The sequence below is a fragment of the Lagenorhynchus albirostris genome, chromosome 11, assembly GCF_949774975.1.
Source record: "Lagenorhynchus albirostris chromosome 11, mLagAlb1.1, whole genome shotgun sequence".
Classification (NCBI taxonomy): domain Eukaryota; kingdom Metazoa; phylum Chordata; class Mammalia; order Artiodactyla; family Delphinidae; genus Lagenorhynchus; species Lagenorhynchus albirostris.
Genome location: NC_083105.1, coordinates 59,625,744 through 59,693,647, shown reverse-complemented (window position 1 = coordinate 59,693,647; position 67,904 = coordinate 59,625,744). Strand labels below are relative to the sequence as shown.

The following is a 67,904-nucleotide window of genomic DNA, read 5'->3' as shown; positions in this document are numbered from 1 at the left end:
GGACCGCGGCATGAGGCTGGAGTCTGGGAGTCTACGAGGTGTCTGGGGAAGATGCAGCTGCTGCAGCCTGGACCTGTCTGTACCTGCCCCAAGAGGGAGGGCAGCAGGAGGATTTCCCAGAATGCCAAGCAGCCAGCTTCAGGCCAACCCCAGCCAGAGGGAAAGGAGGTGTGAGTAGGAACTAGAACACTTGGGATTTAGGGACAGTGGAGGCAGGGAGGAAGAGGTCGGTAGAAGGGCGGGGGGACTGGAGTCTTGGAACAGTCTAGGAAAGAGCAAGGGGACTGAAGACTGGCATTCCTGGGTTCTGCAGGGAATTTAGGACCATAGGGCTAATTAAGGTACAGGAAGTTCAAGTTCCTGTTTCTGGGCCCCAGCAGTCTCTTGTCCTCACTCCACTGATCTGGTTTGAAAAAAAGATCTGTTTCTGCACCTGCCAAGATGCTCCAGCTCAAGGGCAAGTGAATCCTGGGGGTGCTAATGCCTTGGCATTGTTCTGATCCAGAGACCCAGAGATCTCAGGGGACTGTGGCCTTGCTGCCTGAATCTGGCCTTGGGGGGAGAAGGTAGGGTCTCTGAGCCCATCAGAGGAGGTCCTCTTGCTCCAGAACCGACCTACCACCATGCTGTTCGAGCCTAGTATCACAAAGCCTGCTTCTCCCACACCTTGTTATCTACCCCCCCTTGCCTCTTCCCATTCTTTCTCCTGGGTGGACTCAGAGGACAAACCAGAGTCAGCATCAGGCCTGGCTGATCAGTGATAGAGACCCCTTTGCCCTCATCCACATCCATCCTCCCACTCTACCCCCAGGGACCCTGAGTTAGGGAGGTCTTAGAAGAGGGGTTCCTTAGCTCACCAAGGGGAGGCAGCTGGCTGGAGGGCGGGGTGACCTTGCAGGCAGCTGGAGGGGGACAATGTGTGGGATGAATTCATTATTGATGAGCCCTGCACCCTGGGCTACTAATGAGCCCAGGCCGGCTGCTCTAATTGATGTCAAGAAACTTGAGACCCCCAGATCAGCTTCCCGCCTGCCAGCTGCCTCTCCTGAGCCCCCTCCCCCTTCTGTGCCCCCAGCTGCTCTGTTCCCTTCCCAGGGCCTCCTTTCCATCTCCACTGACACAGACGAGGCTAGGACTCAGGACTTCCCCTTCCCCTCTTGTCCCTTTGCATCACTCAAGTCTCAAGATGGGAGGCAGACAGGCTCTGGAGGGGCTGGGAGATTGGGAAGGGGAAACAGACCAGAGCCTGAGAATTACAGTTCAGGGACAGAGAGGCTGGTGCTGGGTTACATCTGCAGCATTGCTGAGCCCAAGGAATTCTCATCTTGTTTTGTGCATCCTCGGGACAGACCTTGTCACTCTCTGAGACTCAGAGGTACAGGCGCTATACAGACACACCCATGATACTAGCCCAGTACTCACAGCCCACTTCCCCTCCTCATTTCCTCCTCATAATCGTGTAAGAAATCTCAGATTTGGCCCCTGGAGTTCGGCTGATGCCATTCCCACCCATCCCCCGAGAGGGCGAGTATGGGATTTGCTTCCTGGAGAATTCCCAGTGCTTTGTTATGCCACAGCTGTCATCCTCGGAAATACTGCGTGTCTCTTTGCCTCGTCAGGTCTCACCCTGCCTGTCAGTCCCTCTTCATTTATGGGTTCTGGGAAGAAGTTCCCAAGTTACAGAATTATCAAGACATCACAGATTGGAGTGTGGAGCGGGCTTGGCCTCCTAGGAGAGATATTTTTGAGGTCACGTGGGTACTGATAGGCAGGAGCCTAAGTTAATAAGAATAGCCCTGTTGATGGGGGAAGAAAGGTGAGGAGGACCTCATTTCCTCCCCTCCCCAAATTCCCATGAATTTGTGGCTATGCTGCCCTCTGGTGGCTGAACTCTGGTTTAGCAGGACATGAACATCTTTGCCTCTAACGATCCCGCTAGCATTTCAGCACCCCTCTCTGTCCTCTTCCGGGATATTAGGACAGTCCTAGAGGAGACAGAGGATCCTGAGGGGTTCCCTCACTCTGGTTTCTCTTCAAAGACCTCAAGGCCATGTTGGTTAAGCATGAGGGCTTTCACAGTCAGGCAAGGCTGAATCTGAGTCTGTGACCTTGGGCAAGTTACATAACTTCTCGGGACCTCAATTTCCCCTTGTGTAAATGGGGTTAATTGTACCTACTTCACACATTTAATTTCTATCAAATTAAATGAGATACTGTATGTAAACTATTTAACACTCCCTCTATGCACCAGAATACAATGGGCAATGAAAACAAAACAAAAACCCAGCTGGCTTTCTTCTGATTTAGTTCTGCGGCCTTTTCTCGAAACCCATTTCATTATTCTGATTTAGGAAAGCTCAGGTGAGTCTCTGGACCATGGTCCCCCACCTTCAATTTGGACCTCCCCCTTTGTATTCTTCCCTAACCCTCAAACCCAAAGAGAAAGGATTCCGCTCCCTTCTCTCCTGGAGGTGTTGGGGCCAGATCTGGCGGGGGCTGGGTGATGAGCAGAAGAGTCAAGCCTTTCTTTCACCCCTTCCATCATCTCTTTCACTTAAGAAAAGGGAACCCCCAAACTAGTTCCACAGTTGCTGGGGGTCATACTCTTGGCTCCCAGTGGAAAGAAGCTGCAAGAAACACAAACATTTCCTACCCACCAAGCGGTCTGGTTCCAGGAAAGTTCTGGAAAGAGTGGGGATAGGACAGATTCCAGCTCTGGTCAGTGGGGGCACCGGGCCGGGTTTATTGCACTTGCAACAGAGTTTAAATAAGTCCCGGGTGTCCGGAGCCAAGGTGAAGGGAGGGTTGGGCAGGGAGAGGAGGGGCAGCGTCAGTGCAGCTGGCGGGCAGAACCCAGATCCTGCAGGCCGGGGGCAGCGGGCTCCCCCTTTCTCCAGGGGACTAGTAGGGCCTGTGTCCGGCCAGTGTTAAGGTTCCAGATCTGTTGCCATCGTGGCCCCTTCAGGGTCCTGGGCAATTCCTGACTTCTCCTGAGTCAGAGGTGGATTGGGCCTCCAGGCCCAGGTCTGGAGCAGGCTCAAATGTAGTCCTGGATCTGCCTAGTTACGTCACCAATGTCTGAGTCTGGGTCCCAGATCAACCCCAGGCCCCAGGTTCGATCTGGCCCTGTTAGAGTTCTGATTCCCCTTGCAGCTGGTTCTGGGCCAGCGTGGATCCTGGTGTGGGATCTGTCCTGAGCGGGGCCTGGGGCACCATCCACGGTTATTGTTCCTTGTTGGCCCACCGGGGTGGGGGCTGTCCAGAGCTGCCATGTCTCGCTCCCCAGGTTCCAGGTTCTTAGCTGGGGGCTTCTGGCAGGGCTGAGGACAGATCTTTGCAGGCTGGAGCTGGACAGGAAGTCCTGGTGGCACGTCTGAGCCGGAGAACTGGGATTGGATCCCCCAGTTCTGGTTCCAAGTTGTTTTCAGGAAACTCTCCAAAATGCAAAGGCTGCAGGGAGGCTGGGGCCTCTGTCCCTGGATCTGAGTTCCCCCATCCATGAGGAGGGCATGTGTAAACGAGGGTCCTTCACAGTGCATGGGGGGAGGGGATCCCCAGCTCCGCACCTCCCGGCTCTGGCCCTTCAAGTATGTCTCTGGGCTGGGGAGAGGAGCTTCTCCCTGGCCCTCAGCACCTTCAGGAAGCACCCAGCCCCCTCCCCGTCAGTAGACTGAGGGTGGGGGGACTGGACCTTCAGGATTGGGAGTCTGGGATCGGGAGAAGTCAGGCATCAGAGGTGGCTGGAGGCTTGAGCTGAGCTTTTTCCATGGCGGTGCCGTATGGGAGGGAGCGTTTGAAGAATCCGAGCTAATGAGGGGAAAAGGAGGGAGAGTTGAGTTACTCTGGTTCCCCTTTCTCCGCAGATCTTATCCCAAGGCGGGATGAAGATGACTCTAGTGCTTCCAATCTCCCCATCTTGCAAAAGTGGCCCAAATTCAGGCTGTTAAGACCACCTCTCCAAGAGGTCCAGTGGGTTAAGAGGGCTAAGGTTGGGGGTGCTTTGGTGCCGTAAGAATGCCCCCAGTTCAGCCAGAGACGGCACATAGGTTTGAAGTCAAGTTCTAAGTCTCATTGCCTAGTAGTGGCTGCCTCTCGAGAAGGGTTCTGAGGCTACTTCTAGGGTATGAACGATCAGTGATGGCTGCCATGGCTTTCTGGAGGAAGTGACAGCACAAATGCCACATACTGGCCGCTTGGGAGTAACACTGATTTTGAAAGTAGAAATAAACTTATCAGCTTGAGTCAAGAGAACTTTTTCTAAGCTAGGGGCTGTAGAATGAAGGAAAGGATCCCATAGGCAGTGTCCAGACGGGATGCCCGTGGCCAGGGAGAGGTGGGGACCTGTGGCTGGAGAACTGGTCTGGAGGCAGACGCTTGGGACTGTGCTGCCTCAAGGGCAGAACCTGGTGAGAGAGAGGCCAGGTCAGGTAGGATGTGGCTGACCTTGTAGAGGATATAGATGAGCAGACCTAGGAGCAGGAGGCCAACGAGGACGGCTAGGATGATGATCCAGAGCGGGACGCTGTGGCTGCCTTCCGCCTTGATCCACTGCACGGCTGTGGCCACCTGGGGAGCAGGTCGGGGAGGTCGCTGAAAAGCCGTTAGTCCTTCCCACCCTACACTTGGCTCTCACTTGCCACTGGACCTAGACCCACCTTTCCCCTTCCGTCTTGGGCTAACAGAATTCTGATCTTCAAAATTCAAATTCCTAAAATGTGCATTACTGTCTCTTACTGTTGGGCTTTCACACCTGCTCGTTCCCTCTCCCCAGAGAACATTCCTTTCCTGACTGGTTAGCCTGGTAGATCCTATTTATCCTTCAGGTTTTGCTTAAACATCCCTTCTTCCAGGAAGCCTTCCCCGACTCTGCAAGCCTGTGTTCGAGTGTCCCTATGATGTGCTGCCATAAACATGCTGGCACTTGTCACACTGTCTTCTCACTGCCCTGTCCATCTTGCTTATCACTGTATTCCCAGGACCTAGCACAGTGCCTGGCACACAGTAGATGCTCAATCGATACCTGTCACCATAATCAGGCCAGCCCCCGTCGCATCCCAGTGCTAGCGCCAGGCCCAGCACTCCATCTTCCTTGGCCCCGACCTCTGGCCCGGGACTCACCTGCAGTTCCTTTCGGGGAAGCTGCCGAGGCAGGATGCGGTAGGGCATCTTCAGGGCTTCATACACAGCTTCACACTGCAGACTGAATGGCTGGTGTTCCCGCTGTGGGTGGTGGAAAGGTGTTCAGGGTGGCCTCTTATGGTATCTAGGAGGTCACTGGGCTCCCCATGGTCTGGCTCTGGTTATGATCTTTCCCTATTTTGGAATCATTCTCTTCTGAATCTCTCTCTGTGTTCCTTATATGAGATAATAAATGTGTAACTGAAGAGTTACAATTAGATGACAGCATGTTCAATAGAAAAAGCATTGTTTTGGAATCATGAATATGGGTGAAGCACCCAGGATGACGCCTGGCCTATAGGATGCACTCAATAAATGACTGCTCTCTACTGTTCCTACATCTGCTTGCCTCTCTGTGATGCATATGTCTTCCGTCCCTGTTTTCTATCATTCTCTGCCACTGGTCTCCCTCCCGCCCTGCCTCCTCTGAATGGGCCAGGAAAGGGAAGCTGTCGGTCCCAATGTGGCCACTAGGTGGCGCCAAGGACACACAGCCCTGTCCAAACAAGGGTGAGGGAGGGGAGCGCGGCTGCCTGGGTCCCAGTCACCAAAGCGGGTGGCTAGGGCAGTGGGGAAAGGAGCGTCAGTCCAGGCAGGCCCGAAGGTCGGGGGTCAGGACTGAGGTGAGGCTCCCTCACCTGGAGGAAGGTCTTGGCCCAGACGCGGAAATGCAGTAGCAGACTTCGGCTCTCTTGCCGGTGCAGTGGCCCCAGCTCGCAGCGCAGCCGGAAACACTCGGCCTCCGGGCATTTCTGGGAAGAAAGCGGAGGCTTGAATGCGGCGTTCCGCCCTGCTGGTGGCTCTGAGGATGCAAACAGATACTCAACGCTTCGACCCAGACCTCATTTCCAGGAGGACTTACCAGGATCTGAGGCCCTGAGGAGGCAGGGCTCCGGCCTGGAGCATCCCGTCTTTGCAGCCGGTGGTGCTGGGAACCCTCGGGATCCAACTGTAAGAGGAAAGGGACCATTAGCTGCCTCTCTCACCTCATTACAGCCTCTGAGTCAGCCTGCCTCTGGGGTCCAGAGCAGCTTCGACCTGGTCTTCCACCCATACAACTGACCACCTCCTGTGGCAAGGCACCGACCTCAGCACTGAAATACCGAAACGGGTGAGACTTGATCCTTGGAGTTTACAAGGAGGAGATGTCAATAGATAATTAGGGCCCCGTGCCTGCCTTGGGGCCTTTGCCCCGGCTGTCCCCTCTGCTTGGAATGCTTTCTCGAGTCTTCACACACAGGTTCACCCTTGCCTTTCATGCCTCAATTCACCTGTTCTCTCCTCAAGAGGTTTTCCCTGATGACTCAAAACAGGCTCCCAGCCGGGCCCTGCCGTGCCCCAGCATTTTAGCACTGCACTCTCAACACTTCTCAATACCTGTTTCTCTCTCTCTCTCTCTTTTTAATTTTTATTGTCTCCTACCCTCCACTAAAACATAAACCTCATGAGAGTGGGGGCCTTGTGAGTTTTGTTTGGTGCGATCTTTCCTGAGCCTGTAACATGGCTCAGTGCATTGTTGTTTATGTGTAAACGAGCTTTAAAACAGGCACTGGGGCCCAGGCGAGCGGCTCTGAGGAAGGCTTTCCGGAGGTGGTGGTGCCGAGCTGGGCCCTAGGAGTACGCCAGGGCAAGACGTCAGGGAAGGATACTTCAGGCAGAAAGACAGAAGGGCAGTGCATAAAACAGTCTTTTCCCCTCCCAGGGTCTCAAGGTGTCTGTGGGCCTGCGGACCCCCTTCCAGTGGCCTAAGTCCTAGTTCCAGGCACACCCTACTTGGCTCTTCTAGTTTCCCGGCGACCTTCCCCAACCACCCTCGACTTGGTCCCCTCACCCCCAGGCCAGTCCCCAGGCCCCTCACCTCTAGGCCCTGTGGGTTGGGGGGGTGACTGGTGGTGCAGTTGCTGAGTCCTGTGACCCTGGTCACGTAGAGGAGCTGCTGACCTTCCAGAGCCTGGGGACAGCTGAGCTCCAGCACGCCCCGGCTAATGGAGCTGGGGCCCAGGTTGATGAGCTGAGGAGAGGAGGGCACGGTGATCATGGGAAGGGAGGCAGTGATTCTGCCCTGTTGCAACCCAGGTCCTGGTGGCCTGCTCATGCCTGCTGCGAGTCTCCCATCTCAGGAGCGAGGGAGGAAATCAACGGGCAGAGGCGAAATCCTCCCCAGCCAAGCCTCCTGGAGGAGGCGGCTCCATCCTTCCCCCACCACTTTTTTTTTTCTTTTTTTGCAGGAACTTAGCTCCCCAACTAGGGATTGAACCCGTGCCGCCTGCAGTGGAAGCGTGGAGTCCTAATCACCGGACCACCAGGTAAGTCCCCATCCTTCCCTTCTAAGTTGCTCAGCTGGCCAGTCTCTCACACTGATCCTGCCCAGGACTTTCTCTCTCACTCCCCACTCCCCCTCTCTTGCTCTCAATCCCTCAGGCTGGTCCCAGCCATCTGTCACTCATACAGCTCCTCCTTCCCTGTCATTCATTCTAGTCCGGCCCTCCACTCCCAGTAGCACACCTGGGGACCAGGGCCTCCCTGCCTCTGTCCCTCCTCACCTCATACACATGGTGGACAGCAGGGCCCACGTCCCCCTCCTCCTGCGGCTGGTCTCGGGGATCCCAGTCGGTCACAGGGAATAGCACTGCCTCGGGCTTGGAGACACTAAAGAGGAGGGTGGTTTAGAGGACAGTGGAAGGTACCCCATCCCATATGCATCCTTTCCTAGAAGTCCATCTTGCCTCCCAGAGAGCCCCATTTTTCCCGGAGAACTGACCCGTTAAGGGAGACCTGGGCCTGAGCTTCCACAGAGAGCTGGAAGGAAACTACTTCGCTTTGAGAGTTGTTGAGATTCTTGCTGTGGGATGGAGGAGAGACTCAGGAGGTGCTGGAGCCCAGCCAGGAAGAATTTCACCTGCACCAGACTCCGCCCCTGCCCCACCCTCCTCGGCCCCGCCCCCAACTCAGCCTCAGCCTGGCCCCACCCACTCCCTACCTGAGGATCTGGAAGTCAAACTGGATGGTTTTCTTCATGTCCCTGAGGTGCGGGACTGTGAACCGAAGGCCACCCCAGAGCTGGAGGACAGGGAGGGAGGACAAGGGGGCTGTTAGACTGGGCGTCTGCCAAATCCCAATTGCAGCCCTCCTTCCCTATCCCACAGCTCTTCTCAGGATGAGCCGGTCACTTTCCCTTGGGTCCTCTCTCCTGTCCCAGACTTACACTGGCTCCCGCCTTCATGGGGTTGCCCAGGTCACACACCAGCAGGCGGCTCTGGTTCACAGCAAAGTAGTCACAGCTCAGGCTGGAGAAGTTCTGGAGGTGGGGTGGGTGCAGGTAAGGCTCTGGTGTCCCTGTGGCAGGATCTCCCAAGCCCTGCCTAAGAGTCCCCTCTCACCCCTGGGTGTCTGACGAGTCCTGAGTACTCAGCCTCCGGAGGGGCCGTGACGCGAAGCTCTGCCTCGTAGGCGCCGCCCTCACCCACATTCTGGGCATGGAAAGTGAGGTTCAGAGAGTTCTTGTCGCCCAGGTACACGTGGTTCTGCTCCCTGGAGGGGACACACAGGGTCAGGGACACTGGGGAATTAATCCGCAAACCAAGACAATGGGCCATAACAATAATAGACACCGTTTACTGAGTTCCAACTCTATGGCAGGCACTAGGCTAGATGCTTTATGTAGATTATTTCATTTAATCCTTCCCCAAAGCCAGAGAAATAGATGCTCTTATTCTCACTATACAGATGAGGAAGTTGCATAATTTCCCAGGGTCACAGAGCCAGCTAATACGTTCCTATTCTACTTTTTCACATGCCAGGTGCTTCCAAGCTCCATGTGTTCTGCTAGGAGACCTTGGCATCTGGAACCCCCCAGCTTGACGTCAGCCTTCACTTACCCAAACACTTCCAGCTGTAGGTCTGGCACACAGATATTGTCTTCTCCACAGTCCAGCAAGATCTGAGCCTGGGGAGCAGGGCAGCCTTGAGAGGGGGAGTTGCGACCCCCTCCTAAGCTGTCGGCTCCCCCCTCCAGGGCCCCACCCCTAGCGGCCCAGGCCCCTCTCCTCCCGGCCCGTCTCCCCACCCTGCCCTCACCTTGTCCTCTATGCGGCTCTTGCTCTGGTAGTGTAGGACTGGCCGAAGGCCGTGGCTGTCCACAGGGGCTTGGGGGTCCAGGGAGAAGTTGAGGGCGATGTGAATCGGGGAGAGTTTGTCTCGAAACTCTGACTCGTTCTGGGGCCGGGGGAGAGGGTTCACAGATTCAGGGGACACAGGGGACTTGGTCCTCATCCTCTCACATCTCCCTCTGTCCACTCAGGACCCTCCAGAATTCAGGTGTCCAAACTTGACCATGCTCATTGCTTCAGAGGCAGCCTGGTTCCCAGCTCCTCCAACAGAAGGGCCCCCTTCCCCAGCCTCCCAAAGTCCCAGGCCCTTCACTGGAATCTCCCTGACTCTTTCCCTTCATGAGGGGCACCCAGTTCTACGTGGCCACTCTTCCCAGGCCAGTCCCGACCCTGCCCCCGGGCCCATACCCTGAGGTAGATCTTCATCTCTCTGCAATCCTCCCGAGCCCCGTTCTGGATGAGCAGGGTCTGGGTCAGGGTGGCCTGTCGGGAGGCCAGGAACAGTGCCCGCCGCGCTCCACCCTTCTGCTTCTGCCAGTCCAACTGGAGCTCCACCGTGAAGCCTGCAGCCGGGCACGTACGTTAATGAGCATCTGCCCCTCCCTTCTAATCTATCCAGAGAGATAAGAGGTCCCCGAGTCCCCAGCCCCTCCATCCCCATCCCAGTGCCTGAAAGGTTCAGGCAGTCTCTCCCTCACCGATGGAGTCAGGAACGTGTTTTCCAGAAGCATTGAGGCAGAAGCTGAGATTGATGCTGGAGGAAGACCAAAGGGAAAGCTGGTGTATCCAACTGGAACAGGCATCCTATTCCCTACCTGCCTCCCAGAGAGACCCAGACTGGGACAGTCCCATTTGTCCACTTTCAAAGACCTGGTCTCCCTCCCCACTTCCAGGCACAGATGAAACACCCCCAGACTCCATCCCCGCAGTCTCCTGGGCACCCCACTCACCAAGACGCAGGGTTCCCCCCCAAGCTGCAGCTATGCTCCTCTGGGTTGAACATGGCGGGAAAGATGGTGAGGGAGGCACTGGCAGACACGATGGGGCGACCCCTGCCAAGAGTGGGTGTGGGGTCAAAGAACTAAGACTGCTCAGGAACCTGGGCACAGGAAGCTGACGCCCAAGCCCCAGGATCCCAGTCTGTGCACTTCCCCAAACTCGGCCCTGTTGAGAAATCCCCCAGTTCCCACGTCTCCCAGGCTGCCCCCTGCCCAAGTTCATACCTGTACACCACAGCCTTGTCTACACCAAAGGACCCCACAATCAGATCTGCAAGAAGTCAAGAAACTACCCCTTACAGCAAGCCCCAAATCAGAATCCTTCCCAACCCCTTCCAGTTGCATTGTTCAAGGAGGCCGAAGTGAGGGGACACCGCCATCTGGTGGCATCATCCTAGAACTGCACCCAGGAGCTTAGGAAAGTGCATTAGAGGGGCTAGGGTTCTGAGACCAGGGAATTCTAAGGTGAAAGGGGCCGCTGGCACAACTCACCAGGGTATCCGTTGCCATCCAGGTCTCGGCCTCCTCGAAGGGCAGAGCCAAAGAAGTCCGGCGTGTGGCCAGCTGCCCACAGGGGCAGCAGGACCTGGGAAGGCTTAGAGGCCAGGCCCCCTGGGCCCCCAGGGAATACAAACACCACTCCCTGCTGGTTCTCCCCACCAAAGGCAGCCCCAACGGCTACATCTGCAAGACACACAACACACAGCAGTCAGCAGGCCAGGAATCCAGGAGTTCAAATCTCTACCATCGGACCCCAGGACCCGGGATCCTATTTTCCCCATCTGTCATTCCCAGTATTCTAACCTCTTCAAGCCCCAAGATCCAGACATTGGGATTAAAATCCACACACCTCCTGGAGGAGTCACTGGGGGTCTTGGGTATCTTATCTGACAGCCATCTCTCCCCAAATCCCTTCTGACTCAGGCCCCCACTCCTCCTCAGCAACTTGAGCCCACGGTGCTTACCATTGTAGCCATCCTGGTCCAGGTCCCCCAGGGGGGTCAGGGAACTGCCGAATCGACCAAACTCATCGTGGCCAGTGAGGGTAAGGGTGGGCACGGGCTCCATGCCGGCCGGCCGCTGCAGGTAGATGTACACCCTGCCCACCTCCTGCGGCCGCCCGTCGGCTGTCCGCTCCATGAGCAGGGGCGCCCCTACCAGCAAGTCGTCCAGCCTGAGGGTACGGGAAACCCAGTCATCCTGAGGCCCTGCCTTGCCATGCCCCCTCCTCAATCCCAGAGCCAGGAAATCCCAGGCATCTTGGATCCGGGCTCCTTCCCACCCAAGTGAGAGACCTGAGGTCTTCTGGTCTTTGGTTCTCAGCTCTCTCTTTGCCCCTGAGCCTAGGGAATGCAGGCAGGAGGAGAAGAATGCAGAGAAAAACTCTCCTTGCATTTTTCTGTCCCGTCCCTACTCCTCGTCCTGTGCTGTGCCCCCTTCCCGCTACTCACCCGTCCCCATTGATGTCTGTGGCAGCCACCGCATAGCCAAAGTAGGAGGCCATCTGGGAGGGACAGAAGGGCAGCAGTGGGTCAGAACTAGGGGGTCAATCAACAAGGGCTATGAGGGGAAATCAGGGACTCCAGGGAGCCTGAGAAGCTGGGCTGAGCTTATGGGCTCAGGGCAGGGGCTTGGTTGGCAAAGGGCCAAGCTGGGTTGTGTGTGTGTGTGTGTGGGGGGGGGGGGAGGTGTCCTCACCTGTTCCCCTGAGAAGTTGTAGAGGGACCGGATGTCTGAGCCATTAAGGATGGTGACCTGGGGACGAGGAGATATACCCATTGGTCCCAGACTCCCAGACCATCCCATGGGTACAGGATACCCAGGGGCAGGCATTCCTTGGAGACATAGATCACTTGTCTCCTAGTTCCCTCCTTTGCTTTGCCTCACATTCCCATCTCTATATTGGGTAGCTCCATCCCAGGGAGACTTCATTATTTTCCTCCATGTCACTTATCAACTACTACTGACAGATATCGTACTTATCTGTCTGTTGTGCCTGTCTACCTACTAGAGTGTCAGATAAGTGAGGGCAGGAGCCTTGTTTTGTTTTTTGCTTTCTCCTCAGAGCCTAAAGTAGTGCTTGGTGAGCAGCTGACACTCAATAATTATTAGCTGAAGGACATCCACCAGCCCTCCCAAGTCACAAACACTCATGGCTCCCCCGACATGCCCCCCTTAGTGATGGGCCCTTCCGGTCCCCTGAGGCTCTCGACTCCCTGTTCTCTTCCCCAGTCTTGCAGCTGTTCCTCTGGTGTGAGCCCTCCCCCAGGACTGCTGGAGAGCCCCCTGGCCTCCCCCTGCCTCAGGCTCTCCCTTCCCCTCAGCACCCTTCCTCCATGGCAGCGGGACCGGTCGCCCTAGAGCCGGTCTAGGAGGGATACGGCTGGCTTGGAAATCCGTGGTGGTTCCCTGAAGCCATGGCCCAGTCTCAGCTTCTTGGCTGGTCCTCTGACGCCCTGGAGAATCTGGCCCCAACCTATCTGTTTTTGCCCAACCTCTCTTTAGTCTCCTCATGCCCAATCAGCCCATGCTGAACTGGCTTGAATTTTTTTCCTTTCCTTCCCTGCCTCTTCTCACGCTCCCGCCCAGGATGCTCTCTTTCCTCATCTCCACTGGTCTTTCACAGGACATTTTCTGATCCATCCCTGCCCTAGAAAAGAGGTTATTCTTCCCTCTAAACTGCTATATCATCTTGACCACTTTTCTGAAATTTATCCTAGTGCAGAAAGAATGCTGACTTTGGAATAAGACAGGTCTGGTTTTAAATCTCTATCCAGCCACTTACTAACTGGGTGATCTTAAACAACTTACTTGGTCTCTTTGAGCCTCAGCTTTCTCATGTGTAAAATGTGAATGGTAATATCTCCCCTGATAAGCTTGTTGCGAAGAATAGAACTCATGAGTGGACAGTGCCGGATGCACTGAGGGGTTCGTGAATAGGAGCTGCACCTTCGATTACAATCGCTTGTGTGTCTTATCTTACATACTCGATTAGAAGCGCCTTACAAGATGGGGTATGATGTCTTCTTCATCTTCTTATCTCTTACTTTGCCCTCATAAATGTTGGTAATTGAATGGACTCCTATAGCGTTCTTATCTATATCCTTTTTAAAGCACTCGCCATGGTCTAATAATAACAGCTCCGGTTGTACACTGCCGCACAGTTCGCTAAGTACTTTCACGTGCATTATCTCGCTTCATCCTTACAAGAGCCTTGTGAGGTCAGAACTATTATTATACCATTATAAAGAGAAGAATGAGGCTCAGAGAGGTTAAGCAGACTCAAGGTTTTTATGGAATGAAGTGGGGTAGGAATAAATCACAGATTGATTCATCCAGAGTGAGTACCAGAACTCAAACACTGGTCTGACCCAAGAACCCGTGTTCTGATCCACTTTTTTCACCCCCCCAAACTGCCATGCATGGTTCTCTGTGATTAGCCAGGGGACGGGAGAGCAGAGGAGGGAGGGAGAGTCAGGCTGGGCCTTACGTAACCATAGGTGAGGTTCCCTTTGGGCACGCCAGCAATGAAGTCTGTAGAGGGAAGAGAAAGTTGTAGGCTAAGGGCAGGGAAAGGGGAGTCAGACAAAAATGGTAAGTGTCTCAGTCCCTGTGGCTCCGGGTCCTGGGTCTCCATCTGCCCCCTCCCTTGGCCCCAGCCTGGGGACACACTCACCTTCTGTGTCATCGCCACTGAATTCACCTACAGCCACAGAGTATCCTAGGAGACAGGGTGGGCGGATATTAGGATTCCTGCTTTGGGGACCCCTCTGTCCTGGCCCATCCTCAATCCCTTCCCCACCCCTACTGGGCCTTCGTAGTCAGCCTCCACATGACACATAGGGCAGGAGGCTGGGGATGCCTGGGTGGGAGAAGGGAGGCGGGGTGCGGGGGGTGAGCGAGGACAGGGGCCCCTGAGGTGCTCCCCCTGCAGCTCCCACCCCGTTTGCTCCCTCACCCAGGTAGCTGTCATCGTAAATGGAACTGGCCTGGCGAGTCTGCAGCTGCCCCCGAACTGGGTTGATCAGGTACCCGGGGTAATAGGATTCTGCAATCTGCTCCTGGGTGGCGGACAGGATCTGGCCTGGGGAAGGGGATAAGGAGGGGATGGCTGGAGGAGGAGGTGGCAGGGATGGGGGCACTGGGGGCTGACTGGGTAGGATTTCAGAAGTCTGGTTCAAGGAGGGGAAGCTTGTGGAGGGTGGTGGGAGAGGATGGGTAAGTCTCAGGAAAGGGAGAGGAGAATTGGGACGGGGGCAGAGGAGGGAAGGATGGTGATCTCGGGCTGGGAGAGGGATAAGAGGCCAGGTGCGGGAGACAGACGCAGGGAAAGAGGAGGAAGGGCTTACCTTGCCAGAAATAGCTCCCTGGTCCGCCCAGGACCACACGCCCAGTCTGTGGGGGGAAGGAGGTGAGTCCACATCTGGTCCTGATTCCCCTGCATCCAGCACCCACAGCCACTCTCCTCCCAGATCCCTCCTCACCTTGGTGAACTCGGCACTGAAGCCCCCTTGGCAGTAACCCTGCCCTGCTGCCCGGCTGAAATCTGCGAGGGGAGAAGGTGGTGGGAAGGAGCTCCACACAGATGGGTCAGGCAGGAAAGAGCAGGAAGCTTGGGGAAGGAGAGGGGAGAGGGGGCCAGAGAAAGGACCTCTCTGGACCAGACAGTGAGCATCAAGGCTGATGGGGGGCGGGGGACCGTGGGGATTCACAGAGAAGGCAGACTCAGGGCTCGTGCCCCCTCTTGCCCTACCTGAGCGGCACGGCGCATACTCCAGAATCCGGGTGAAGTTGTCTGTGGAGAGGTAGCAGGTGCCCACGGGATCGCTCAGCGGCTCCTTCTCGGTGCGCCAGCTGTAGAGGGGAGCACAGGCCTGGGAGGGCCCAGGAGGAGGGGGGTCCAGGTTTAGTCCAACAGGACCTCTCTTCCCCGCCTCCCCCACTGTGCTCCGCTAACCGCAACCATTGCCCCTCCTGCCCACCACGCCACTCAGCCTGCTGGCCCTCACCAAGATGGAGGAGCCATGGGCTCGCACCGTCGCTCCGAACCACTGCAGGGACTTGTACTCCACAGGCTCCTCTCCCTCGAGGCTGGACGGCGGCGAGGACTCCAGGATCCGAGAGCCTTGGGGGAGTGAGAAAGAGGAGTCATGCCAGCAGTGGGCAGCTGAGCCCTAGAGCAGCCCGTGCCCTCAGCCTGGGGGCACCCAAGCACTTGCAAGCCCTGAGCCCATGACTCATGGGAGGGGGAGTGGGGAAGGTCCTTACAGTCTGCCTGTTGTAGCCTGACTCAGCTTCCCCTGCACGCGTGCACACAAGCCCATGTGCACACATGTGCACACGCACACGCACACAGAACCTGGGGTTTCTAGAGGTGCATTCCCCTGGTCCGCCTGCCTCCTCACCCAGCTGGGACAAGGATGCTTGTGGTGAGGTGGGGAAGGACGGCTAGTTCCTGAGAGGGCTACCCTCTGGCTGCGCTTCTCTGTCTGTACCTGGGCCTGTGTCTCTAGCAGCACGTGTTCTATGGCCTTGACCTTTCTCACGTCACTGAATCTCCGCCCCTCGTGTCTGCGTGTGTGCGTGTGCGCATCTGTCTGTCTGGCTGTCTCTCTCCTTCCAAACCCTCTCTGCCTCTATGGGGCAGCCTTTTTTATTCCTCCGCTTCTCATCCGTCTTCCAGGTTTTAAAAAGAAATCGGTCGGGTTTGTGCTCTTACACCGCCCCTCCCCCACCGCCTCCATCTTTTGATGCTCTCCTCTTTTGTCCCCTCACCCCAGTTTATCTCTGGAGCCACACTGCTCAAGTTCATGTCCTCGCTCCACCTTCTACTAGCCGTGTGACCTTAGTCAAGTTACTTAACCCGTTTCCTCACCTATAAAATGGGGATAATAACACCTCGCGCCATCGTTGAAAGGATTAAGTGCGTTAATATATGTAAAGTGCTTACAACAGTGCCCAGTATATAGCAAGTGCTCTTGAAGCGTTAGCTGCTGTTATTATTCTTTCTCAGCCTGTTTCCTTCCATCCCTCTCTGCATCTACTCCGGACCTTAAGCTCCTTGAGGGCGGGGCCTTAATCATGTTTCAATCCCCTGCAGTACCAGCACAGAGCCTGGCACGCATTATCACTTAGTCAGTGCTTAGTTAAATGAATCGAATAGGCTCTGTGACTCTCCCTGTCTTTGTCTGTGTTACTGCCCTGGCCTCCCTGAGCTGTGGGTGATTCAAGGAAAATGAGAGCCACATGTTTCTGAATCATGCCCGCCCTCCTTGGGCTGGGCTGGGCTGGATTGGGAACGTGGTGTGAGTGCCACGGGGAGCCGCTGCACCGCTGCACGGAGCTGGAGCCCCAGAGCCTCAGAGCACGTGGCCGGGGAACTGGTCAGGCTCCGCCCCTCGCTCCAGACTCCGCCCGGGCCCCGCCCCCTAGCCTCAGCCCCACCCCTTAGTCCCTCCCTGAACCTCCCCGACCTACGAAGAGGGTTACCTTTGCTGTCAAATTCAATGGGGGTGCACTGTGCTGGGCTGGTGCCCCAGGGGCAGAGGTAGACGGCACCGCCCTGCAGCACTCCCGGCTGGCTGGTGTTAGCCTTGGGCGCTCCCACCAGCACGCTGACCCTGCGGAGGGGAAAGGAGAGGCAGCTCAGGGGGGCTCCTAGCTCTTCTCCAGTCTCCCCAGGCGGGAAGGACCCAGGCCTCTGGGCCAGGGTCTGGGTGGGCGTGGCACAGATGCCCCCCGGGTTGTATTTATATCTCAGAAGATGCCACAGATGCCAGAGGCCCAGGCCGGAGTCAGGCGGTCCCCATGTGCCGCTGTCACTAACACAGCCTCTCCCGCCTCCCCCCAGTCTCTCCCCTCCTACCTTCCCCTGTCATTAGAAGGAGGAACCAGAGTCAGTTCTGGCAAGAGGCCGGGGCCAGAGCTTCTCTATCTCCTCTATGGACCTGCCAAGACTGGAGATGCAGCCCCTAGAACCCCAGGGTCCTCTTACCTAGCCTATACCCTCTCCTCCCAAGCCAAAGCCCTTTTCTGGGCAAAACCCAGGCGTCCAGCTGCCCAGCCCTGGGGCATGTCAGAGGAAAATGTGAGTCTTGGAAACCAGGCAGAAGTGGAGAGAGGAACTGGAGAATGGTGAAAGCAAATTGTTCCCCTGGGTCTGGGCGTGGACCTGCCCTCACCCTGGGCTCTGGTGGGACCTCCCCATCCTGGCTGGGTCTCTGTCTCAGCCTCTGAACCCCTTTCCCATACACCATTGGTCAGAGTCTGAACTCAGATCCGGGTCTTCTTGGGTCTTAGTTTTGGACACAGTGCCTCGTTCCCCCGAGACGACGAGGAGAAGTTTGCCTTTGCTGGGGGTCCTATGTAATGGGGTGGTGACAGCTAAGGTCCTGGATAATTTTGCTGCCTCTGGCTCTGCCTCTATCATTCCTGGGTCCCTTGCCTCCAAGACCTCTGTGCAGTAGTCAGCCTTCTGGGCTTTCTCCTCCAGAGTCTCCCATGAGGCTGCATCTGGCAGCCGGGGCAACTGAACCGGTGTCCCTGCCAGCCGCCAGCCTCGGCCTCTGCTCTCCTCCCATAACTGGCTCTGGCACTGCTTCTCCATCTGTCCCTCTGCCCCAGGACTGCTTGCTCTCTTGGTTTTGGTTTTAGGGACCCCCCTCTCTCTCATCTCAGATCTTGGGCTTCTCCATCTCTGTTGGTTTCTGGTCCCTTTCAGCTTTCAGCACTCCCAACACCCACCCTTTTCCCGATATTTGGATCCCTTCATTAGCCTTTCTTACCAGGAGTCCCCAAGTCGGGGATTACGGTAGAGGTCACAAAAGCGGGTGTGTGTGTGACGGGATGGGAGACAAGAGATACATCGAGTAGGGGTGGGGTGGGGGGTCCAAGAGGAATAGGAATGGGAGCACCAGAGAGAGCAGCTCCAAGGGGCTGAAGCAGAGAGTGAGGGCGGTCTAGCAGGGCCAGAGGGTGAGGATGGGAGAAGAAAGGGTCCAGAGGGATAGGAGGGGAGGCCTGGAGTGAGAGTTCCTGGAGTGGTGGGGGGTGGGGTGCCAGCCTCGGTTACCCTGGGGACAGGAAATGTTTACTGCCTGCGGCTTCCTGTCTGTTTCCAACCTCTCACTTCGCCGTTTGTCTCCCACCCGCCCGCCTGCTGGGCCCCACCCCTCTCACTCAGGCAGTACATTCAGTAGGGGGGTGGGAGCTGGCTACTCGGAGGCACAGTGACCTGGTTGGCTGCCAGGCCTAGTAGGTGAGGTTGGTGGTGGGGAGAGATTGCATTGCCCCAGGGCTGGGGGAGGAGAGAGGGGTGCAAGCCTCTGTAGCAGAGGCAGCCGCAGAAAACAGCAGTGGTGCAGGGGTTCTGGGTCAGGCACTAGCTCAGTGTGGACTTGGGAATACCCTCTCCCTCTTCCTCTGGGTGAAGAGGTTGAACAGGTTATCTCAAAGTCTTCCAGAGCTCCCATACTCTTCCAGGAGAGCGTAGGGGCTTGGCCAAGGGACCCTGCTCCCACCCCCAATTTTCCCACCACTCCGTGGAGGGGGGCTGAGCCTGGGTGCTCCTGGGATGGCCTGAGGAAGAAGCTTGGAGTTTGGCAGGGCGGGCAGGTGAGAGAGAGGCCTTACAAGGCTTAGAAAGCCCACAGACTTGTGGGCCAGGGGCATATGCCATGGCTGCGTGAAGGTTCAGGAGATCTGGGGTACAGGCAAGGGACACAGATCCCGACCCAGACTTGCCCCGTGCCGCCCATGGCTTATACCTGAGGATGCAGTGGCCCTTCCTTCCCAGCTCCTCCAAGTCAGTCCAGTAACTAGTGCCCTCCCCTATGTGCCAAGAGAGGCGCCCAGTGTCAGGGGTGGCACGTCACATACCTTATCCTTATTCTCCCACTCCTGGTTCCTGCCTCCTAAATCCTACAGCAGTTGGGTCCTACTAGGGGTCCAAGAAGGTAACAATGGAGGGTCCTTGGGCTCTTTTCAATATTTCAGAGAGCCTAACGGAAATCATGCATTTACCTGATAAGGCAGCCCAGGCTAATTAAAACCTCAAGTGTATTTGCTTTGGGCCGGAATTATATCAACTCCTGTGGGGAACCTAGTTATCTCATATTGGTCAGAAGCTCTGATTGGCAGCTATAGACGTCTTCTTGTTCTAATTTTTGGTGGATAAAAAAAAAAACAGGAAAAAGGAATGAATTATTCCTTCCTAAATGCAGCTTGGCAGATAAACTCTTCCAAAATATAGAGACCAAGGGAAGAAATAAATTGCCGTAATTCATTTTGAAGCCTCGGAACTCTGATGTTCTAGAGCTGCTTCTTGGAGACACAGGCTGCCTCAGCACCGTGGTTTGAAGACTTTCTTGTCGATGCCTCAGGGCTGCCACATGGAGCGAGCAGAGGCCAGTTCGGTCCTGACACTCCTCTCCATCTTCTTTCAGAGCAACCTCTTTTCTCTGTTTTTTTTTTTTTCTTTTTTGTGGTACGCGGGCCTCTCACCGTTGTGACCTCTCCCGTTGCGGAGCACAGGCTCCGGACGCGCAGGCTCCGGACGCGCAGGCTCAGCGGCCATGGCGCACGGGCCCAGCCGCTCCGCGGCATGCGGGATCCTCCCGGACCGGGGCACGAACCCGTGTCCCCTGCATCGGCAGGCGGACTCTCAACCACTGCGCCACCAGGGAAGCCCTTTTCTCTGTTTTATATAGAATGCCCTGATAAGATATCATTTGAATTGAAAGAAAGGAAGGAAGGAAGGAAGGAAGGAAGGAAGAAGGAAAGGAAGAAGGGAAGGAAGAAAATAAAAAACTGTAACAAAAAATACTGCTGACCTAGTCCCATGTCCTCATTGTACAGATGGGGAAACTAAGTCCCAGAGAAATTAAGTCACATGTCCTGGGGTCACTCAGAATCCTTCTCAACCTAAGAACAGAAGCCAGGAATCCTGATACCTAGGCCACTGTTCTGGTCTACCCCGTTGCTAATTTGTTCCCTCCTCTCCTCCCCACTATCTCCCCAGCCAGGCTTCTGATTAACCAAGTTCCTGTTCAATACATGGTTACTGTTTGACTCTATTGGCCTGACAAGGTCGGGGGTGGAGAGTAGCAAGTGGACTGGACCCAGCTCCTGCAGGTCCTACGGCAGCCCTGGCCAGGCCAGAGGAGACACCTGGTTCTGGGTCCCCCAGAGTAGTCTCGAGGGAAATGCCTGGCTGGCTGGGAAGGAAGAGTTGCCTCCACTTGTGGCAGCTCCACATGGGGAAGGAGCTGGGCTAAGGCTGGTGCACCTTTCAAGCGCATGTCTTGGGTCAAGTCACTTTCCCTCTCCAAGACTTGAATTCTCTACCCATAAAATGATGGGTTGCCCTTGAATGGTCCCTAAACAAACTTCTAGTTCTAAACTTCTATGATTCCTGAAGCTTCAGTTCATAGACACGCATAAAATGGGAGCGGTAATGCTTCGTCTGTCTAAGGCAAGGATTTTTGTAATGATCCGACAGAAAAATTGATATGAAAGTGCTAAGGAATGTGAGGCACTATTATGACTATCTCTGCCATAAGCAAATATTAAAAGTGAGTAAGAAATAGTGAAAATCTTAGACAAAGAACTAGGTGGTGTCCAGGGAAGAGAGAACCAGAAACAGAAAATAGCTACCTCATAAAAGTCATACCTCCACGTACCGATCACCCTCCACGGACCAGGTGATTTTTATATATATTGTCTCGTTTAGTCCTCAGAACAGCCTCATAAGTTAGGTGTCTGATTTTCATGAGAAGACCAGGCTCCAGTATTTAAGTCTTAAGTAACTCAGCCCAGGTCACACAAAGAACAAGTAAGTGGTGAGGCCTGGACGCACACCCAGCTTGGCCTGACTTAAAGCCTGCCCCTTTCCTACTGTGTAACCTCTCTAGTGCTTACCCTGCCCTCTGATGCTGTTTCAGTTTCCACAGTGAGAGGTGATAAAGGGGGCCAAGAACACTGAGGCCCTCCCTCTCCAGAAAAGGCCCCAGGTGAGGGGCCACATTTGTCCTCCGCAGGTAGGAGGGGTTGAAAGTCCCAGATGTGGTGGGGAGGGAGGTCACTGGGGAGGTGGAATGTTCCGAGTCCTATTCTAAGAGTGCTTTGTAGAGAGAAAATGAGAGGGGGAGGTGCACAAGCTGGACACCTGGGTTCTCTTGGGAGAAGAGATGAGCAGAGGGGAGGGGGAGGGGAAGAGACTGCTGGGTCCTGCTTTAGAAAAGGGCTTTTGGGACTTTAGGATCAGGCCAGGGGCCAGACAGACACCTAGGGAACCAACTGGGAGTGTGTGAAAGTCCAGATGTTTCAGAGGAGTGTTTTAAAAGGGAGATGACACTCTTGTTAGGTGGGAGTGGGGGTGGGATAAGAGGAAGGTTAAGATACAGATAACTGGATACCCTATTGTGGGGGAGGATCCCTTCCCCTCCCTCCCTCCCCCTTCTCTACCCCGTTAGGTTTGTGGTAAGGAGTTGCAAGGGGCCTGGGGGAGGCCGGGCCTGGCAGAAGCTCCAGGCCAGGGTGATGCAATGGGGTTTGGGCAGGAGGCCAAGGGGGTGGGGTGGGGGCTGGGTGGGGACCTTGAATAGCCCAGAACCAACAGCTGGGGCCTAACCATCCTCCAGACAAAGGAGAAATATGCCCCATACCCCAAGTGAATTACCTAGATTAACCCCTTTTCTCCAAAAATTAAAGGAAATGAGTAGAGCTCAGTTAACTGTATCATGTGTAGGAACAGCTCACCTCTGACAGAGGTCCTATCAAAGCTGGATACCAGGGGTGGTTGTGCTGGTGGCGATGGTGGGGAGCAGTGGCAATCTCAGAGCCCAGAGATGCAGAAAGAGGATTATTCCAGACATCGTGGAGGATCAGGCATCTGGCACCGGGGAGTCCCCGTCCCACCCCAGGAGCAGCTTCCTTCCCCTCTTACTCCCCCCCCACATTTAAACAAACACCCTTCTTCTAATGTTGCCTAGCTCGTTTCCCCAAGCCCGTGGGCTCCCCATTTTCCTGGCACACAGGGTCCGCTCTGCTTGTCACCCTGCTGAGCTGGGAATGGGGATCCTCCTTTGAGACTTCCCCGGTCTCTGAGGTCCTGTGTTCTGACACTCTTGGGCCCTGCGAGCCCGCGTCTCCCCAGCTTCCGACCCCAACCCCAGAAGTCCCGGTCTCAGCTCAGCTCCAGCCGACAAGCTACAGGAAATCAGTTTTTCTCTTCCTCCCAAGAGCTAGAGGAAGAGGGAAACCGCCCACCCCCCTTCACGGGCGCACACACACCCCTCCCGACACATCCGAGCCCCCGCCCTTGGCTGAGCCAGCCCCCAGCCCCGGCGCCCCCCAGGACCAGGGTCCCGGGACTCTCCCCAACTTCCCTGATCCCCTCTTCTGAACAGAGATTGGGGGTGGCGGGCGGAGTAGGAGACCGAGGAGAGAGGGGAGGGAGCCGCCGTCCCCCTCCCGAGTCTTTCCCAGTCTGAGTTGAGGGGGGAGGGGAGGGTAAGGCTGGCCCCCATTTAACCTCCGGACCCCTTCAGCCTCCGACTCCCTTCTTACTACACACAGCTCATTCTGCTTCGACCCGTTCTCTCTCCGCACAATGGCCCTCAGGGGTCCCGGGGTTCCCCAGTGCTCCAAAATGCCCACCCTGGCCTCCGCGCCCCCTCTCCGTCCCCATCCGCCTCCGGTCCCGGCAGCTCTCGGATCTCAGCCAGAGACCCTCTGCTCTCCATTCCCGCGCCCTCCTCTCTCTTGGCCCCAAGACCCCGGCCCAGACTCCTCCAGCTTGCAGCTTCGTGTCCTCTCCCCACCCCACACGTCTCCCTGCTGATCGCTCTCAAACTCCTGGCCACCCTCCACGCCGGCCACTGTCCCCTCCCTACTCCAGCGCGGGCCCCCAACTCCGGCGAGGGCCCCCAACTCCAACCCTAGTCCTTCCAAACTCCGCCTCCCAAACTCAAGCCTTGGTCCCCTCCAGACTCCAGCCGCGCCCCCTGTCTCCAGGCGCGCACCCCCGACCCCGCCAGCCCGCCGCCAACCCTCCTCAACTCACCCGTCTGTCCCCGGCCGGTAAAACTCCACCGAGAAGCCGAAGAAGGAGCCCGGGGGCCCGGAGAGCACTGCTGGGGCCTCCGCGTCTAAGTTGAAGCCCCCGACCCTGGGCGGCGGCGGCAGCAGCAGCAGCAGCAGCAGCGGCAGCAGCCGGGATCGGCGCCGGGGGCCCCAGCGCAGCTGCACGGCGAGGAGAGGGGACCCTGGCGTCCGGCTCCCCATAGCACCCGCTCTTCCCTGTCCTGGGGCCACCGACCCGGAGCCGCTTCCTAAACCTCCCAGAGGCGAATGACTCAACGCGGGGAGGAGTTTGCCAAACTCCCGGCTGAGCCCTCCCCCCGCCTGCCGGGGGGGCGGGCGGGGGGGCATTCCTGGGTCCCTGGAACGCTGAGCCCGCGCCCCCCACCCCGAAGGGGCGTGGGGGGGGACGCACCTCTCCACTTCCCTCGCCCCAGCCCCAGCTGGAGGCCGGTTGTCTGGACTGGGTCAGACTGGGCTGCTTTGGGCTCTTCCCCCTCCTTCTCGCTGCTTCCCCCTACTTCCTCCCGCCTCCTTTCCAGATGTACAACGTAAACGCTCGGAAAAGGAGTCGGAAAAAGGGAGCGGAGAATTTCCTAATGAGGAAAGGAATCACCTCCGGAGGGCGGAGGGAGTCTGAATATGTGTGTGGGGTCTCCCTCACCAATTCAGGGAGGAGGCTTTGGGGTCTAAAGGCAGAGGAGACACCTCTGGCATCTGGCCAACTGGGATTCCCCCTTTGCCTTCCGGGGCCATGGGGTGCCTGGGTTCCAGCCAGCTGGATTTGGGACTCAGGAGTCGAGGCACAGGGTGCTCCCAGTCAGGCCGATCCGATGGAGGACCTACACCGGCTCTCCGCTCCCTGCCCCCTCCCCCCGCCCAAGTTGCTAGAATTGAAAACCCAGGAGTCCAGAAATTTGGGGTTACTTCACCAGGAGGATTCCAGTCCAGGCCTCCCCCTTTCTTGGTTGCAGGATATGGAAACCTCTGCTGAGTCCCTTCCTAGAACCTGGCAGTTGACCAAGAGCCTGGTAGTGGGAGGGGGAAAGGGTTGCTTTGGCCCTTCAGTGTCTTCTTGATCAAACTGGCCTGATTCCTACAGACCTGGAGAATTGTAGGATGGGGTGGGGTGGTGTCTTGCAAAGGGGCCCAACCTTTAGCTTCTATTGTCTTTAGGGTCTGGGAGCTGGAACCCAGGACCCCATTCTCCCAAGATGCCCTGTGGATGTAGAGGAAGGGACTGTAGCAGGAGAAGGCAGTGACCCCCTGCCCATCCCTTCCCCCAGCCCTGGCTCTGTGTGATGAGATCACCTTTCAGGATTCTAGTCTTTATCTTAGTCTGGGGGAGGGGGACCAAGGGGCCTAGATCCTCTCCTAACCTCCTCTCCTTTCCAGCCCTCCTCCTGTCTTTTTCCTCCAGGACTCCTCCCCTTCCAGAATAAATCGGAACCCTGCCCCTTCTCTTCTCCAGTCCCCTGCCCCACTCTGGCTTGGGGGACTCAGAATCAATGCTTTTTCCTTCGCCACGAGTCTCCTCCTCATTCTACTACTCTACTTCCTGTCCCAAATCGCCCAGCTGTTTTTTTAAAAGCCCCTCTCCAGAGCCAGCTGCAGCCCAAGGGAGAAGGCAGCTGGTCAGACCGTGGAGTGGTGCTGGCTCCCATCCCACTCTCACATCTGCAGGTCCTGACCCCCTCTTAGGCGAGGGACCCAAAGAATCTCTGGGTCAGGATCTTAAGCACAGCACTGCCGCGAAGGTAACCTCTAGGTGAAAACTACTCAAGCCAAGGGCTGAGACCCTCTCTGGGAGGAAAGAGGTTGCGGGCTGACTGCTGTATAACCCAGCAGAGCATGTGTGTGTGAACCCAAATCTCTCCTGTTTCAGCCCAGGCACAAGCTCTTTAGATTTTCCCAGGATTTGGGAGCTTGGGGTGGGGGTGGGGAGGGATACAGGGAGGGAGGTGTGTGATTCAGCTCCTCCCAGGAGCCTTGGTGAGGGACAAGGGACATAGCGTCCTGCCCCAGTTCTCCTCCCCACTCCACCCCCCCCCCACCCCGCTTGGCCAAGTCAAACAGGCCCCCTCCCTGTCCATTCCCCGCTCCTGTTTACACCGGGAGCCCCTTAGTCATTCTCTGGCTGGCTTTTCTACTCTCCCCAATATCCCTCCTCTCTTGGCTCTCTCTGCCCTTATAAGTCCTCTCCCAGTGGCCCCAACACCTCCTGCCTTCCATCTCACCATGCCTGCCTCTGCCTGGCCCTCCCTTCCTCTGCTCCGGGTCAGGCCTGCACTTGGGGTTCCCTCCCAGTTGGAGCTGCTTCAGGCAGCCCTCCAGGCCTGGAAGCTGGCCTAGAAAGGTCAGCCAGGAGGGGGTTCCTAGGGATCATCAGCCCAACCCTCTCCTTCAGAAGAGGAAATGGGTGTAGAGAAGTGAATTGACTTGTCCAAGGTCACATGGCTGCTAGTTAGTGGTGAGCCTGGAACCTAAGTGTTTTGACTCTAAACCCAATACCCTCTCCTCTCAGCCCACTGCCCACTGAATGCTCTGTCTCCTGTTAGCTTTTTCTCTGTGTATCTCTCAGCTTGTCTCTGGCCAGTCTGTGTGTCTCCAAGTGTCTCTGTTTTCTCTCTCGGCTCTGACCTCTCTGCTATCCTCTGTCCCTTCATTGCTCAGTAAGAGTTATTTGCTGTGATGACTGATTATTATTAATCACGGTCTGCTTGACAGAGGGGCAGAAGGGGTGAAGGGCAAGGGCAGGACACTCACCAGACTCCTGCTGTCACCAGCCTGCCTGCCCTGAAGGCTGGAGCTTAGAACTAGGAGACTGAATTTCCGCAGAGGAGTTCAGGGTAGAGGTGCAAGTTATAAAGCCAGGAGCCACGCTGAGTGTCAGTGGCATGGGAGAGGGCTGAGGAATATTAATAATAGTTTATTTAGCACATGCTATATGCCTGGCCTTGGGCTTGACCATTAACCTGCCTTTGTCCCATTTCATCTTCGAATATCTCCAGCACTGCAGGTATTATGATTCTCATTTTACTGTCAGGAAACTGAGGCCCAGAGAGTGAAGTGACTAAGGCAAGATCAGCACAAAGAAAGGGGCAGAGGTAGAATCCAAATTTCATCCCAACTGATCCCGAAGTCCTTGCTTTCCCACTGCACTGTTAGTTTAGTCCTCTAAACTGGGCTGGGTTTCTACAGGGGGAAGATTCTGGAGCAGAGATATTTAACATAGGACCATTGTTCCTAGGGTGGGGGTGGGGAAGATTGGGTGCACAATTCATTAATCCTCGGAAACAGGATGGAAGTGTGTGTGTGTGTGTGTGTGTGTGTGTGTGTGTGTGTGTGTGTGTGTGATTTCTCTGGGGTTGCTTCTTCCAGATTCTCAAATGCCTGGAAACTCTGAGAGCACTGAGGCTGGATATCCTGATTTCGGGGAATAGACTTGAGCCTTGTGGGGCCTGTAAGAAGCCTGGTGGGGTGGCGTAGGCTGGGTGAGGTCTTCCTGAAATAACACTTCCCAACTGGTGTGTGTTCACACACACAGATGGGCTGTGGGTGTGCCGAGGCAGGTATCAATCCCCTCAACCCTCGCAGCCTGGTAAGACCTGGGAGCACCAGAGACCCCAGGCTAGTGGCTTCTGGCCAGAGCGACTTCTCTCACTACCTCTGGGGATGGTCCAAATCTAATGTTCTCAATGTGATATGATGCAAAAAAGAGTGGGAAGACTTCGCTGGACAAAGGCATCAGAGGAGCTTATTGGTTTGCGGCTCCTGGGACCCCCTCCTCCTGCCCTGTGGTGGGGTGATGAGTGGGAGTTCGGTCTCCCAGAGGGAAGGACGGAGGGATAGGTATACAGATTATGGAGCTGCAAGGGTTGGGGGGGAGGATTCTGGAAGTAGAGTAAGATCCTGGTTATCCCAGGAGTCTGGGTCTGGAACCTGCTAAAGTTGGAGCATTGAAATGTATGTGTGTCCAAGAGAGAGAAATCGGAAAGTACAGGAGTGGGCCATATGAACCCTAAAGCTCTTTCGCCACCCTGACTCAGGTCTCTGCTTAGGGGAACTGACGGTTCCATCATCTGTGACTCACCCACCACCATCCCCACTCCCTGTCTGACCCGGGGTGGGGGGAAATCCCTCCCCCATGTCCTGACCTAAAATAAACGCAGACTCCCCTCCCCTTTCTACCCCCACTTTGCTCACAGCACAGGAGGGGTGGATGAAGGATGTTTGCTAGACATCATGGGGACAAGACCAGTCCTGGGAGATGAGATGCTTTGGTTCTCTTGTTCTAGGGCTCTGAACCTAAGGCTTGATACCGTGCTCAGGTATCTCTGTAGGGACAAAACTGGGACTTTTTCCAGGCTGGACTAGGTTTGGGAGGGGCAGAGGGACAGGGATTAGGGGAAGGGCACTGGTGGGAGAGGGGCAGGGCTAAGGGAACACTGGGGTAAAAAAATACAAGGCCCAGGGGTCCAGAGCGATCAGATTAATGGGAAGGAATTTCCACCATCCAAGCTAGTGTCTTCTTTTCCAAAGCCTCTTCAGTTTTCCTATTCTACTTTTTGGCATTTTTTTGAGGCAACAGAATTCTGCAGGAAAATGTAACAACTTCACATAGGAAGTTAAAAGGGAAATAAGATTCTCTGGGGTGTCCTAAGCATTGACCTCATTTTATTTGCTCACCCGCCCCACCCCCATTGCTGTCCATCCTTTTTCTCTCCTTTGTGGCCATGTACCTACCTCTAGAGAAGAAAGGAGTGCCTGAAGCTTCTGGGCTCAAGGGCCTGGAAGCTGAAGGAGAGATCCATCCGGGGTGGGAGCGTGTGGGCGGGAGCGTCGTTTCCTGGGATGGCCTTCCCAGATGTAAGCACATCTGGAGCCCATCAGGGAGGGACCTGAAGCACCAGGATTCCCAGTGCACACCCAGCTGGGGCTGTGAGGAGCTGAGGAGGAGCCAGGCGTTCCCTCCCACCCCCACGACGCTTGCCATTTCTAGCCTGCTCTTGGGAAAATATTACCAATGCCAGACAGAAAGTTAGGGCATTGGAAGGGGCCGGGAGGAGGGCAAGAGGGCCAGAGATTGCACCCAAAACACAGACATACTATTTCACTAGCTTCAGCTTTTTCTGGCTCTATAAAGAGGACAGCGGGAATTCCCTGGTGGTCCAGTGGTTAGGACTCCTCGCTTTCACTGCTGAGGGCCCGTGTTGGGGAGCTAAGATCCCACAGGCCATGTGGTGTAGCCAAAAAAAAAAAAAAAAAAAAGACAGCATCTCTGATCGGTTTGGAATCAGGATGTGCGTGTGCGCGTGCGCGCATGCATGCACGCGTGTGTGTGTACAGCACAGGTATTCCATCTGTCCTTACACACACAATAAATTGGCTTCGGCATCAGGTTGGGGATGGGGGCTAGCACGTTCCCCTTCTTGCTTTTCATGAAAAGGTGTAGGTCTTCCCACGAGCTCTCTGGACTTCTAGCACTTCCCACCCCTCCACCCCCAAACAAACACACTCCTTCCTTGGCTGCCAATTCCTTCCTGTCCATCGTCACCTCGTAATGAGCACACTTGTTTGCCCGGCATCATGTACAGGGCTAAGAATAGGTCCCTCCCCTTGCCCTTCCCTTCAGGGAGATATAACATGTTGGGGTAATGAATTAGGGGGTAAACGGGGGTATACCGTGATCCCTGCAAGGGATCCAGGTGTTCCCCGCAGCCAACCCCAAGGGTAAAATGAGAAGTCTCTGGGGCCGAGATTCAGGAGCGCAGTGAGAGGGAGAGCTCCCCTGCACAGCCCTCTCTTCCGTAGCTATAGCTGGAGGGGGAACCAAGCCCTAAAAGATTTTTAAACAACCTCTGGACTTCAAGCTTGTGGCTTTACTGAGTTGAGATATTAATATAATAGAAGGTAGTGGTGGATACAATTTACAAGTCTGATGTATAAAAATATCTTGGGCTTCCTGTCTTTACCTGCAGCAAGGTCGAATGGACTATGCCCTTTCAGCCTCCATCTCTTCTCACCTCTGGCCTCAACCCTAGATTGGACTTCAGAGCCCCAGGGGAGAAGCCGAGGAGCGGAGCTCCCTGACCTTCTGGCTTAGATCCCTTTCAATAGCTGTCCAGCAGTTCAGAGCCTGGGCACTGGGACACCTCTCTGATCTAGGTTTGACTAGAGTGTCCCAGATGACGGAATTGTGGGGTTAGGGGCAGGGCTAGGGCCTTCAGGTCTCAAAGATAGAGGAGGGGTGTGTGGTAGAGATTGATAGGGGAAGAAGGAAAGTTTGGGGTTTGGGTAGAGAGCTGAGTGGCTGGGGGAGGGGAAGGTGGGATGGAGCTCTAAGTTTTCACCTCCTGGAGATCAGCCCTTCCTTTAGGCCACACCCTCCACAGCTGGCTGGGAAGAGCTCTCAACCCTACCCCCCCCTCCACAAGCCGATTGCTTACAGATGTTCTAGGAAAGGGGGGGTTGAGAGAAGGGAGGGTGGAAAGGGGGTGCAGAGAAGGAAAACTGAAGGAAGGAGAGGGAGATCCATGGAAGGGAGAGAGGGAGAAGCTGCGGTCAGGTGGGGAAGCCTGTGAGGATGAGGAAGAGCCAGAGGGAAACAGCTGGAGGGGGAGAGAAAGGACGTGAAAAAGGGTCTCGTCTCCCCGCAACTCGCCCTACTCATTGCAGGCAGACAAATTAATCTTCTTCACCAAGGCTCTAAGGATGTTCCTTGTCAGCTCAAAACCTTCCCTGGCTTCAACTTTTTAATCAGTAAAGATCTGTCTACTCTAAAGTGTCTAGAACTGGGACTTCCCTGGTGGCGCAGTGGTTGAGAATCCGCCTGCCAATGCAGGGGACACGGGTTCGAGCCCTGGTCCGCGAAGACCCCACATGCTGCGGAGCAACTAAGCTCGTGCGCCACAACAACTGAGCCTGTGCTCTAGAGCCCACGAGCCACAACCACTGAGCCTGTGAGCCACAACTACTGAGCCCGCACGCCTAGAGTCCATGCTCCACAACAAGAAAAGCCACCTCAATGAGAAGGCTGTGCACCACAACAAAGTAGCCCCCGCTCGCTGCAACTAGAGAAAGCCAGCATGCAGCAACAAAGACCCAATGCAGCCAAAAATAAATAAATAAAATAAATAAATTTATAAAAAAGAAAATAAAGTGTCTAGAATTGTGCAAGTCACATAGTAAGAGTAGTGATCCAGTTCAATATACATCTTTGGGTGCTAATTATGTACAAAGCTCAGGGGGCCATGCTGGGAGGCATGAAGAGGGGGAAGAAGAGGGGGAATTGGGCTGAGGTGGAGACACAAATAAGAGCAAAGAGGTAGAGAGAGGCTTCCAAAGGGACAAAAGGCAGAGTGACCAAGGAGGGTGAGCCACGAGTGATGAGTGGGGAGTGAAATGAAGGTGGTGGAGGAAGTAGGAAGGAGGGCCCCCGAAAGATGGTAGGAGGGAGGGAAGGGGAAAGGAAAGGAGAAGGAAAGAGGAGGGAGGGGAATGGAGGGAGAGGACCGGCAGAGAGAGAGAGGCCGGGTGCGGAGCCATGGGGAGTGGGAGATGGGAAGAAAGGGGGAACATTCCCCTCTGGCCTCTTGTCGGCAGTTTCGATGGTCAGACAGCCCGCAGGCCACCTGTCTGCTCCCCACCCCCTTCCCATTTAGGACTTTCTATGTCCTTTGGGGGTCCTTGAATTGACTCTTCCTCCTCTGGTTCCCTTTCCTCCCCACCCTCATCTCTTGGGCACAGAGTTCTGAAGTCAGCGTCCTTCCCACTCATCACATGGCGGGGCAGTCTCCCGTGGCCCTCTTTTCTGGGTTTCTGTCTTTGAAATGGGTGGTCAGGGATGAAACAGACGAGAGGTGCATCCAGGTCTGGCCTAGTCTGCACTCAGTGGTCCCCCTCCTTCTCCAAACCAGTGCAGGGCTGAGAATGTGTATCAGAAGTCCCTCTGGCCCCCTTCCTGCTCCAGAGTCCCTGGGGTGGTATTTGCGGGTGGGGGGAGGGGAAACGTCTGAGGTGGAAAGTCTGACGCTGAGTCCAGGCCCCCAGCCCCACTCAGACTGGCTGAGCTCATCTCTCCAGGCAACCACAGCTGGACATTTTCCATGTGATCACCTCAGGGAGGGGGGCTGGGTTCCAGAAACCCAGACAGTGCTGACCGAGTCTCACAAGCGGGCTTGGGGATGGGGCACCCCCAGGTGGCCCCAACCCACCTCTGCTGTGCTCAGCGGGGAAAGCCCCGGGGGAGGAGCAAGGAGAAACTGGCCTTGAGAAGCGCCAAGGCTAGGATAGATTTTGGGCCCACGTTGGCCCACGTTTTTTTATCCCTACACGTGAATGTTGACCATTTGCACTGGCAGGACTGGGAAGATGCTGTGTGATGTGAATGTTTATGTGAGGTGAAAACCTGTGTGTGCGTGCGCGTGCGTGTGTGAGACCACCCTGCTCCCTTCCCAGTGCAGTGGGAGGTGAGACAGCTGCCTGCCCTCCCCGTCACCCCATCCCTTCCCTAACCCAGGGCCTTCTCTTTCAACCACAGACAACGGGAAGGCTAGAGAAAGTAAGCCAGGGAACAGAGAGAGGAATGGGTCACTCTCGTCCCCAGTGGAAGAAACTGGGGCAAGGGGTTTCCGAGCTGGCTAGGGGACGATGATCACCCAGCAGCGGGTGCAGGGGCTGCTGTGAGAGTAGCCCCTGGCGCCCTGCCGTGAAGGCTATGGAGCTGGAAGCATTACTGGGTGTCCGGTGTGGGTCTCTGCACCCCTCTTCTCCCTCTCCCCAGCCCCAAGATGCTGGGATGGGCTGAAGGAGGCTGGTGGGGTGTGTGAGGGGGAGGCAGGGATAGGGGGGCAGGAAGCCTTTGGCTCTTTGTTCCCTCTCTTTCCTGACTCCTCGGTGGCGGCAGACTGGCTTCCTTCCTCCCCACGGCACCTTGGCTCCCAGCTCATTTCCGCTCTTATGCCCTTAGCGCAGCCCTCGACCTGGCACCGTAGAGCTTTTCCAAGCTGGATTTCTGGGCATGGGGACCCCTAGATGAGTGGGAATGGGGGCTGAGGAATGCAAATGAGATGCCAGTGAGCCCCTCCCTCAACCCATTCAAGGTCCCTAAGCTGACTTGAGCGATCTCGGGAGGGGCTCATTGGCCAGCAAGTGGGAAGCTCTCTGAGCTAAGCAGGGGCCCAGGTGTTTGGTTACCTGGGGCCTGCCTCTCCTTCAGCCTGGGGTGCGCAGAGATCAGGGCTGGAGAGACACCCCACCCCCACCCCAGCCTGGCTTCCATCTCTGTGTCCCTACTTGGCTGTCCTTGCCTCAGTCTGCCCCTGCCCCACCTCCCACCTCCATCCACTGCCCTACAAGTCAAGGAATGTAAGTTTCCTCTCTCACTCTCCCATTGATTAGTCATGGGCGCCCCGATCCCCACGGGAACTGTTACTCACCCTTGAGCCCCCCCTCACCGGCAGTCGTCTCCCCAGAACTGGCTGAATTCCTGTAGGAGGAGCTCCGGTGTTGGACGTGGAGGGGAGGTAGCAGTAGCAGGGGTTGTGTCTGGTGGGCAGTGTCCCAGAGAGAGCCAAAGCAGGAGCCCCCTGCTTCCAACACACACACACACACACACACACACACACACACACACACACACAGGTGGTACTCCTGAGTCCAGCCATCTTAAGGGCCACGAAGGTTTAGGCAGAAGGGGTGGGGTTGGCGTAGGGGACAGTGCTGTGACTGCGGAGAAGGGCCCAAAGCAACGGAGCATCTAGTCCCTTCACCGGTGCTGCCTTCGGGGCCAGGATGAGGGCCTGGGGCCCGCTCTTTGCACTTGGCTGACTGCCCAGGCCTGGCCTCTGTCTCACAGAATCAGACAGGGGCCTTTCCCAATAAGGAGCCTCGAACTCCGGGTCCACTCCCCTAACTCCCTCTCCCCTCGAACAGCTCCTCTGCCCTAAAATGGCCACGTTTTCCCTCCTTTCCTCCTTCCCTCCCCAACACCCCGGTTTGGGCCCCAGGGGAGAGAAGGGGGCTGGGTAAGGGTAAGACTGCACAGGGACCAGATGGGCAGGTTTGGAGAAGGGTAATGGGATCCCGGGGAGAAAGGGGAACTGGGCCGCATGACCCAGGTATGTATGGGGGCGGGGGTGAGGGCACAGCTTCCCGGAGTTATTGTCTTTCCTACAATAATAATAATCTCATAAGCTATTATTATACATACTATATAATATATAGTATTATAAATGTTATCATACATATTATAACACGCGCTATGTATTCTAAGAGCTTTACATGTATTAACTCATTTAATTGGCACTGCCGCTCTATGAGGGAGGTACCGTTGACCTATCTGGTAAGATGAGGGTACCGAGGAACAGCGAGGTTAAGTAACTTGCCCAGAGTAAGTGGAAGAGCTGGGATTCAAACCCAAGCGATCAGGCTTCTCTTTAGGAGAAACCAACCCGCTCGCTTTGCCTATGGAATCCTTGAGACTCACTGGCGGAGGCATAAAGGATGCCCGAGTGGCTTGTGGGATGGCGATGCTTCACAGAAGCTGCCGGTCACAGGGGCCCTACTGTGGCCCCTTGGGTGTTTGCATGGATTCAGAGTATATACTCCCAGAGAGCCACTGATGTATTAAAAAAATACCAAAAACTAAAACCAAAATCTACTGTTAAGTGACAGGCCAAGGATATGCAGGTTAGCACAGAAGTTAAGTAAGTGTGACTGGGGAGCAGGGAGGAGATGGGGGAGTGGGGGAATGCAAGAAGGGGTGAGAAGTGAGAGTTAGGGCCGAGCTGAGAGCATGAAGGAGAAGCCACAGGGAGCGTGTGGAGGGACTTCCTTGAGCCCTTCCCCAGCCTTTGCTTCTGTTCTAGACAGTTAAAAATAGTGATTTATTCTCCCCACTGAGGGGGAGAAAGGAAGAAAGGGATGAGGATTCTTCTAGCCCTGACAGCAGCCAGGAAGCCCCTGGGTTGGATCCAGGTATTTGACGTGGAAGTACCAGTTTAAGCAAGACTCTCCCCTTTTCTGGCTCTCCATTTTGTCTTTCATAAGCCAACGGAATTGAACTAGATGATCCCTGAGGTTCCATCCCCAACACATTCAGATTCCTCTATGGGAACTCAGTGGGGAAAACCAGCGTGGAGGCTGGAGTCCTTGTGTGGGGCTACGACTAAACAAACATTTGGTAACTAGGATGAGCTCAGGGCTCTGGGGGAAAGGCTCTGCAGTGGGGGATGGGAAGGAAGCCAGGCCACGCAAGGCCAGACCCCAGAACAGTGAACGGAGGATGGACTCATTCATTCACTCAACTGTGTCCCTTCAGAAATTAAAACCTAGAGAGCTGAGCTTCCCATCTGAGGAGGCTGTATGAGAGTCTGAGCTCTAGATGTCTAGGAAGGGCAAACTCTCAGGTCCCTCCTCAATTTTTGAGGTATTATGGGAAAAATTAGCGAATAGTTACCAAGTACCAGGTACACATCTAAGCATTTTACATGTATTACCTCATTTAACCCCCCCCAAAAAAATCCTGTGAGGCAGCATTTTATATCTTTCAAATCGATGTCCCTATTTCATCTTCCTAACAACCCTCTAAAGTTAACAAGGCCATTTGGTTAATGAGGGATCTGAAAAAGCCGGAAAGAGGGAAATTAGATTTCTAGTAGGATTTTCTAACTGGTAAAGGTGGGAGACCCTGGAGTTAGGGGACCCTCACTTCCCAGGAAGATCTTTGCTGGCTCTGGATTTCTAGATTGGTTTAACTGGAGGGAGGGTGGGGTGTGCTTTCCAGCCCTTGACAAATAGGGAGATGAAGATACGCACCAAGGCCACATGACATGTTACTGAGTAGGAGGGGGAAAATGACACTGATATCTTGGAGAATGCGCCTTAGAAGTCTTTAGCGATAGAAACACCCCCATAGGGTTGGGGGTTACCTTAAATCTGCAAAAGGAGCTTGAGAAGCTAGAGGGAGAATTCTGAGTGAGCTAGCTGCTCTTTGTTTTCACTAACTACTGGGCCCAACAGCAGGAGAGAAGGCAATTAGATATATAGAGGGACTTCCCTATTGTTTGGGGCCGATAGGGGAATCTCGCCTCCTACGGTGATTGTAAAGTCAATGCATTCCTCCATTACCAGTCTGTGGGAGGTGGAGGGGTAGTGGAAGTGGTGGTAGAGAAGGGGGATGATAGAGAGGGGGATGGTAGTGGACACGTGGACACGGGGTGGTTTGCCCGCATGACCTCTGACCAGCTAGAAGAGCCTGAGATTTCTAGGAGGAGGAGGAGGAAATTTGCCAGAAGGGTACTCGAGGGGAGGGTCCATGTGTTTGGGCTCCAGCCTGGGGTGAAGTTGGAGACACAAATCACACCATCACACCTCCCAAACTGCCCGTTTCCCCTTTGAGCTCAGTTCTCAGCCGAGAGCCAGCTCTCCTGCCAGAGGAGTGAGTGTGGCGATGGGGGAGGGACCAAGGAGCTGGAAGCCGGTGGCTGGGAATGGGAATCAGCTGGGACCGGGAATCTGGTCTCATCAGGGTCATGAAATGGGCTCAAGTGTCAGGGCTGGTAGAACAGGGAGGCTGGAGATCTTAACTGAGTAATGATGAGAAATGCCTGCAAGGGTTGTCGCCCTCATCCCATTAAGGACACACCCACTGCCGCACCCAGTCTGCCATATTCTCTCCCACAGATAAACCCACTATGACATGCCTAGAGGCACAGATACCTATGGAGACGCAACCCCCATCCACCTCTTCCCCCATCCAGCTGTTGCTCACTTTTGCCAGAAAACCCCAGATCTTCCTGTGAGCTGCAAGTGGGGTTGAAAGAGATAAGAGTATCCTGGATCTCCTTTAAGATCTGGAAACAGCCTCCTCTCGTGATCTCAAAGGCCTGCGACCATGTCATATCTTTTGCCCCTCCCCACTGGGGACAGGTCTGGATGATGTCCCCTCTCACTTTAGGAGAACCTTGGTGGTCTGTTGTCCTCTTGGTCTGTGGTACCTGGGAACCACAGTGACGGAGCGGGAGGCCTGAGATGGAGTATGCACGTTGGGAGGGGGGCAGGAAGTTGAGAAAGCAACTCAGACAATGGTGGTTTCCGCTGGCTTGGGTCCAGGTTGCTGGGTCTTGTCTGACCCTCACAGCACCTCCTACCTCTTCCTTTGGTCAGCTTCCTACTCAATGCTCATTTGAGGGGGGGAGAGAGAGGAGAGGCAGGGTTCCTTTGGAGGAAAGGTACCCCTTCTGTCAGCCCCTTTCCAGGTGACCGTTCTGGATTAATCGCAGGGATTTGGGGGCATAAGTAACCCCATCCAGTCTGGAACCATCCCATGTCTAGTATTCTCTTCCATGTAAAGAAATGTGTCATGGCCCGTCTGTGGTGTAGCTATAAGCACTTTGACATTTAAGGGGAATCATGATGCTCTTATTTTGGACTAAGGTTACCCCGTTCTTTTCTCTGAATTGTCTGTTTGTAGCCCCATTAGTCTGGAAACTTTAATGGAACAAAGATTGTGTGTCTGTCAGTTGGTACAGGCCCCAGACCAGCATTAGGAAAATAATATACTATACATCTTTTTTTTTTTTCTTCTTTTTTGCATTATGCGGGCCTCTCACTGTTGTGGCCTCTCCCGTTGCGGAGCACAGGCTCCGGACGCGCAGGCTCGGCAGCCATGGCTCACGGGCCCAGCCGCTCCGTGGCATGTGGGATCTTCCCGGCCCGGGGCACGAACCCGCGTCCCCTGCATCGACAGGCGGACTCTCAACCACTGCGTCACCAGGGAAGCCCTATACTATACTCCTTGATACGCAAAGTGACAATATGATAATAGAGGAGCAGGGGAGACCTTGGGAATGCTGGGATATATTTTTTGCTAGAAAAGGGGAGGGGTTAGGGCCACAGCTACCAGGACCACTTAAATGAGGGTACACTGACATCGAGGCCTCACTCTTCCCCCACCTGTGAGGGCCATAAAAAGCCTCTTTCCAATACAACCTCTAGTCCAGTCACTTGAGTCTCTGTGTTTCCATATTGTCTCACTATTGTGCCCAGTTTATCTTTAGCTTTGCTCCTGTGATTCCCACGTCTGGAATGCACTGACCGCTGTATCATTCATCAAGGCCCACCCAAGCCCTGCATACGTTTCTCCAGCTCATTATAATTCTCAGTAACGTCCCACTCTTCTGAATTCCTGCACTCATAGTCTGGACTACACAGTCCAGCACTTAATTATGCAGGGAATTTACAAAATGCTGTGCAATTTAGAAATGGAGTACATTTGGATGTACATACGGTAGAAGCAACTATAAATATTTTATGAAAGCATATTCCATAGAATTTTTAATGCTAACATTTGCTTTTAATTGAAGTACTTTTAATTTGCAAAGGAAAGGTGTATACTATACTGGAAAGAAGACCTGGGTTTGAATGCCTCCTCCCTCACTTAGATATGTGACCTTGGGAAGCTACTTAACTTTCCTGGGTCTCAGCGTCTTCCTCTGTAAAATGGAGATAACAACTTCCTCATAGATTTATTGGGAGAATTAGACTAATATACTGTATGTAAAATTACCTACCACAGTGCTTGACTGCACAGATTAAAGCCTCGTTCAGTTTGTCTGAGGAATCTGAAAACTATTCAGTCTGATGCGCTCTCTGAATAGAATGGAATGTATTTTATAGGTCAGTTCTCAGCACAGATATTACTTCCCCCAAGAAGCCTTCGTTAATCCCCTACCCAGTACCCCAGATTTCACTAGTCATAGCCCTTACCCCACTGTATTGTATCTCATTGTTTAATTGCGTCCCCCACTAGACTCAATTCTGTGAGGATCTTGTTTACTTCTGTTTCCCCATCATTGCCTAACACTTTGCCTAGATCAGTAAACATTACGTGAATAAACTGAGTCTTTTTAAAAAAAGTAACAGTAAACATAACAGTGATATTATAAAACTCATTTCTGAACTCTATGACAAATAAGTTAAGGTTTTTATTTATTTATTTTAACAAGATAGTCTTCTAGGGACTTCCCTGGTTAAGGCTCTGTGCTTCCACTGCAGTGGGTGTGGGTTCCATCCTTGGTCAGGGAACTAAGACCCCACATGCTGTGTGGTGTGGCCAAAAAACCACAAAACCCAAAAAACCAAGAAAGTCTTCCATCAAGATAGCACTTCTTCTTCTTCTTTTTTTATTAATAAATTTATTTTTGGCTGCGTTGGGTCTTCGTTTCTGCACGCGGGCTTTCTCTAGTTGCGGGGAGCGGGGCCTACTCTTCGTTGTGGTGCGCAGGCTTCTCATTGCGGTGGCTTCTCTTGTTGCGGAGCACGGGCTCTAGGCGTGCGGGCTTCAGTAGTTGTGGCTCACGGGCTGTAGAGTGCAGGCTCAGTAGTTGTGGCACACGGGCTTAGTTGCCCCACGACATGTGGGATCTTAGTTCCCTGACCAGGGATGGAACCCATGTCCCCTGAATTGGCAGGCAGATTCTTAACCACTGTGTCACCAGGGAAGTCCCAAGATAGCACTTCTTGCTATCGTGTTTTAATGTACATCCAATTCTTGAAATGTATCTGGAGGGACTTCCCTGTTGGTCCAGTGGCTAAGACTCCCCGCTCCCAATGCAGGGGGCCCGAGGTTTGATCCCTTGTCAGGGAACGAGAGCCCGCATGCCGCAACTAAAGATCCCGCGTGCCACAACGAAGATCCCTCTCATGGCAACGAAGATCCCGTGTGCCACAACTAAGATCCGGTGCAGCCAAATTAATTAATTAATATTAAAAATATGTTTAATTAATATTTTAAAAAATGTAGCTGGAGATGTGATCCAATTACGTGTTAACCTCGGTCACCTGACCTATCCCCAAAGAATGAAATTTTGTAGGTGTAGCAGAGAGCACTGTAGCCCAGGATCTAGTCCCTTCTTCCTTTTAGTAATATGACCCCCTCCACCTGGCCACCCACACGCTGAGTTTAGCAGGGTGTGTGGCTGCCAGCTAGGGTACTCTGCCCAGCCTCTCCAACAGTTAGGGGGTGGACACACAATTAAGTGCTGGTCAATGGGATGTGAATAAAGCAACGTGTGTCACTTCTCAGTCATGTTCTTAAAAAGGAAAGCTGATGATCTTCTACTTCCTCTTTCTTCCTTCTGCTTGTTGGGACATGGTGACAAACTAAGCAGCCACCTTGGATCAGCAATGCAAGCTTTCTTCACCAGTCAAGGACTCTCTACCTACCTCTGGACTATTACTCTATCTGAGCCCCTCTATTTGCCCATCTCTTGGTTATAGCAGCATGGCTTACATTCTTCGAATAAAGATTAAGATCGCAATGCAATCATGCAATCTCTTAGCCTACTCTGAAGAATGTTCTCAAGGAGTTTAAAGGTAAAACTGAAGCAAGTTTCAATGAAAACAGAATCTGCTGAAGTCATTTGCTTAATGGCATTTTGTGAAAAACTATGAAATTTGCCCTATCATGGCGTATTCAAATTTCTTGCAGGTTTATAAATATTCTACCCCTTTTGTTTAGCGTAATGTATTATTTATGACAACATTGAGATCCCAGATGGCTTATATGGTAGCCAGACTCCAAGATGGCCCAACAAACCTCACCTCCTGGTATTCATGCCCTTTCTGTGTTCCCTTCCTACACGGAGTCATGGCTGGCCTGTGTGATCAGCACAATACTGCGGTAGTGTCATGTGTAACTCCCAAGGCTGTCATAAAAGACACGGCAGTTTCTACCTTGGTCTCTCTCTTGGATTACTTGCCCTGAGGAAAGCCAGCTGCCATGTCAGGGGGGGCACTTAAGCAGGCCTATGGAGAGACCCCTGTGGAGAGGAATTGAGACCTTCCGCCAAAAGCCAGCACCAACTTGCTAGAAGTCAAGTTCACTCACGTGAGTTATCTTGCAGTACGTGGTGGCCAACCCCAGTTCAGCTTTCAAATAACTACAGCCCCAGTTGACATGTTGACTGCAGCCTCATGAGAGACACCAAGCCAGAGCCACCCAGCTAAGCGGATTCTGAGTTCCTGACCCACAGAAACTGTGTGAGAGAATAAATGTTTGTTTTAAATTTTAAATTAAAAATAATTTTTTTTAGAGTAAATGTTTATTGTTGTTTTAAGTCACTACATTTTGGGGGTAATTTTGTTATGTGTTAATAGATAAATAATATAGGCTATAAATTCCTTGAAAGTGGGATTCATGTTTTATACCTATTTTACTTCAAGCTATTGCATCTCCCTGCCCCTCCCCGCCTTGAAGATTATAGCATATTCAAATATATGGTGGAGTATGAGTGGTGAAATTAACTTCCCTTTGAAATGCAACATGATGTTAATCTGTCAGACTATTCCAACCATTTTTTCCTCCCTGAGGGTGTTATTTAAGATTCCCCAGGGTGGAGGGGAGGACAAGGGAGTAGATCTCAGGTCTCAGGTGAGTATGATTATTTGTCATTTTTGAATCTCCCCAAACTCCCTGTTCTCAGTTCTGAAGTGGAATATTTTCTTAAGCCTGGGTATACAGGGAAGCTTTGGTAAATGAGGAGTTTCCAATATCCTATGGAAACTCACCTGGGCAAAGAAGTGAGACAATGCTTGGAGGGGAAGTAAAGGGATACCTCTCTTCACAGGATAAATTCAGGCACAGGTCCTATCCTAGGGACCAGGTGAACCCTGCACAGGCAGCCGGAACCAGCACTCAGCCCGCTGTGAATCTCAATGGGCAGGAAGGGACCTGAGTGAGGAAGGGCAGCTCTGGGGGCAATGGAGCAGAGATCAGAGACAGATCTGCATTCGATCGATCCAAACTCAGTAGATAGGAATTCAATGGATGTTACCCAGATGAGTATCACTTTCTTTTTGACACAGGGGTTTTAGATTCTCTTAGTTACAAGGTTGACAACAAGAGCCTCCAGCCTTCTCAGTAGACAAAAGATTAGGAGGTCTGGACCTCTGAACTTCATGTCTCTGTGGTGGTGGGGAATCCCTGTGGCGTAGTGTGGGAATAGAGATAGTGAGTCTGGAGGTACTTTGGGAACCCAGAACTTGCACTGCCCCCACTCCTCTAGTACTTGCTTCCCTTAGCTCAGACATAGCTTATGTCTAGTCACATGGGGGTCTGTGGTGCTAGACTAGTCACCCTCAACAAGGGAATGTCAATCAGTTCTCAAAATTGAATAGCACATGTCGGAGAAGGAAGATATTCTAGATACCATCCAGCCCAATGTCCTCATTTTACAGACAAGGAAACTGAAGCCCAGAGAAAATAAATGACTTGCCCAAGGTCATGTAGCTAACGTGGGATAGAATCCAGGTGTCCTTATCCCAAATTAGCTCCTTCCACGATGCCACACTGCCTTCACTCTACTTCCATCATACATTGTTTTATCCTACTAACTTGTAACTTCAAGTTCTGGGTCCTATTCAGAAAGGCCCATTTCCAGACTCTTCTTTTCCAGTGGAGGAGTGAAGAGCCTCTGCTACTGTCTTTAGGTTAAGTAGAGCATTACCGCCCTTCCCTGCTTCCCTTTCTCCTGCTGTTCTCAAGGAGGAACTGAGTCTATGGAGGAGGGCTCTCGTAAGTTTCGGGCTCCATTCAGTTTGTGGCAGGGGAAGCTGATGGGCACAACATCCTGGGATGCCCTTCACCTTGGCAGGCTGATTGTACCCAACTGGTGGCCATGGCCTAGTGCCCAATGGCAGGGAGGGCGCCCACCCATATCTTTACCTGTTGCCTGGCATCCACAGATGCCAGAAGGTTAGTTAGATACTTATGCTGAATCCTGCCTGGTCTCCTGGTCCTGGTTTGTGTCACCATTTGTTTATTTGAGTTTTAGGGGGGTGGTCCCTCCATGGATTTAAAGATACTGACATTTCCAGATTGGCAGGAATGACACCTCACTGCCCACACAGAATCCGTGCTAAACAGCACAGATCCTGGACTTCAGGAAAGTTCTTCAAATGTCTCTATGATCCCCCTCTTCCCATCTCTCCTCCACCATAGAGTTCTTTGTATCACCCCTTCCTAGTCTGAAACCAAAAGCTGACAGGTCATAGTCTCAGGCTAAAGTTTCTGTGAAAGGGAAGGAAGAGAAATATGCAGGTTAGGATGACTGGGGACTGGTAAGCAGCAAAGGCACCCTGCTTACTGTCTGCCACAGGCTTCAGAAGACTCTGGAATGTACCTATTGCCCAGGAATTTCCACTGCAGTCCCGGGCAGCCTTAGACTGTATCTCCACCTGCTGGACACCAAGGAGATCGACAACTCTGTGTCAACTCTTCAGACATAGAATTAAATAAAACTTCACAATTACTCCACCTTCATTCCAAGGTTAAACTATTCCTTCTCAGAATCTGTTGAAGTTACAGTTTTCTCTCGGAAGACTGCCTTTTTTGGAGACTGGATTCAAGGGAGACCTGGGTACAGTTTCCCCCATATGCTGTCCTTTATCGAAAACTCAGAGGCTGAATACAGAGCCCTGTCTCCTTGTTCAGCTGCCAGAGGTGTAGGGAGGTTGAAGTCTATGCCCCTCCTCACACAGGTTAGCTATGTCCACAAACAGAAAGCAGCAGGCAGGTGGGCTTATGCTTGGGCATAAATCACTAGGTACTCGTTAGCCTTAGAGGCCAGGAGAAGGAAATCCTAGATAAAGAATTGCCCTTATTTGTCTATCCCCTGCCTGACCCAGGTATGGGAGAAAGTGGGGGCATCCTCTACTGTTCTCTTTATACTCACTGGCTGTTCTCATCTTCCTATGCTCCTAGCAGAGACAACACCACTACAACCCATTAGCGTCATTCAGTCCATGTTGAAACCATGGGCTAGCTAACCCCTAGAGTCCTCAGGCTATATCTTCAGAGGTGAAGGTCATTTATAAGTAGCGATAGCTCTCAAATGAATCTTTTATTGGTGAAATGGGACAATGTCAATAAATACCCTCAGGATTGATCAGGACATACAATAACATCAATTCTGTGGCGGTTACAGGGCTAGGCAAGCAAATGACAGCAGATCTAGAAATCTACTCTCCTTTCCCAGGGGATATTGTGATTTACCCAGGTTAAGTAAAAAGCAGCCATTGCTTTACTTTTTGGTTGCCTGACCTTGACTGAGAGGATGTCCTTTAATGGCTTTCAAATTTTTGTTTTAGAAGGAAGAAATCGAGGCGTTAAGACCGCATATGGGGATAATCTTGTGCTCCATGTACGTCACGTCATTTGTGTATTAGGTGCCCTCAGTTTATTCATTACGGCTAAAATGTATTGAGGGCTTACTGTGAACACTCTTAAAAACCTTAATGCATTTTTCCCCATTTATACCTTTAAATGATCTTATGATTCGGGTACTGCGCTATATTGTACTCCTGTTCTTAATTGCTACTATGCTATACTCTTTACTTTGTGATTAATGTGCAGATTTTTTAAGGACTTGGAGGCTTAAAACTCAAATAGTATAATTATCTTCCTTGTAAATTCCTAAAAAGCCTTTATTCAAAGTAATATGTGGTTTCAGAAACTTTACTGTACCTAAGAATTATACGAGGTGTATTGTGAAAATTAGATTCCTCTGTGCTGCTTCCAGATATTCTGATTCAGGAAATCTGGATGAAAGCCCAGGAATCTGCATTTTAAAATACGCACCCAAGTAATTATGATGTAGGTGATATTTGGATTATGCTTTGAGAAACACTGCCTTTGCCTATAAACGGCTTGAGGGTAGGGCTGTAACTATAGCAAATCTTCATGTGTACATCCCATTTAATTTGGCGGCATGTAGCAATAGATGTATCATTGGGGTTTGTATCATCTGTGGCTAAGAACTAAACCCTGCCTATTCACTCTTAACTCTCTTTTTTTGTGTGTGTATGCACTGAGGAGAGGCAGCCCTGGAACCTCCCTGTCTGTTAGAGGCCCTTGTGCTCTATGTGAAGTGGCTTTTTCTTTTACTAACCTGAAATACCTCTGGGCTAAGGTTTTGTGAAGGCTGTACAATTTGACATATTGGCCCTGGTAATTCTGCTGTCTTCACTGGAGACGGCTGAGAAGAGGCTGTTATTTTTCTCTACCTTTTGAAATGCACAATGCAGGGGGCAGGGTGAAGGGAGGAGAGTCCAGGGACCAAGCTAGAGTTGGTAAACAAGCTTTGAAGCAAACGAAGGAAGCATATTAGCAGGGGAGAAATGAACAGCTGCACAAAACTCCTGTCATGCCATAGCGTTCTCTGAAGACAGCACCAGTCTCTTATTTTGAAGGAAATAACAACAACAGAAAACAGTATTGGCAAACTGACCCTCCGCTAACACTTGAAGGTTTGTCTGGGAATGGTGTTCTGAAAAGCCATTTACATCAGAGAAGCAAGAAGATGAAGGACAAGTCTTGCAGGGGAAAAAAAAAAAATAGGCCAAAAAATACAGCAAGCACCTCAAATAACCCAAAGGAGGCTGCAGGGACCTGGGAAGGCTCCATTTAATCTCTGGCCTAGCTAACATAGCCTAGAGGATGCTTCTTAATGCACTTTTTATAACAAGCTTGGCTTCTGAGGTTGTGATGAGCCCTTCTAGCTCCTAGAATCTTTGAAGAATCTCTTTCCCCCTTAACTCGGGGGACAGGTTAACCAAAACTCCAAATTGGGAAATTAGGGAACTTCGAAGCTGCTCTGTGTGTTTTAAAAGACTGTATTTGATTCGATATGGTGAAGGCAAAATCCCCTCCACTTTCTAGGTTCCTTTCTTTCCCACTGCTTCTCTCACCTCATCTGGGTGGCCTCAGAGAATGTTTTAAGGTTGACAGGGAACTTTTACAGAATGATCAAAAGTACAGAGAGTCCTAGAGATGGTTGCATAATCTTCCTCCTCTTTACTCTAAAAATGCTTTTTTCAGTTGAATAACTAACAAACCCAAAATTTAGGGTCGGATTAAATCTTGAAGGTCAGAGAAAAGAAGAATGAAGGACAAACAGTTTAAATGATGTTTCCAAGGTCACAGGGCTGGTCTTCGATTCAAGGTAAGTTTGTACTGACTCCCAGTTTAACAGTACCTCTCTTAATTGCTTTCGTACCCGCTTTTCTCAAATGGTTTTGCCTGCGCACTTAGTACTCAAGTACTGTAGCTACAGAATTTTTGGCTTTTTTTTTGGAGTGGGGAGGTTGGCATATGGTTATCTTTTCCTGTGGACTTTGAAAATAATTATTTCCTTAAAAAAAAAAAAGTCTTACCTCAATCTTACTTTTTGAAAGCAAACATTCAAAAACCCCAACCCACCCTAGAACAAACCCTCAGTGCTCCAGATTCTGATTATGCAGTTTCCTTTTTCCTCCCTCTGCTGACTACGCATTGGATGTTTACACTGGTCAGTAGCTCTGCAAGAAGTCTGACACTATATATGTCGTGGGATTGTTTGTCAGCAGCTTCCTGATCCCTGGGTTGTACTAGAGTGCTACGTTCTCACACTCGGTATCCCCATGGCCATCAAGGCTGTAGCTCTGTTGGTGGGTTAGTTTTTTTTTTTTTGGTGGGTTAGTTTGGTAGTGTTCTGCGAGTCATTCCTGGAGGCCTCAGCTACAGCCTGCTTCTCCAGCTATTCCAAGGATTTGGTAAGCACTTCATAATTCTCTGTATTAAATTTCTTTTCTGCTTAAAATATGGAGATATGGAGAGTGGTTTCTGTTTCCTATTCTAAACTGGCGGGTGCAGGCATTTAGAAGCTAATCACAATGCAACTCAAAATGAGTACTAACAGAGAACAGCAGGAGCCTAGACCACAGAGCCTGGAGTTACCCAAATAGATAACACTTGAGTTGGAACTTGAAGGTGGAATATGCTAAGCAGAGAATCACTGGAATGCGAGGGAAACAAGATGCCCCAGGTGTTGTCATTAAAGAGCACAATGCTTAAAGAGCACAATGCGTTAGACGGATGGGGAGTTCACTATGGCTGGACTACGAACAGGGTCGGGAGAGATGAGGCTGGAGCAACTGTAAAATGTGGTGGGAGTGAGAATACTGCCTTTGCGGGGTAGCAGACCTGACTCCAATTCCAGTTCCTCCATGGAGTGACTAATGGCCAAATCTTGTATATTCTATGATCCTCAGTTTCCTTATCTACCAAGTGATGACATAATAATATCTACTTCATGGGGAATTAAATGTGACAGTTCATATAAAGTGCTTTGTACAGTGCTTGGCACAGACCAAGTGCTCGAAAAGCCTTTGCTATTATCATTAGGTAAACTGGAAACCGATTACTAAATATCTTGAAGGCAGGTGGAGGATAAACTGAAATGGGAAAAACCTAGTGGCTGAAAGACTACTTAGGAGGTTACTGTAATAATCCAGGCAGGGACGATGATTGGAAATAAGGCAGTGGCAGTGGAGATACAAAGAACTGGTTGGCTTCAGAAGTCATCATTGGTATTGAAATTCCAGGATCTGGTGACTAATTGAATGTGAGGGATTCTGAAAAGACTAGGCGAACAGAAACATCATTAACCTAGATTAGTCACGTATGAGGGAGAGCAGGTCTAGATAGCAGCTGAAGCTCAAGGCTTTAAGTGCCTCCAAGTCCAAGGCCTGTTCCAGGAGAGTGGCCTTAAGTAATTCTTTTGTGCATCACATTGATATGGCTCTTACCACAAGCGACGTAAGAAACAACCTGCTGCTTCTTGAATGTCCAAGGGAGTAGGACTAAAATAGACCACTGGTCCTGCAAATTAGTAGGTTGGGTGGAGACAGAACAGAGTGGGCAGACTGCAATGGATGAAGGGATAAGTGGGAACTGCAGACCAACTATATATAGGCAATTCTTTCAAGAAATCAGGCACTGAAGGGAAGAAGCAAGCAAACAATAGCTCGAGAGGGAGTGTGGAGGTTTCTATATATTGATTTGCTTAACATGATACTCTTCTAGTGTACCGCTCTGGAAAGCTGGACTACAATTCCCATAATCCCTTGTAACTAGGGTTCAGCCGTGATTTCGGTTCTGCCAATCAGATGAACCATTGTATGATTCTAAAGCCCGCAGCGATTAAGAGAGGGTACAGGGCATCCATTTGGGGATGCTGACAGTGGCAGAGGTAGTGTGCTTCCTGAACTGGCAGCTGCAGTGGCAGCTTCCTTACTGTAGTAGAAGCAGCAGCTTCCTGGGTGTTATTTCTGGAAGTCCAGTCTAGAGTTTGTTTCTTCAGTCTTCCCAATAATTCTGTGATCCATTTACTGCCCCGTAACACGTCCCTTCCTGCTTAGACTAGCTCAAATAGATGTTTTCTGCAACCGAACCCTGATTAATACGGGGGAGAGTGTATGTGTTGTTGTTGTTGTTGTTTTAATTTATTTTTTGTCTGTGTTGGGTCTTCGTTTCTGTGCGCGGGCTTTCTCTAGCTGCAGCGAGCGGGGGCCACTCTTCATCGCGGTGCGCGGGCCTCTCACTGTCGCGGCCTCTCTTGTTGCGGAGCACAAGCTCCAGACGTGCAGGCTCAGTAGTTGTCGCTCACGGCCCAGTTGCTCCGCGGCATGTGGGATCTTCCCAGACCAGGGCTCGAACCCGTGTCCCTTGCATTAGCAGGCAGATTCTCAACCACTGAGCCACCAGGGAAGCCCGTATGTGTTTTTTTTTAAAAGAATGAAATGTAACATTAGAATTACTGTAGTTTAAAGAGTTAAAGATTAAAGAAGACAACCTATTTATTATTGAAAAATATAACATACAAAGAAAAAGAAATAGAATTAAGGTAAAGAGAAAAGAGGGAATAACTTCCGGAAGATATTGGAAGACAGAAAAAGTGTCTGAGAGCCAGCCTCCAGGATGGCTCAATGATTCTTGCCTCCTGGTATTCATGCTCCTTTGACTTCTCCTCCTACAATGAAAAGGGCTCACCAGTGTAACCAAAAGCATGTTATGGAAATGATGGAGTGTGACTTCTAAAGTTGTTAGGTCACAAAAGAATTCACAGCTTTCTCCTTGCTCTTAACTTACTCACTCTGGGGGAAGGCAGCTGACATGTTGTGAGGGCACTCAAACAGGTTGTGCAGAGTCCCACACGGCGAGGAACTGAGGCCTTCTGCCAACAACCAACACTGACTTGCCAAATATGTGAGGGAGCCACCTTAGAAACAAACCCTCCAGCCTGTCAAGTCTTCAGAAAACTGTGGCCCTGACTGACATCTTGACTGCAACTACATGAAAGATCCCAAGCCAGGATTACCCAGCTAAGCCACGCCTGAATTCCTCACCCACAGAAACTGGGAGGGTAATAACATTTAGTTTTTGTTTGTTTGTTTGTTTGTTTTTGCAGTACGAGGGCCTCTCACTGTTGTGGCCTCTCCCGTTGCGTTGCGGAGCACAGGCCATGGCTCACGGGCCCAGCCGCTCCGCAGCATGTGGGATCTTCCCAGACCAGGGCACGAACCCACGTCCCCTGCATCGGCAGGCGGACTCTCAACCACTGTGCCACCGGGGAAGCCCTAGTTTTGTTTTAATCCACTGTGCTTTGGGGAAATTTGTTATGCATCAATAGCTGGGATATAGTACAGGGATGAAGTTAGCCTTGGAGAAAAAGTATACCTCTGACGTAAAGGAAAAGATCGATGTCACAAGAGTTCAAGTCTAGGGATGGGAAAAGAGGAAGTTAAGTTTGATAACCAGTATTTTCTCTAGAGAGTAAGAGGCAATGCCATCTGCTGAAAGTAGGGGTGGGAAGTAGGGACTATAAAGTTGAGGAGAACAATAAAAAGGGTGCAATAGTTACCAGGTAAAGCTGAAAAAAGCCAAACAGGAATGGGTACTTAAGAAATCATACATCTGCAGTGGAGTCAGTTGGCATATTTATGTGATTTTTCTGTTACTACGCTTGATAACCTAGAGGAAATAAAGAGATGGTGGGTTTCGCTTGACTTGAGAATTGGTGAAGCGGAGACAGAAGAAGAACAACAGGGTCAAGGGAACTCAGGGTGTTGACTTAGGCCACTTAAGTGACTGACCATGGAATCCAAACTGGTAGACATGGAAATGAGTTGCGGAGGAAACGCACAGCCTGAGAGAATGAGAGGTTGAATGCAGAATCAACATTTAGAGAAGCAGAATGGTTACAGAAGCCCAAAGCAGCAATTTAGGAATCAGAAGTTGCAGGTTATGGTCACTATTAACAAGCTGTGTATCCTTGGTAAAGAGAAAATTTTCAGGGCCTGTTTTCCCCTCATCCTTGGTTAAAATATGTAAAACGCTAAGAACAGTGGCTTGCTTACAGTAAGCACTCTGCAATGATTTTAGCAAGTATTCTTAGATGTTTTAAAATTATATACTATTTAATACACACATATGAAGCATAACAAGATAAACACTGGGAAACCCACCACCCAACCTATTAAACAGAATACTACTAATATACTGTGTTTTTTCCTGATCCCATCCTCCTGGCTTCTCCTCTAGAGAAAATAACTATCTTGAATTTTGTATTTATCATTCCTTTTCCTTAAAAAAATATGTCATGTTCCACATTTGTACAGGGCCTGTTTCTTTATCGGTAAGATGAAGCTTTGGATTAGCGGCTCTCTAAACTCCCTTCTAGCTTTAAGAGTATACGAGATATGATAGGTGGATAGGAAAACTACATACCTAGCAGAACCATATTAATGTTTATTTTTCAAGGGTTTTATAAAGCTAAAACACTTGCTCTTCTGTTGAAATCTCCAATTCAACTAAAGGATATCTCAATAGAACTTTTTTTTTTAAGAGTCTGTGGGTTTTTGGGGTTTTTTTCCATAAATTTATTTATTTTTGGCTGAGTTGGGTCTTTGTTGCTGCATGCGTGCTTTCCCTAGTTGTGGTGAGCAGGGCCTACTCTCCGCTGTGGTGTGTGGGCTTCTCATTGCGGTGGTTCTCTTGTTGCGGAGCACAGGCTCTAGGCGTGCAGGCTTCAGTAGTTGTGGCGCATGGGCTTAGTTGCTCCACAGCATGTGGGATCTTCCCGGACCAGGGATCGAACCCATGTCCCTTGCACTGGCAGGCATATTCTTAACCACTGCACCACCAGGGAAGCCCAAGAGTCTGTTTTTTTTTAAAAAAAAATTTATTTATTTATTATCTTCGGCTGCATTGGGTCTTTGTTGCTGTGCATGGGGTTTCTCTAGTTGCGGCGAGCTGGGGCTACTCTTCGTTGCAGTGCATGGGCTTCTCATTGTGGTAGCTTCTCTTGTTGTGGAGCACGGGCTCTAGATGTGTGGGCTTCATTAGTTGAGGCACATGGGCTCAGTAGTTGTGACTCACGGGCTCTAGAGTACAGGCTCAGTAGTTGTGGCACACAGGTTTAGTTGCTCCACGGCATGTGGGATCTTCCTGGCCCAGGGCTCAAACCTGCGTCCCCTGCACTGGCAGGCAGATTCTTAACCACTCTGCCACCAGGGAAGCCCCCTCGATTGAACTTCTAATTTCAAGATCAAGACTTTCCATCACTTTCAATTTGCACGTCTGCTATAAAGTTATACTCTAGAGAAAACCAACACAAGGAGCTAAATAATCTAAGCCCCTGACACTGTCCAATGAAATCCTGAAACTCAAGCCTGAGGAAATAGGACTGAAACAGATGAACTGGGAAAGCATACTTTATTTCAGTGACAAGTATTTCAATAAAAATTAAGAGGCATGGTTGGGTTCATATGCAGTAGCTTTTAATACAACCTGGATTTGTTTCTTCCACATATATGTGTATATATAAGTAGTATAAAGTAAAACAACTAACTTTGTCTTTTTAACTTCCATCAAAGGTGCTTACACTATTTTAGTTTCATAAAAAACCATCTTTAGGGCTTCCCTGGTGGCGCAGTGGTTGAGAGTCCGCCTGCCGATGCAGGGGATGCGGGTTCGTGCCCCAGTCATGGAAGATCCCACGTGCCGCGGAGTGGCTGGGCCCGTAAGCCATGGCTGCTAAGCCTGCGCGTCCGGAGCCTGTGCTCCCCAACGGGAGAGGCCACAAAAGTGAGAGGCCGGCATACCGCAAAAACAAAAAACATCTTTAAATACGATAAACACAAATGCAAATCTGCTGACCAAATGGCTTTCCTCTAGGGTGCCTGTCTGGCCTAGGATGCTGTTCTCCCTATCTGTAAACCACCTGAGATTTTGTATTTGTCACACCAGTTACCAAGTTGATAAGAGTCAAGTGAGTTGGACCAGGCAGTGGAATTGCTATGTCAAGGGCAAACAAATGCCCCGCTCATACACAGGTCTGCATTTATCAGACTTCAGTATGGCTGGAATAGAAAGTCAGCTGAGACTGTTGGTACGAGGTAACCGCTTAATGTGTTTTCAGTGGCCTTTGAAGAGGCCATGACTGTAAAGTAGGATGTGAGTATGTTCTGAACCTTAACAGTACCAGGACAACAGTGGTCGAAAGAATGAGCATTCACTACAGTAATTTTTTCATGGAATTTCAGTAGTTTTCCTTATTCTACCCATTGAATTGGCATAAGAAAACAGATATTTCCTTAGAGGTATCTTCTTCCCAAGTCCAGTCTTGCTTCAATCAATTAAAATATAGCATACAGGGCTTCCCTGGTGGCGCAGTGGTTGAGAGTCCGCCTGACGATGCAGGGGATGCGGGTTCGCGCCCTGGTCCGGGAAGATCCCACATGCCGCGGAGCGGCTGGGCCCGTAAGCCTGCGCGTCCGGAGCCTGTGCTCCGCAACGGGAGAAGCCACAACAGTGAGAGGCCCGTGTACCGCAAAAAAAAAAAAAAAAAAAAAGAATATATATATATATATATATATATGGCATACAAATCACCTTGATTTTTATAACCTGCCTCTTTAAAAATGGTAGTAAGAAGTATAATGTCATCTCCTTGGTTTCTGTCTACTTTGGAGCTTAATATGAATTGTGAAAAGGACAACTAAAGGACTCTAAGAATGTCAGTATAGGTATTAAGAGACTAACACAAGCAGCTACTGTTCTCTCTCAACAATGAAAGGGTACTGCAGTGCACTATTTGAAACTGAATCCAAATACTCTCCTCGTTTAGCTCAGGTACAGCTACCAGGAGAGCTAAGCATCATTTATTACCTACATTTGTTTATTCCCGGTAAGAACATTTGCAAATCACAGTGTCACTTCCAGAATACCTACAGAGAAAGGTAATCTTCCAGAAAGCAAATGCTCTCCTTGGGGTAGAGTGTGGAATCCCTGGATAAGATCAATATGCAGGATTCAGAGGCTCTCTAAGATAAGCTCAAAATTTTGAAACATGTCTGCATTTAACCTTTAACCATAACACTTGACCTTAACTGAAATTAAGGTACAATATTCAAGTGTTTACCTTCCACTGTTCACATTCCAAAGGGAAGGCAGCCTCTGAAGAAGGTCTCAAAAATAAGTAAGCTTCTTCTCCCAACTCCCAACTTCTGACAAGAGTTAAAGTCACTTCTTTGTTCTAGTTTTTAGGAATGTCCAAAAATCTTCAGCAAACTAAATCCAGTCTAGTGAATCCTAGGCCCAATAAAAATCCTAAGCAGTCTCTGAAAGCTCCTGGACAAGACAAATTGGCTGCTTTAATCATTGGTTTACTAAAGAAAAACTGGGTTATCTATTTTGTGAGCTAACAAAATTAACATAGGCAGGCATTCTCCCATAGTGAGTGTTACACTAGCAAAGGTCAGATGTGTTGTGGTTAAGTTTTCGTAGTGGTGAGCAAAGAGGTGTCCTCCTAAAATAACATAAGGTTTTTCATGAATGACATGCTAGCCTTTCTTGCCCCTTTAGATATTTAAAAAACACAAAGTAACTATTTTCTATTTAATTCCTTTGTTGAGTTGTACTCAAGTAGCTAATTCTTTGCAATATGACTCATACCCCTTTTTCCTAAACTAGGAAGGAGCTCTGGGTTACAAGTGTAGTGTACACAGTTTGGGTTGTCATTACCCAAACGAAATCAAAAGGGTTTTGTATTTTCTAGTTAAAACTATTTTTAAATAAAGTTAAATGTGAGTTGCTGACTGATACTCAAACGTAAGTAACCAGAATTAGGAGAATAATGGGTGTTTTTTTCCCCTCCTCAATACATTATACCACCCACTCCAGAAGAAATGGTCTACTTACTCACTTATTCATACAGCTAGAAGAAGAAATACTATTGTACTAGGGCTTATCTTGAATCTGTTTTTAGAGATTGGAACTAAATAAACAGATAGCTCTGCTTCATTAAAGAGAGAATCCTGTTTTGTGTGAAACTTGTGGAAGAGGCATTCCACAAGAGCCCACTCCCCCTACAAACAATGCTCAACAGATCAGTTTTGGAATTATTGGTCAGTATGCTTCATCTGACTCCCTATCTATACCAGATCCCAAATCTCTTCCCATGCCAAATGGCTTTAAAACCAAACCACACCAAACCTGAAAAAAAACAACCAAACAAAAAACTGGTCTGGGAGGTTATGAAGTCTCCTTGTGAGGGTCAACAAGATGCTAGGATAGCCAGAGCCTTGAGTTCAGAAATCTAACTTATTATACACACGTCCCAGGGTAGTCAGCAGGGCCTTCACACATTTCAGCTTTGAAGCTTAATCAAATTTCACACACAGATGAAAAGCCTCTCTCTTTTCCACATGTACATTGGTTCCTCCTCTCCATTCCAATCTTCACTCCTACGCAATCCACACCTGGTTTGACAGCTAGTACAATTTCTAGCTGGAATGTGGGAAAGAGAAAAGAAATAAAAGAAACCTACCCTAGGTTACAAATATTCAGGGAACAAGATGTCCTAAAGATTCTAAACAAGAATAGGGTATATTTCTATATATAAATGCTATCAACATCAAAGACTCAATAAAAAATGCACTAAATCAGAAAAGGTCCATTCCTATAAATGTTAAAAGGAATTTGGTTCATGTGTGTCAGAGAACACAAATACATACACAGTTACTTTTTCCAACCCAAATTTCTTGCCTGCTTTAGCTGGATTCTTTAAGATAACTTTAAATGATTTTGTTTCATTAATGTAGAATGAGATATGAGTTCTGATCTTGCGGCTGCAGGTACTTAACCAAACTATCAAGCTATTTACAATGATGGTTTATTTGAAACAGTTCTTCTGAGCATGAGGATTCTTTCTTGCATCAAATGAGTAAGGACTCAAAGGAGGGAGGAAAAGAAAGGTACTTGTCAGTTTGAAAGTCACAAACAATTTATCTTTCTATAAATAGATTAGGAGAAAAAAATGAAGAACCCACTGTAGCAGGAAGAAGCAAAGAGTCTTCTACGGTCTGGCATCTGCAAGGAAATAAGAAAAAAAAAAAAGAGTTCTTAGTTCCTATCAACGACAAAAGCATCAACTACATCTGACAATGGGCCACACAACTACAGCCCAATTAGTCTCCTGGTCTGCTGGAAGAATCTGTTGTTGCTAATGGCAGAACACCAAGTACTTTCTGACCCTTAGCTCTTTAGTATCACTAAGCACAAAGAAACTTGTTAATTGAATTAAAAACATTCTATACAGAGATCAACGCACACTTGTTGTGTCAACAGTTTTCACGGGTGAGGAGAAAATCAGAATTGACCATCCAGGCAATTGACTTCTGCAGACAATTCTGGATTAATTCCAATTAACTTATATTGATCTTTTTCTCTTCTCATATACCCATCTACTCAGTAATTCAATAATATTTTTGAGCTGTTACAATGTACATAATGGTATTACCTGCTTTTGAGGCACTTACCTAGTAAAAATTGGAGTTGTTGATAAAAACACAAATGGGATAAAGCATTTAAGTGCAAGGTGAACAAACCCTTTTCAGGCATGTGCATTAAAAAAAATTCTCCACCCATTCTTAAGTTTCTTAAGGGAATAAGTCATGTCTTACATTTTGTGTGTGTGTGTATCTATCCAAAGAAGAGAGTTCTGCAACAACAGGTATTCAAAAAATGATGCTTTATTTTTATTAAGGGGATAAGAAGGTCTTTGGCTGTTAAAGGATTCTTTTTTTGTTGTTGTTAAAGGATTCTTACCTATTTTTTTCCCCTTATTCCTCACGGGTTACATAGAAAAAAAAATTATCAGTGTGTAAGGAGTTTATTAGCAAAGAGTTAAGTTCCAAAGCAGAAAAATGTTTAGTCTTAAGTGATAGAAGTTTCTCCTAGGCTTTCACCGTAGAGTAGCCATTTTTACTAGGTAACTATCCACACTCTATGAACACAAGCATCTCATGCAGTGTGTCAGAGAAGGATTCAAAGTTCACCATTTACCCATGTCTGTGTATGCTTTCTTGACACACCCCAATGCAGTTGTGTCTTTCCCTTCTGGGATCAAATCCAACTTTCTGGCTTCCAGATATATTCAATAATTTGATGTCAGAAACTACCAAGAAAAATGGCCAGTACCTACAAGCAACTGATAAATATTATTGTCCATAGCTAAGGGGTGTTTGCTTTTAGAATCTCTTTTCTGCTTCTTACCAGAAGAAACATCAGTTTTGGTACTAAAATGAACCCTAACTTGCAGGAGATCCATCTACTTCACTGTCCAGAGAAAGTAAATGGACTAGACGGCAACAGGCCAATTACTCATCCATTCAAATAAATATTCGCTGAAGGCCTACTATCTGCAGGACAGTGGGGATTATCAACCCATTCCCAGCCCAACAGTATTCCTTCTGCCAGAAGCAGTGTGGCCGAGCAGCCTCTGCCAAGACAGCATCTGAAGCATCAAACCTGGCTCTGCTATGGGTCCATAGGGTGACCTCAGAGAAAGGCTTCATCTGTGAAAACTAAAAGATTCTGGACTCTTTATATAGATTTTGTGAGGTTCTGCTAAATCAAATATTCAGATAAGATCAACAGTGAGAGACTCTTAGAGACCCAAAACTTTAAAGTTCTCATTCAAAAGAGTATGAATTTTTTGATGAGTACTAAACTGTACTGCACAGGGGAAGAACTGCAGAGCAGTGAAGCACAGTTGTTTGACTAATCTCAGTCCATTAAAAAGGCATGATAGATCTAGAATGCAACTTTGATAAAAAAAAAGAAAAAGGAAAGAGGCAGTGCGCACTAACATTAGGGAAAGCAACTTGGCATGTAACAGAATTCTAATTTAACTAGTAAATGCCTATTCATTAGCGTGTAAAGCCATAACAGAGGCTATATACTTAAAAACACAGGCACATACAAAGCTTTAATTTGGTACCATAATCTGAAAGAAAATTGGACCCAAATTGCTTTATGTCCAGTTAAATCTTGCTACCATCTGGGAAAAAAAATAGTGAAATAAAACTGGAATACTTACTTGAGATAGATACTCAGTTACTGTGCATTTCCATCTATGGAGTAGAAATATTTCAAAATAAATACGCCATGTCAATTGAAAATCACTCCATCCCCTATTCTTACTAAACACGAATGACTTATTCCTGGGGTATATGGAATTATAATATAAAAGGAGAAGAATTTAAAATTAGCAATTGGATTCCACTCAAGAGCATGGAAAAAGGAAATAGTCCTCTACCTATCAAGCCTTATGGCATATGATTTGGTGATCTCATTTTTGGAGAAATGCAAGTATCCAAAGGGAAATGTCTTAAAGGGGATACTCTAGCCATTTAAAAATTAGCTCAAACAGTAGCTAAAACTGAAATCAAGAGAATCTGAATTTGGGGGCAACATTAGGAAAAGAAAGTTTGTATTAAATAAAAATGACAGCACCTTGGGTGTACCATATATGGGAATTTCTTTACTAGGGTGGTATGACATGAATTTCATACCTGTTTACTCAGCATGGTCTCTGAAGCTTAGGAAAGACATCTGAATACCATTCTTATGGTGGTTCTTACAACTTATTACTTTCATTTTGTCTCTACCCATTACCTTTTAGGCCCCTGCAATCCAATTTCTAATCCCAATTCCCTATCAATATTATGGCTTGAAAATCAGGGATGATTTCCTCCTAGTCAAAATCAATAGCCTTTTTACTGGTCCCCAAATTTACCCATGGTATTCGATGTCAGTGATCACCCCACCTTGAAAATATTCTTTATGCTTCTGTGATATTGTCCTTTCCTGCTACTAACCAGGAGTAGGGGGAAATGAGTAAGGTGCTTGGGGTGCAAGATTTAAGGAGGCACTCACTCTCAGGGTCATGTGGGTACTAGGTGTTCAGACTGAACATGTCCTTGAATAATCAAGACCAACTGTATTTAGCACAACAAACAGAGTAAAAGCATTTTGCCTCTATTTCACTTACTGTTTTTCCATGGCAGAACATATGGCAGAGACTTGGGAACACGCATGCCTGAAGCCAGGTTACTCTTATGTTCCATAACTATGTTGCTTGCGGGGCTGCAAAAAGAAAGATGAATTTGACTATATGTATTCTTCAGGCAGGCACACACAAGACAATCAAATGTGTTTTTTGTAATTTGGGGGAAAACAACAACCTACATTCTGAAATGTAAACACATTTCCATCAAAACATTCTCACAATGAGAATGATTACCAGCTTCTCTGGAAAGCTCACTCTTCTGTACAGGCATTAAGATGAGTCTAACCATTTTCATTTTCCAGAAATTGAGATAAACAGCAATGCCATCTACTGTTCAGTTGTATGACAGGCTCATGAACTCAACAGATAAAAGAGATAAAATAAAATGCCAAGACAACCAAACTAAAGGCAACAAATCTCACAGAACTGAGATAAAATTAAAATTGTACCAATGGAATTCATCTTTAAGTTTTTCTATCTCAGTGCATACACAGACTAAGATACATTTATTATAACTGACTTCAGGAGCTAAAAAATAAAAATTGATAAGTGTTCTATTTGAAGAAAAAAATGAAGTCTAGCATCTAATTCCTTCATTTTCTAATCCAGAAATATTCTCATTTGGGTTTGAAACATGATCTTTTTTTGCCACGCAGCTTATGGGATCTTAGTTCCCCAACCAGGGATTGAACCTGTGCCCTCGTCAGTGAAAGCACGGAGTCCTAACCACTGGACTGCCAGGGAATCTTTTAAGGTTTGAAGATCAAATAGTAATGAAAAATCTTAAGAGGTTTAAATTAGATACAAAATCAGTGGGAAGAAGAGATGCGTTTTCTTTCCTACCCATTTGGTATTATGGATTGCCCAATCTCAAGTCAAGAACTTCTGGGTTTCCCTGGTGGCGCAGTGGTTAAAAATCCACCTGCCAATGCAGGGGACACAGGTTCAAGCCCTGGTCCAGGAAGATCCCACATGCCGCGGAGCAACTAAGCCTGTGCGCTACAGCTACTGAGCCTGAGCTCTAGAGCCCACAAGCCACAACTACTGAGCCTGCGTGCCACAACTACTGAAGCCCGCGAGCCACAACTACTGAAGCCTGCGCGCCTAGAGCCTGTGCTCTGCAACAAGAGAAGCCGTTGCAATGAGAAGCCCGTGCACCACAACGAAGAGTAGCCCCCGCTCGCTGCAACTAGAGAAAGCCTGCACACAGCAACGAAGACCCAACGCAGCCAAAAATAATAAATAAATAAAATAAATTTATTAAAAAAATAGAACTTTTAAGATTACTTTTTCCTTAGACACTAGTTACCCAGAGTAAAAATGATACATGTGGTATAGCTAGAGAATTTTTTCAAAGCATTAAAATAATGTGAACTTAGCAAAAACTCCAACTAAGACATAAGAATGGCTGGCGCCACTGTCTCCCTTACTAGACTATAAGCTAGTATTTTTGTGTTCCCGTGGTAATTAACACAAAGCATGTGACCTTTTTATGAATCAAGGAATAAATAAGGAAAAAACCCCACCAAAACTATATCTAGACTAAATTACCACCAAGTAACATCATCAAGGAAAGAGGTCAATACATGCTTTGGTGGCTTCTATTGGTAACAGAGCACTGTGATTCTGGGAGGAAAAGGTGGGAATGAGACCCTTTCATTTACCTGTTGTTGCCACAGTAGTTGGCTTCGCCCCAGACAAATGGGGTGCTGGTCTGTTCCCACAAATCTGCCAAAGGAAGCAAAACATGGTTTGTGGTACTACTAGGTAAAACACCAATTCATGCTAGTTGAATTTGTAAGATGAGAAATAATAAACATAAGTTTAGAGAAGCAAGTAATAACTGATCAAGTACCTGGCCTAAGTGACAGAGTAGCAAGAATTTAATTGAAGGATATAAACACAAGTGACATAAATAATAATAAATGTGCCTAGTAGCAACCAAACACAGATGGTACAACACAATTTATGGAAAAAAACAGATGTAAAGAAGTGCTTTTTCCAATCAAGAGGGATAGGCTGTTCCACCTGTCTGCACAGAGAGAAATATGTGCTTGTATTGGGGCCCAATAAAAATAACAAGTCATTCTGAACAACATGGTATGTTCATAAAAAAGGAAAATCTTCCTTCTGTCTAAAGCAAATGACTTGAGATTTTGACATTGTGAAGAAAAAGATGTAGAAGCATTTCACCTTTATCCCAGTCTTCATCGCAAGGAGGGCACTGCCATGTGCTCTCAGCCAGAGCCTCTTGTCCAAGGTTCCTGGTTTGGCTGACTGCAAGACGATAGAGATTCTGACTTAACAAGGGAACACTGCCAAGTTATTATGTTTAAAGGGGTTAGTGGCTTAAAAGGTTGCAGGGTCTTTGTTTCTGAAAAATGGATGGGATGAAAGCTAAACAGAGAGGTCTTATCCCCTTGCCAACAGAAGACAAGAAAGAGAAGCAGAAACAAAGATGTTTGCCATATTTATGGTAATAAAAGAATTTTCATTTTTAGATGAATTATTAGCAAAATGAAATCAGGTTGTTCAGAAGAGAAAGCAGTCTGACAAACACAACCTGACAACCTTTTGCTGCTAAAATAAAAATCTCAAAGGCAGAAAACCATTGTTCTTCTGAAATGATGAAAGCCAAAATCAAGGTGATAACGTAGCATCATATAAATTTGAAGGGGCTAACCTCCAACACTGAAACATTTAGCTAGTCAGTCTTACCTACATCCTGCTCAATACAGCTTTTGTCATCACAGCTTGAGATATGATGACTGATTTCAGCCCGAGGAACCTGATGGCGAGCATTGAAGGGACAAGTAGCCAGTTTGTTTGCGATGTCAGGATGATTCTGTGAAAAAAATTAAAGGGGTCCGTCAATAAACTTGTGGCTTAACTTGGTAGGTAAACTCATAGTAGAACATTAAGAGGGAATTATTTATCACTCATATGGACCATAGAGACATTACCTCAGAATCATCAAAAGCTAAGCCTCTTTGTTATGATTATAAAGACTGACAACACAGATACTGGGGTTAAAGTGGCTTGTATGGAAGTAAGCAGTGAATTTAGGATGGGGTATTTGAAACATATCTTCACCCCGTTTACTTCTCAGGGTCACAAGATTCAGGCAGCACAGCCTGTAATGGTAGAGCTCTCTGGACATCTTTGAGAGCTGATATTCAGGACGAACAGCAACACTAAAACACACTTAGTCTGCATTGCAGTAGTGCCCCTGCTACTGCAGTACAATAGTGCAGGAAAACAGCTGTTGGAAGGGAGCTGCAGAAGAGGCAAACCCAATGATTTTTCAGACTAACACAGGAACGCTTATTTAAAGTAATGATGCCTGAAATGAGGCTCTGAACAATTTGACCTTTATTTCAGCTATTTCACTAAGGAAAAGTCCAAATGATAGACAACTCTGCTGACCAAGTTCTTTATTTTAATACAAAACAAGAAAACAAAACAAAATGTTTAATATCACCCAAATCTTATGGTAAGTTTACCAGCAATTAAGAAATTTATTAGGAGAAGCAAAAGATATATCATAAATGATACTCAAAAAAGTAAAAATAATGTAAAGTGGGGAGAAGGGTGGAAAAATATAGGGGATGGAGAAAATTGTGAGGGCAGGTATCTCCATGATTTTTGTAAGGGATATCAGGCATTCGAATGCAAAGGTTTTGTAGCTGAAGATTAAGAGCATTAGAATAGGGGAGTTATGACAATGTCTTCTTACCACTTGGACCCCTTTCCCAACCTTTATCCTTGGAACATTTTTGAGAGCCTAGGGGAGGAAGTTGTGGTAGTATTTGCTAGTCCATATTGCCCAGGTTCAACCTTAAGGAATCCTTGCTCTAGAGATTAAAAGGAGCTGAGAAATAATCAACAATGGCATTATAATCATGCCTCCAGGACTGCAAGAGAAACATCCTTTGAAGAATGTTAATGCATACTTGAATTGTATGCAGGTTTAGATTAAATATTAAAATTGTTTTCCAAGCATAAATCCTGGCAGAACTTTGGCCTCTGTATCTGACATCTATATTCTAACAATCCTTTCAAACTGCCTCAATTAATATATCAGCATTAAACTAGCTTACATCAGCTAAGTCTACAAAAGGGTGACCAGAGGAAAAAAAAATCTTTGAGCTGGTTTTTTTTCCCCCAAAGATGCTTACTGTTGAAACTTGGAGAAAGTTATTTTTAGGAATGATCTTTTCTTGGGTTAACCTCTAGCTGTTCAACTTCTCTAAAATTTCTAAACAAACAAACAAAAAAATCAGAAATAAGTGTATTACAATACTCAATCCTTATCAGGACAATGAACACATCAAATTCACAAGGCAAGAGGGATTTCTCACTGCTAGCAAAAATTAGTGTTTCCTCTTTACAAAGGCTGCGAAGATTCTTGAGAAGCTGTTTATGAAGGATGCTCTGTCACTAGTGGGGGGAAAACCAAAATAAGAAAAAACTTACATATCCAAGAAATAAACAAATTCTTTTCTATAAATATTGGTATTTAACCCAAAGCAATTCTGGCATTCAGTTAAAACATTTATGCTAAAATTATTTGATAGTTACAAAATTTGGCTTTTAAAAAGAACTCAGGAGGGCATCACAGGGCAAATTAAGAAAATAATACCCTACCTTTCTGCACTTGATAAGATGATAAGGAAACCTGCAGGCCCTGATCTGGTGGTTTTTATCATAGGGGCATTGTAACAGCTTTTCAGGGTCCAGGGTATCGACTGAAAGAGAGAAAAACAGGGTAAGTATAAAGCTTAACAGGCCCTTGTAAAACTTCAGCATCCCCGGCACACTGGATTTTTTCAACAGAATCTGTAAGAGTTCAACAAGACAGCCTAACGACGGCTTGGACTTTTTTTTTGAAAGGGTGACTAAACATCTGAAAATAAAAATGTAACTGTGAGAAGATAAAACTGCGTTATCATCGAATCTTCATTAAGTCCAGCAAAACCAGCAGTCATGGGGTGGGGTCTTGGTTCAGATTTGGTTGTACATGAATATTGTTGTTTTCATTGTTGGTTACCCTTATTATAAACAAAAAAATTAAATGAAACATCTTTTCCTTTTCTAAAAGTGCTAATTCAGTGTCATAGGACTTGCGTGGTGACGCAGTGGTTAAGAGTCTGTCTGCCGGTGTAGAGAACACGGGTTCGAGCCCTGGTCCGGGAAGATCCCATGTGCTGCAGAGCAACTAAGCCTGTGCACCACAACTACCGAACCTGCGCTCTAGAGCCCGCGAGCCACAACTACTGAGCCTGCATGCCCAAACTACTGAAGCCCACATGCTGTAGGGCCTGTGTGCCGCAACTACTGAGCCCGTGTGCTGCAATTACTGAAGCCCGTGTGCCTAGAGTCCGTGCTCCACAACGAGAAGCCACCGCAATGAGAAGCCCGCGCACCACAACAAAGAGTAGCCCCCGCTCGCCACAACTAGAGAAAGCCCACGCACAGCAACGAAGACCCAACACAGCCAAAAAGAAAAAAAAGTGCTAATTCAGGGTCATTCTTATCTCTAGCTAGTTCAACCAGAGCTTCCCAGCCAGTATGTTGAAGGTTGGAATGGACAGTGTACTGATACACTGCCGTGGGGGTCCATTGCATGCGTGTCCCCTATTCCCCAACCAGTCCTAGGGTAAGTTGAGGGTAGTTAATCCCCTACACTAGCATCCCTATTTACTAGTATGCTATGACATGAAAAGAGTTGGTAAGCATTGCTCTATATCAGTTATACGTTCTATGGAAGCTTGAGAAATATTCATTGATAGATTTCTTTTTCGTCTGTCTGCTTTAATGTACTTCTATAAGTAGTTCCTGATCTTGGTTAATCTAGTTACCTCTCAAATGAAACCAATACCTTTACCAGATCGGTGGTTTTACTTTTCATATTTTGGAACATAATGAGAGAAAGACAGAGAATTCTTTAACCTAGTGATTATCAAACTGGCCAGATAAAAAAGTAGAATAATCTGCAAAAAGAGAACCCGAAGTTATTAAGACAAATGCAGATACCTTAAAGGGGCTGCTGTGTGAAAGAAAGCCCCTAACCTATATCACGCTATTTAAAAGTACCCTTAGAAGACTATACTTTTAGGGACCATTTCAATAGTTTGAATAGAAACTAGAGAAGTTTCTCTGAACGTGTACAACTATCCTTATGTTCTGCAAAATGTCCAGGCTGAGCCCCAAATTTTAAGAAGCCTGGTTAAAGAAGGGAAATTAAATGGTTAAGCACATTCTGAATATATTATGAGGACAAGAGGCAACCTAATAAAATGCTGTTGCCACCACTAAAGGCAATAATAAAAGTGAAATAAGATAAACAATTCACATTTGATAAGAAGCTTATAAACCAGGAGACTGCTATGAAAATCAGAAGCTAGTGGGGAATTGAAACAGACAGCTTCACTGGAAGAGTGGTAAACATGGGATAAATTGCTAACCATGATCGTGATGCAAATGAGCCAGAAAGGTGACTTGAAGGACAGAATGAATAGGAACGAAAAGTCTTAAAGGACAAGCAGGCTTATTATGCCAGCCAGGCTCATCCTGACCAGCAATCTTTTCATATTTCTGAAGCTTCAGGACACCCGGGAAGAGTGTACGGATGAAATTCTTGTTAGTTTTCCTTCATTTAATCCATTCCATCACTAGCAAACGATACACCATGTCAGCAGCTGACAGAGACTGGACGTACTTTATGATTCATATACATTTTACTGCCCATACAGTGGTATTCATCAGAGTTGATAATGATAGCTTCCTACCAAAATGCTTTACTTTTTGGTCTCTGATAACTTAGGTCAGCTCTAAACTGTTTTGTGTTTTTTTTGTTTTTTTTTTTTTGCGGTACGCGGGCCTCTCACTGTTGTGGCCTCTCCCGTTGCAGAGCACAGGCTCCGGACGCGCAGGCTCAGCGGCCATGGCTCACGGGCCCAGCCGCTCCGCGGCATGTGGGATCTTCCCGGACCAGGGCACGAACTCGTGTCCCCTGCATTGGCAGGCAGACTCTCAACCACTGCGCCACCAGGGAAGCCCTAAACTGGTTCTTTAGATTAAAATTTTTTAAATTTTATTTTTAATAAAAAATTTTTAATGGTAATAACATACACATAAAATTTATCATCTTAACCATTTTAAAGTATACAGTTCAGTGGTGTTAAGTATATTCACATTGTTGTGCAACCAACCTCCAGAAATTTTCATCTTGCGAAACTGAAACTCTATACCCATTAAATAACTCCCATTTCCTCCTCCCTGTAAACCCTGGCAACCACTATTCTACTTTTTGTTTCCATGAGTTTCACTATTCTAGATACTTCATATATGTGAAATCATATGGCATTTGTCTTTTTGTGACTGATTTGTTTCACTTCCCACAATGTCCTCAAAGTTCATCCAGAGTATAGCCTGTGACAAGCTTTCCTGTACCTATTCTGCTATTTGCTTTCTTTTAACTTAACATATCTTTGAACTCCTTCTATGTCAGTATGTTAAGAAATGTTTCACTGCTGCATACGGATGTACCATAGATTCTTAATCAGTTCCCTTACAGATAGACATTTAAGTTGTTTCCAGTTTTTTACTCTTATATACAATGCTGTGACTAGCAATATAACATATACTTCTTTGTGCATTGTACAAGTATTTCCCTTGGGCAGATACCTAAGAGTGCTACACGAAGTATACACGCATTTAAAGTTGTAATGAATACTATCAAACTGCTCAGCAAAAATCTTGAGTGGCTTTCTGGGAATATAACTTAATTTGGAAAACAAAGCAGGCCCTGTGGACAACCTTCCTCCAAGAGCGTAGACTCAGATGTTCCTCACACTTGCATAGAGCCCAGAACCCATGGTGAAAAATGGAGGAAACTTCACAGAAATAAGGAACTAGACTTGACGAGAGTATCATCAGCTAAGAGGCACTGCCCAAAGACAGAAGCTGGAGATCTTCAGGAGTCTATCAGATTAACGTTAGAGTTTTAGGTCACTTTGGGAAAAAGGTCAAACATATTCTAAAGCACTGTTTCTCACTTTAACATGATTCCCGGTGCTAAATCACTTGGGGACTGTGTTAAAATACAGATTCTGATTCAGCAGGTTTGAGATGAGGCCTGAGGTTGTGCATTTCTAACCTACTTCCAGGTGATATTTTTCTTTTTTTTAAGTCTTAAAACAATGAAGCTTTATTAAGAAAGACATAGATAAAGAAATGCTATAGACTTAAAGGAGTTGTTTCTTCACAAGCCAACTTATTTATTTATTAAACATAATCACAAAACTTAAATAAAATTGTAAACATACAGCAAAATTCACCATTTCCTTCTTTCTTTAACAAACATCTACTGATTATCACTACGTAAAAAAGTCTGTTATGTAGCAATACAGTAATTAAAAGAACCAGGTGATATTTTTCTAAGAAAAAAAAAATCACCACTGACAAAAGTAATGAATAGAGATATAAAGGGGAGATGTTGCTTTCTAATTTAATAGAGTAGTAAGCTTCCAAGAATAAATAAATATAAATCTCTCATATCTATCTCACATGGAAATCTCAGATTTTAATTAACACATTTTTAGAAAAATTAAGGGGGTGAAGGAGGAAGCCCTAAGGAAGATCAAGGAGAATCAGATCCATTATTCTCAAAGTATGGTCCTCAGATTAGCATCATCACCTGGGAACATGTTAGAAATGCAAATTCTTGGGTCCCAGACCTTCTGAATCAAAAATTTTGGGGGTGGGGTCCAGCAACCTGTGTTTTAACAAGCCTCCCAGGTGATTCTGCTGCATGCTAAAGTTTAAGAATCTCTATTGTAGATATTTAATAAAGATTGTTTCCATGTAGTTTCTACATGTTGGTGATAAAGATTCTATTGGACTCTTCCTTGAAGGTAGAATGGGACTAAAATACCCTTTAGTTAGAACTTATAGAGATTCTGAACAAGACAGAAAGTAGGAAACAAAGGAGGCCTTGTTGACGAGTTTTATCCACTCAGATGTTCCTCAAACTTGGTCAGGGTCTAGAAACCATAGTGCTTTGTAGTAGCAAGTAGGGCACTACATATAAACAACATATAAGACTCTGGTTCTGACTCTGTCCCCAGCTACCTATGTAACTTTAAGGCAAATCAATTAATCTAGGTTCTGTTTTCTCAGTTGTAAAATTCAAATGTTGAATGAAATGATTTTTCAGGTCTCTTTTGGTGCTACACTTGTATGATCCTAGGTCTCCTGGTTCCCATTTGATTTGTTGGGCCATCTAGATTCCTGGATCACTCGAGAAACAAGAATCCTCCCTAGGATTTCTTTAAGTCTAAAAACTCAGCGTACATCAACATTATGTATATCATATTATCCCACAAAATAGAAAGAAACCAGTTAGTTAATGACTATCCCTGTGTCATTAACAGGAGAAACTGAAGTCCTGAGGAATGAAAATACTTCATTTAATAAAAATATAGTTTAACACAGGTGTCCCAACCACAGCTTTCTCAAAGCTTGATGACTTCTCATACTTCTTTATTTAAATTTCAAGTGTCGTATTTCAAATTTGAACATTTCTCTACATTACTAAAACAGTCTCTGGGGAGACATTTTCTTCTCAGCCGTCTAGTGAGAAAAGTGAATCTTTCCCAACACAGTAAAAGTCTTGTCAGACAGAAAACTACATGTAAGTAATTTAACTTATTTTCTAAAAGCAAAAAGAAGTACGTACTGTAAGTTTCTTCCATGTTGGAAATGAAGGAGCCAAATCCAAGTGCTGGTGGGGGGGAAAAAAAAGCAATGGATCAGGGAATCAGAAATGAAATGTATCAAAAGCAGCCCTAAGAAGTGGAGTCAAACTTGGATTCAAACTAGAATTGAAGTCACCCAAGTTCAATATAAAAAACCCTTATAGCACCTCCCTCCCCCTCAATAAATTTCTCCCCTTGAAGGCATTCTTTACTACTTTGAACCATTTTAACATCATTTGCCCAATTCACACTCTTGGAATAAATTCTAGGGCTCACAGTTAAGAAAAACCAAATATGACTACTAACTTAAACTGTATTCAGGTGATAAGATGTCAGTCTATTTTAAGTGCCATTACAACACCCTGTCACTGTTTACCATCTATTAGGGTTTGATGCTATTTAACATTAGAGGGGGCAAGTCAAGCCCACCAGAATACTGTTATTTAAACTTCAGGATAAACAAAGGAAAAGGTTACTATGTTAAAGCTCTCCTCTCAAGTCGTCAAAAATACAGGATGGGCAGGCTGCCAGTCTTGCTTC

The 67,904-nt window shown here is 48.9% G+C and overlaps 2 protein-coding genes across 3 annotated transcripts; both read right to left on the bottom strand.

Annotated features, from left to right (window-relative positions):
- Window positions 1-2,719: 2,719 nt before the first annotated feature.
- Window positions 2,720-23,846, bottom strand: ITGA5 (integrin subunit alpha 5). Of its 2 annotated transcripts, XM_060165982.1 has the most exons (30): window positions 23,349-23,830; window positions 16,775-16,905; window positions 15,295-15,410; window positions 15,039-15,159; window positions 14,770-14,831; window positions 14,635-14,680; window positions 14,244-14,369; window positions 13,962-14,006; window positions 13,776-13,819; window positions 11,984-12,040; window positions 11,737-11,789; window positions 11,251-11,459; window positions 10,778-10,969; window positions 10,511-10,556; window positions 10,238-10,339; window positions 9,986-10,041; window positions 9,696-9,850; window positions 9,256-9,393; window positions 9,057-9,124; window positions 8,559-8,709; window positions 8,384-8,476; window positions 8,159-8,238; window positions 7,940-8,020; window positions 7,722-7,827; window positions 7,037-7,189; window positions 6,041-6,127; window positions 5,817-5,930; window positions 5,119-5,220; window positions 4,444-4,566; window positions 2,720-3,807 (listed from the first exon to the last, which is right to left on the bottom strand). In XM_060165982.1, the coding sequence occupies exons 1-30, from the start codon at window positions 23,714-23,716 to the stop codon at window positions 3,724-3,726; spliced, it is 3,309 nt and encodes a 1,102-aa protein (XP_060021965.1). In that variant the 5' UTR covers window positions 23,717-23,830; the 3' UTR covers window positions 2,720-3,723. The 2 variants fall into 2 exon arrangements, with proteins under 2 accessions (XP_060021965.1, XP_060021966.1); XM_060165983.1 differs by lacking the exon at window positions 4,444-4,566 and having other exon boundaries at window positions 23,349-23,846.
- A 33,731-nt stretch (window positions 23,847-57,577) lies between these two features.
- GTSF1 (gametocyte specific factor 1) lies at window positions 57,578-67,361 on the bottom strand. Its single transcript, XM_060167042.1, has 6 exons — window positions 67,346-67,361; window positions 62,251-62,351; window positions 60,322-60,448; window positions 59,797-59,880; window positions 59,268-59,331; window positions 57,578-57,680 (listed from the first exon to the last, which is right to left on the bottom strand). The coding sequence occupies exons 1-6, from the start codon at window positions 67,359-67,361 to the stop codon at window positions 57,578-57,580; spliced, it is 495 nt and encodes a 164-aa protein (XP_060023025.1).
- Window positions 67,362-67,904: the final 543 nt, after the last annotated feature.

Coding starts and splice junctions, on each gene's coding strand:
- ITGA5 (XM_060165982.1), bottom strand. CDS start 23,716: ATGCCCCCCCGCCCGCCCCCCCGGCAGGCGGGGGGAGGGCTCAGCCGG. Junction 8,021..8,158: donor TTTGACTTCCAGATCCTCAG/GTAGGGAGTGGG, acceptor TCCATCCCACAG/CAAGAATCTCAACAACTCTC. Junction 7,828..7,939: donor GCCCAGGTCTCCCTTAACGG/GTCAGTTCTCCG, acceptor CCTCCTCTTTAG/TGTCTCCAAGCCCGAGGCAG.
- GTSF1 (XM_060167042.1), bottom strand. Junction 59,881..60,321: donor CTGTATTGAGCAGGATGTAG/GTAAGACTGACT, acceptor ATCGTCTTGCAG/TCAGCCAAACCAGGAACCTT. Junction 57,681..59,267: donor AACTACTGTGGCAACAACAG/GTAAATGAAAGG, acceptor TTCTTTTTGCAG/CCCCGCAAGCAACATAGTTA.